The 69486-nt window shown below is 40.2% G+C and overlaps 6 protein-coding genes and 1 pseudogene across 13 annotated transcripts; 5 read left to right on the top strand and 2 right to left on the bottom strand.

Moving 5' to 3' along the window:
* Positions 1 to 19347: 19347 nt before the first annotated feature.
* Positions 19348 to 28698, top strand: LOC122015257. 6 transcript variants are annotated; one of them, XM_042572074.1, is made up of 14 exons: positions 19348 to 19512; positions 20025 to 20121; positions 20289 to 20419; positions 20537 to 20693; positions 20780 to 20877; positions 21292 to 21375; positions 21453 to 21501; positions 21597 to 21688; positions 23320 to 23449; positions 23596 to 23660; positions 23726 to 25287; positions 26704 to 26820; positions 26894 to 27570; positions 28489 to 28698. In XM_042572074.1, exons 2-13 carry the CDS (start codon positions 20029 to 20031, stop codon positions 27418 to 27420), a joined length of 3105 nt encoding a protein of 1034 aa, XP_042428008.1. In that variant the 5' UTR covers positions 19348 to 19512; positions 20025 to 20028; the 3' UTR covers positions 27421 to 27570; positions 28489 to 28698. The 6 variants fall into 6 exon arrangements, with proteins under 6 accessions (XP_042428008.1, XP_042427993.1, XP_042427982.1 ...); XM_042572059.1 differs by having other exon boundaries at positions 23569 to 23660; positions 28493 to 28698; XM_042572048.1 differs by having other exon boundaries at positions 23569 to 23660.
* Positions 28699 to 31460: 2762 nt separating this feature from the next.
* On the top strand, positions 31461 to 38082 carry LOC122015249 (protein MLN51 homolog). Its single transcript, XM_042572035.1, has 12 exons — positions 31461 to 32201; positions 32949 to 33051; positions 33133 to 33347; positions 33441 to 34297; positions 35405 to 35519; positions 36067 to 36189; positions 36650 to 36702; positions 36813 to 36855; positions 36965 to 37032; positions 37114 to 37201; positions 37655 to 37737; positions 37823 to 38082. The coding sequence occupies exons 1-9, from the start codon at positions 31696 to 31698 to the stop codon at positions 36990 to 36992; spliced, it is 2043 nt and encodes a 680-aa protein (XP_042427969.1). The 5' UTR covers positions 31461 to 31695; the 3' UTR covers positions 36993 to 37032; positions 37114 to 37201; positions 37655 to 37737; positions 37823 to 38082.
* A 1158-nt stretch (positions 38083 to 39240) lies between these two features.
* LOC122039056 lies at positions 39241 to 40386 on the top strand. The gene has a single exon (XM_042599069.1). The coding sequence runs from the start codon at positions 39241 to 39243 to the stop codon at positions 40384 to 40386; it is 1146 nt and encodes a 381-aa protein (XP_042455003.1).
* Positions 40387 to 47767: 7381 nt separating this feature from the next.
* Positions 47768 to 49748, top strand: LOC122015235 (probable F-box protein At2g36090). Of its 3 annotated transcripts, XR_006120859.1 has the most exons (3): positions 47768 to 48747; positions 49034 to 49126; positions 49367 to 49509. XR_006120859.1 is itself a non-coding variant. In XM_042572016.1 (2 exons), exons 1-2 carry the CDS (start codon positions 47828 to 47830, stop codon positions 49488 to 49490), a joined length of 1044 nt encoding a protein of 347 aa, XP_042427950.1. In that variant the 5' UTR covers positions 47768 to 47827; the 3' UTR covers positions 49491 to 49748. The 3 variants fall into 3 exon arrangements, 2 of the variants coding, with proteins under 2 accessions (XP_042427950.1, XP_042427958.1); XM_042572016.1 differs by lacking the exon at positions 49034 to 49126 and having other exon boundaries at positions 49367 to 49748; XM_042572024.1 differs by lacking the exon at positions 49367 to 49509 and having other exon boundaries at positions 49034 to 49332.
* Positions 49749 to 51639: 1891 nt separating this feature from the next.
* LOC122039055 lies at positions 51640 to 52726 on the top strand (annotated as a pseudogene).
* Positions 52727 to 56024: 3298 nt separating this feature from the next.
* LOC121998759 (stress-response A/B barrel domain-containing protein At5g22580-like) lies at positions 56025 to 56631 on the bottom strand. Its single transcript, XM_042553800.1, has 2 exons — positions 56458 to 56631; positions 56025 to 56364 (listed from the first exon to the last, which is right to left on the bottom strand). The coding sequence occupies exons 1-2, from the start codon at positions 56574 to 56576 to the stop codon at positions 56163 to 56165; spliced, it is 321 nt and encodes a 106-aa protein (XP_042409734.1). The 5' UTR covers positions 56577 to 56631; the 3' UTR covers positions 56025 to 56162.
* A 12106-nt stretch (positions 56632 to 68737) lies between these two features.
* LOC121998752 (stress-response A/B barrel domain-containing protein At5g22580-like) lies at positions 68738 to 69316 on the bottom strand. The gene is made up of 2 exons (XM_042553796.1): positions 69143 to 69316; positions 68738 to 69046 (listed from the first exon to the last, which is right to left on the bottom strand). The coding sequence occupies exons 1-2, from the start codon at positions 69259 to 69261 to the stop codon at positions 68845 to 68847; spliced, it is 321 nt and encodes a 106-aa protein (XP_042409730.1). The 5' UTR covers positions 69262 to 69316; the 3' UTR covers positions 68738 to 68844.
* Positions 69317 to 69486: the final 170 nt, after the last annotated feature.

The raw sequence follows: 69486 nt of genomic DNA, 5'->3' as shown, positions 1-69486 counted from the left end.
TTATAAGTGAGCTTGCTCTCACGATCAAGTCCTAGACTCTTGAGTCGATCGACCAAGTTATAAGTAAGTTTGCTCTCGCACCCAAGTCTCAGACTCTCTAGTAGTTCGACTGAGTTATAAGTGAGCTTGCTATAGTGACCAAGCCCTAGGCTTTCCAACCGTTCAATCCAGTTATAAATAAGCTTACTCTCACAACCAAATCTCAGACTCTCGAGTCGTTCAACCGAGTTATAAATGAGTTTGCTCTCATGGCCAAGTCCTAGCTTTTGTGCCGATCAGCCGAGTTATAAGTGAACTTACTCTCATAGCTAAATCTTAAGCATCATTGTATCCACAACAAGTAGTAGATTCAAACTAGCGAAGTAGGCCATTTTAAGAAAAAACGAAGGAATGACAAAAGTCTAAGAATAAAAAACATTTAAGGCATAAAAGTAAGGGCAAAAGATATACATTAGAGTAGCACAAGCTTTCAAGTTTGTTACAGAGCCATAACATTGCTAAGGGAAAGTTTTTACAAAGTAGATCATGTAAAATCAGGAAAAGCATCGTCTAGAATACTTTCCATGATCTTCTGACGCTGAATAAAATTTCTAGGAATATTTGCTGTCGAGTAGCCTCCCTCTCACAGTTGTTTGATGGCTCCCTCTGCTTAGTAACTGAACATTTTGGTGGTCCGATTGACAAGCATTTGATTGAAGTCATTTGAGTGTAGATATTCCACTCTAAAGGCCTCTAGCCGATCGAGCTTCCCCTCTATATAGTTAGCCAGCTCAGCCTTCAAGGCCTCCAGCTCGACCTTAAGAGCCTCTAGCTCGACGTTTTCTGCATTCAGGGCATGTTGTTTCTACTTGAGCTAAAGCTCCTTGATGACTTATTCAGTCGCTCGGCTAGCCTGTTTGGGAAGGAGGGTGGCCTCTATATATTTTAGCTTCTTGGTGAGAGCCTGAGCTTCTTTATTCTTGATGTCCAAGTCATCTATGATCCTGAGATTTCGAGCGTTAGCCGACTGGAGGCATGACTCGAAGGTTTACGTTTATTTTTAGAGCATCTCGAGTTGGATAACCAAGTCATGATTTTTATCTTTTCCCACAGTGAGGGTCCGCTTGGCCCCCAACAGTAGCTCTGATTGACTCTCAACTCTTTCTTCAATTGGGTCAGTTCTGTTGATAGCCGCTCAGCTGAGCCTTGGGATGTGCTCGCTCCCCTTGCTGAGCCCTATAGAGTTTGGTGTTCATGACTCAACTTAGCCAATTTTTGGTATAGAGCTAAGTTGTTTAGCCAAAACTATTAAAGTAAAGAGAATGTTAGTTGAAGCATACAAGAAAGACAAATGTACAAGTGCAAAGTAAATTTACCCTTGTGATGTCTTGGCTAAAACAGTCAACTAGCTCCATGGGTGAGCGCGAGGTCACTCGGGCTCGGGAATCAATCCAAGTTTGGGTCAAGGGGTCTTGTATTTTTATCTTATGCTTTAGGGCGCGTGACTCGGTCAAGTGGGTGCAATGTCATTCGTGCAAAGGTAGCCTGAGAGTAGCCCTGACTCGCTTGGGTTTGCCTTGTTTGCCTGTTTCTAGTGAGTTGGATTTAGATTTGGTCTTGGACTTGGAAAGGGCAGCACAATGTATAGTTGAAGGGAGTGGCATTGGTTTAGTAGAGGGCGGTAGCAAAAAGGAAACATTCGTATTGGGATAGCTCCGGTCGGTAGTTCAAAGAGTGATGGCGTCCTATCGGACAAAGCGGGAGTAAGCTAACCGGCGGCGATTGCTGGAACCGCAGAGGTTGAGCTCTCCTCTCATTCAGATAGGGCTTGCGTGGCTGATGCTTTGACAGATATTTGTTGGAGGGGAATGGTTGAGTGCACTGGTCTGGTCGATCGATGTCTTAGCTTTTGTGGTGTTGATGACAGATCAGGGGTTCGGTGAAGGTTGTAGACTCAGAGGGTATAGATACCGACTGCAAGGAGGACCATGGAGGTGGCAACTCCTCAGTATTGGCGGTCGTATCACTCCCAGCGGCTCGACTCGTTTCCTCTTCACCGATCGGCTCCTCAGATAGGCCAATCAGCAACAACCCATGGCTTTTCACTCGGCTTCCCCCTGAGCGTCCGTCCATCTCTTCATCTGCTAAATTTGAGGAGTCACTCAACATGGTCGTCCATATGGTTTTAGCTGTAATTTTTTTTAAAAAAAAATCAGTTAGATTCAACAGCAATAAGAGGATGAATTTCTCACCGAAGTTGTCAAACAGTCTGGTTCGGATGGGACTCAATTCAAATATGTACAACACTCCCTCAGTTAGCAACTTATGAATATGGTTCTTTAGACCAACTAGCTGAGCGAAGGCTATGAGATACGTCGACTCCCATTTGTACTTGTTTAACTCGGGAGGGTTGAATGTTTGGCAGCTCGGGAAGTCGTATATAGAAGAAGAACTCCTTCGATTGCTTGTTGGAGGTCGGCATATTATCAAAAATTTAGGCCTATTCTACTTTGGAAAATAAAGTGCTGAGCTCGGATTGTTTGGGGTAGAAGAAGAAGTGGAATATTTTGGGGTCAAGCGGAATACTATCGGCTTAAAGAGGGCGACCACCCGCTCAGTGACCTGAAGGAATTTGGCACAAGTTGGCCGGCGGGATGCGGAAATAATTACAAACTTCAAAATAAATGGATGGGTAGGAAATCTAAGACCGCCAGGAATTGGTCGAGAAAAAAACAAATGGTACCGATCGGCGGGTTATGGGGCGGTCGGTCGAATCGGCTTCAACTATTTCATGGTCGTCAGGGATCCGTGCGTCGAGCGAGGCCGGCGCCCTCCTCGTCAAATTTACTCTCCATGGTCATATACGGGGACCATGAACATAAGTAGAGTGGAAGTGCTCGCCATGACTAAAGTACCAAGAAAAAGGAAGAGAAAGAAACTCGGAAGCGGAGGCGGATAAAGTTATTAAGCAAGGGGCGAAAGGTTCCTCGCGAAGGGAAGGCGAATGAAGGAAGGAGAAGCTTACTAAGGGAAGATGAGCGGAGGATCACGGCCGAAAACCGCAAGAGGCAAGAACTAGGACGTAGGAGCGATGCGTAGTGGGCACCTTGACGGAGGATTAAGCGGAGAATGCGGCGGGCGAGGCAGAAGGCTTTATCGAGCGGACGGTGGCCTCGTCTACGAATCTCAGTCACGAGAGGCAGGTCATCATCTAGCAGTTCATTTCAAAACAATCGTCCCATCGTGCGGATCATCACCGCGAGAAGAGCCACGTGGCGCTCTGTCACCGGCGCGATTAATGCGCCCGTACCGTGCTTGACTTAATAAAAGTTTGCGTGATTTTCGAGAAGATTTAGACAAGAACATCACGTTGGCGCGAAGACATCCAAAGCGAAGGAAATTGAATTAGGCATAAGGCGAGCGACTCAGGGATATTATAGCGGCGGTAAGGCCACGGCCGCAGCTCGGACCATAGTCGGTCGGTCGGACTCCTGCCTCCCGACTAGACTTGAAGGGAGGCAAGTGATCGGTGGTAAATGTGGGACCCACTTCACGAAGGGTCGGCGGATGGAGGGCGACTAAGCGGGTAATGGCGCGTCAGCGATTAGCGGTGAGATGAGCGAGAGATAACCTATAGGCTTGGGTTTCGGCCTTGGCGGGAGGGAGATAATGGCGGGTGTACGCATTTGGGCGAAGGAAGCCGGCGGGTGTCCGTTCGGCGGGATAAGGCGAGATACAAAGGTTGGCGGCGACCTATTCGCTCGGCTCGGGATATGGTATGTCAGCAAAGGCATGATGATTAGACTGTACGCAAGATGACACTATTAAAGGCCCCACCATCACGTCACGGAAAGGTTGATACAGTAGTGATATGACCTTATGGATGCCCTTCTGACAGGTCCACACCTAGGCATGGTCGAGAGCAGGTGATTGTATCAACAGTATGGTCTTAGGCATGTCCTTCTGACAGGCCCACACCTGGGCATGGTCGAAAGCAGGTGATTGCTTCGATTGGTGTGCCCAGGCTCCTTTGCGAGGTCTATATAAGGCCTCCACTTCTTCAACCGAAGGTATGAGAGTCTTCATCCTGCAGCCACTTTATTCATCTATTCCCTCGCCTGACTTGATCGTCGGAGGGCCGTCGCCGGGACCCCCCCCCCCCCCCCGGCTCGGTTTTGTTGCAGGTTGGCCGGAGCACTCGAGGATCCAGCAGGGAGCGCCACATCCCCAGCGTTCGTTGACCCCTGGTTCGGACAGGATCAACATGCATTCGAAGAAATCATGTTTTAAAAAGATGCTATTCAAATACATGCTGATGATCATACTGAAAGTGTTAAAAAAAATATGGCATATGGACATGTAATTCATGACAATCAAATACTGAACATAAAACTAACTTGTTGTATCAAAAATAAAAATGAACTGATACATAAGCTAAGCTAATCTAATCTGATGCTAGGCTAATGCTAAATCTGAACTATATTCACATAACTGATTTATGAAGGTTTGGAAACTATTTTCATAATAGATAAAAAATAATAATCATGTTGTTGATGGACCCGACAACTGTACTTGCTATGCGCGCATCCCTAACCAGACCCGAGGTAGCTAGTCCCGAATCTAGTAGGGTTTACTATGTTATCTAAACCTAAGGACGACTATGGGAGCCCAACCTAAGGACAACTAAGAGTCAAGTACAGTGTCACTGATAAAGTAAAATACTGATTCTTAATCTAATTTATTTTGTCTTGCTCTTATTAGGTTATCTAAACCTAGAGGCGACTATGGGAGCCCACCCATTGGACCGTAGTCCCATATAAACTGAAGCAAGACTAAGTGTGCTATTTAAAATGCGTCTATGACATTTAACTGAGCTATTAAAATGCCCACTGGCCACTGTAGCATATAACTATACTAGTCATTTTATCGAGCACTTAGTGTGCTCTAATTCTGCATATGGCTACACTAAGATCATAAAAGCGAACTAGGACCATAAAAGCATACGATTAGCTACTTATACTGCAGATGAGGGGTTGCTTATGTCCTGTGCTAAGTTTTCTTACAATTCGATCGCTAGGTTTCTGGAGAAGAAGATCTCTTCGGCGATCCTCTTACGTCTACACGTTCTTCTCGCGGAGGGGAGCGCCCTCGTGCCGGGGTTGTCGCCGGAGGGTGCTCCTACGACCCTAGGGATGGAACCCTAGGTCTCTTGAGATTGGCGTGCCGAGAGGGTGCAGGAGAAGTGAGAGGGCGGCTTGTGAGGGTGAGGGAGAGGTGTCGTTCAAGAATAATGACTCCTCTCTTAAATTCCCTATTTATATTAAGTAGTAAATACGCCCCAACTAACCCATAAATATAATTTCTCTCCTCTTCTTTCAGCACACCCCTGCTGGGGCCCCTTGGTTACTAAATTCACCCTATAAGTCATAGGGTCCATAGGTCGCGGGTTCAATTCCCGCTTAGGTTGTTTTACGTTTTTATTTAATTTTGCTAATTCTGCTACTCCAAAAATTCTATAAAAATATTCTAAAATTTCCAGAAAAATAATAGAATATTTCTAAAATTTATTTTGAGAATTTTTAGGTGTTACAATCCCCCATACCTTATAAAAAGTTCATCCTCAAATTTAAAATAATTCTGGGTACTTCTGTCTCATACTAGCTTCTGCCTCCCAAGTTGCCTCTTTTGTTGTATGATTTTTCCAAATGAGTTTTACTAATGGTACCTCCTTGTTCCGTAATTTCTTAACTGCTCGGTTTACTATCTGAATAGGCCGACTGTCATAGCTGAGGTCTTCGCGGACTTGTACCGACTGAGGCTCAATCACCTGGGTGGCATCTAGATATGTTTCTTCAGCATAGAGACATAAAATACGTTATGGATAGCTGACATCTCCTGAGGTAGCTCTAGCTCATATGCTACCTTGCCAACTCTTCTGGTGATAAGGTATGATTCCACATATCTGGGACTTAATTTGCCCTTCTTCCCAAAACGCATTACTCCCTTCATGGGAGCCACTCGGAGGAATACTGTATCCCCAACTGAAAACTCTAAAGGTCGACGCCGTGTATCAGCATAGCTTTTCTGGCGGCTCTGAGCTGTCTCTATCCTCTGGCGGATCTGCTGTATAGCTGCTGTGGTATCTGCTACTAGATCTGTCTGAAGTTCTAGTTCTTTCTGTTCACCACTTTCATACCAGCAGATTGGAGATCTACACCTCCGCCCATATAGAGCCTCGTAGGGTGTCATGCCGATAGTGGCCTGATAGCTATTGTTGTATGTAAATTATGCTAAACACAAATATTTGCACCAACTTCCCTTGAAGTCTAGGGCACAAGCTGGAAGCATATCTTCGAGTACCTAGTTTACTCGCTCCGTCTGACCATCTGTCTGAGGGTGGAAAGTTGTGCTAAACTTTAACCTGGTGTTCAATGCTGACTGTACACCCTCCCAGAAGTGTGACGTGAATCTACTGTCTCTGTCTGAAATGATGGTCCGTAGAACTCCATGCAGTCTGACAATCTCCTTGAGATACAACTGAGCTAGCTGCTCTATGGAATAGGATATCCTGATAGCTAAGAAGTGGGTTGATTTAGTCAACCTGTCGACTATTACACAGATAGCATCGAAACCATTCGTGGTTCTGGGTAGTCCCACTATGAGATCCATGGAAATATCCTCCCACTTCCATTACGGAATTTGAATAGCAGAACTCCTCCTGGTCTCTGGTGTTCTGCCTTAACTCTCTGACAGGTTAGACAGATACTGACATATCTAGCGATGTATCTTTTCATCATAGGCCACCAAAAACGTCTCTTTAGGTCTTGGTACATCTTTGTGGAGCCAGGATGCATCGCATAAGGAGTCCTGTGAGCCTCGTCTAGGATCTTCCTCCTGATCCGGAACGCATAGTCTGTCACCAAAATACAATACTCCACTATCAGATACTCTGAACTCTCGACTTTCTGATTTTGCTAACCCTTGCTTGATTTTCTGAATTTCAGGGTCCTGATCCTGAGCTGTCTAGATGTCACCAAGCAGGGTAGATGCTAATGTCATAGTAGAGAGTTGCCCAATTATAAGCTCGAGATCGAAATATGTAATCTCCTTTTGTAGGGGCGGTGACATGACTGCTAGGGATAGTAAGGTAGCACTGGACTTCCTGGTAAGTGCGTCTGCCACCTTGTTGGCTTTTCCTGGGTGGTAGAGGATGTCTATGTCGTAGTCTTTAACCAGCTCGAGCCATCTGCGCTGTCGCATATTCAGATCCTTCTGAGTGAAGAAGTACTTCAGACTCTGATGATCTGTATACACTCTGCACTGAGCTCCATACAAGTAATGTCTCCAAATTTTGAGGGCGTAAACAACTACTGCAAGCTCAAGGTCATGAGTAGGGTAGTTCCTCTCATAGTCCTTGAGTTGTCTGGAGGCATAGGCGATCGCCCTACCATTTTGCATCAGTACTGCTCCTAGTCCCAATTTAGAGGCGTCACTGTAAATATCAAAGTTGTTTGTGTTTTATGACAGAGTCAGAATGGGAGCACTGGTCAATCTTCTTTTTAGCTCGATGAAGCTGTTCTCACAGTCCTCTGTCCACTGAAATTTCCTGTTCTTCCTGGTGAGAGCCTCTATCCTGGAGAAATTCTCTGCAAATTTTCTATAATAGCCTGCTAGTCCCAGAAAACTTCTGATTTCACTGGCGTTCTTAGGTCCTTTCCAGTTACTCACAGCCTCTATCTTACTGTGGTCTACCATGATACCATCTCTGGAGATGATGTGACCTAGAAAGGATACCTGATCGAGCCAGAATTCACATTTCGTGAACTTGGCATACAGCTGGTTCTGCTGAAGGGTCTGCAGTACTATCTTCAGGTGCTCTGCGTGTTCTTCCTGAGTTCTGAAATAGATAAGAATGTCGTCGATGAACACGATAACAAACTTATCTAAATATTCTTTGAATACCCTGTTCATGAGGTCCATGAAAGTAGCTGGAGCATTTGTCACGCCAAAGGGCATGACTACGAACTCATAATGTCCGTATCTGGTCCTGAAAGCTGTCTTGGGTATATCACCTTCTTTAACTCTCACCTGGTGATATCCCGATCTGAGGTCTATTTTAAAGAACACTGCTGCTCCCTTCAGCTGATCAAACAGGTCATCTATCCTGGGAAGTAGATACCTGTTCTTAATCGTGACTTGATTTAGTGCCCCATAGTCTATACACAGGTGCATACTCCCGTCCTTCTTCTTCACGAACAATACAGACGCTCCCCATGATGAGTGACTAGGGCGTATGAAGCCCTTGTCAAGCAGCTCCTGTAGTTGCTCCTGAAGTTCCTTTAGTTCTGCTGGAGTCATGCGGTAGGGTGCTTTGGAGATGAGATTTATACCGGGGACGAGTTCTATCTCAAATTCAATCTCCCTGTCTGGTGCTAAACCCGGTAACTCCTCAGGGAAGACTGTTGGGTAGTCACATACCACTCGGACCTCTTCTAGCTTTTGGTCCTCGTCTTGACTGGTATTGACTACATGTGCTAGGAACCCCGTACATCCTGACTCCAATAATTTCTGTGCTTTCAAAGTTGAGAGAAACTTCTTGGCCTTTCTCTTTAGTTCTTTGATGTACCCAAACTGTACTTCTGCTTCAGGTTGGAATACAACTTTCTGTTTACGACACTCTATGGAGGCACCGTACTTGATCAGAAAGTTCATTCCCAAGATGGCCTCATAGTCAGTCATGTCTAGTATTATCAGATCACCAAAGAGTTCTCTGTCTGCTATAATAATTGACACTGCTCTAAGCCAGTGCATGGATGTCATGATTTCTCCTGAAGGTAATGTTGTCAGAAACTGACCACTAAGTGCATCTGAAGGTGTTGCAAACTTTCGGCAAATGCCCTGGATATATAAGAATGGGTTGCCCCAGTATCGAATAAGACAGTTGCACTTTGTTGTAAAATACTAATCTGACCTGTAACAACTGTCGAGGCATTCGCTACGTCCTCTCTGGTGAGTGAGTAGATCCTCGCATTCGTCGTGGCTGAGGGGGCTTCTAGTCTACCCTGGCTGATGTGTGGACCATCTAAAGCGGCCTGCATCTGGTGTAACTGGGTTGGCTTGTCTCCGTATTGAATCGGCTGCGGTAGGGCAATACTGGTCTTGTTCGGGCATTGCTTAGTCATATGCCCTTCCTGGCCACATTCGAAGCATCCTCGTGTGCCCTTGCGACAAACTTCGGGGTGAAATTTTCCACAGGTAGAACACTTAGGATAGCTAGGCTGTTTACTAGCTGGTCCTCCTTGTTGGAGCAATCTTGCTCAAGACATTACTCATTGTTGATGTTTGGTTAAAATAGTTTAAGCTAGACATTAATTGTGATCTAACATAAGTATTGAGTGAGCAGATACAAAGAAAATACCAAGTATGAAGTTTTGGCAAGGAAAGATCCGGAGGTGCGATCTATTGGCAAAAAGGAGACTTAGCATGACGGAGCCAAAGGTAGCCCTTGAAGGCAAGCGCAAGGATGAGGAGTCGTGGAGACAGAAGCATCCTAGGGGCGTAAGGCTGAGGGAAGGTGCTTGGAGGCTTGAAGTCTAAGCTAAGGAAGTAAATTCAAGTGTATAAAATAATGTAAATCTGAGATGGTACAAACTGCTGTAAATTTCAGAAGTATAAGGTACCAGTCGACTGGTACCAAGGCACAGAATGGACAGAATGTCGCCAGGGTAATTGGAGGCAAGTACCAGTCGACTGGTACTGGTACCAGTCGACTGGTAGATGACCGTTATGAAGTGGCGGCTCAAAATCTCGTCAAATCTTTAGTGCCGTTAAAGCCCATCAGTCGACTGATAGGTATACCAGTCGACTGATGTCGGGAAAACTATAAAAGCAATTCTTAGAGCTTGGAGATAATAAACTGTTCTAAAACTGAAAAAGTGCTCATCAAGTAATCCTCAAGCCTACAGATACTCATACTCTTCCTTCTGATCCTAACTTTCACTTTGTAAAAGGAAGAGGAGATTGTGTAAGGGTTTCTCCACCTTCGATTGTCATTCGAGAAGGAGAAGTTTATAGTGGAACTTCATTGTGTGGGTGTGTGCGCCTTGGATTAGTCACCTCAAGGAGGTGGAGACCAAGTAAACAAAGGGAGTTAGCATTGCCTTTTTGTTTTCATACTTGTTCATTTGTTTCCTTTATCTTCCACTAACAAGTTGTAGGTCAAAAGCGAAAGAAAGGCTATTCACCCCCCCTCTAGCCGAACACAAAGGTCCTAACACTCCTTTTGGGTAACTCCCTGGTTTACGTTTGTTACTGGAGTTCCCTTTCCCGTTAGAGTTGTGGCCCTAGTGTTTCTGAGTACCTGAGCCTTCTTGGCCTTTGGACTCTGCAAAGGCTTGATTCTGCTGCTTGATGCTGTGCTAGTAGTGCTCGGTGATCAGAGCACTACTTACCAGTTCTTCCGTAGTTTGTGGCCTATGAACGCCGCTAGCCACGTTCATTGTTATTTCCGGCCTTGGCATTTTGAGCATCAACCGGACTCGTTCTCTTTCAGTGCTGACTAGTTCGGGACATAGATGAGTCAGTCTGTTGAATTTCTTCACGACCTCCTCAACTAAAAGGTTGCCCTGACGAAATTCAGTGAACTCGCCGTAGTGGCGGTTTGTGACCCGCATGTGAAAGAACTCCTCAAAGAATTCTCTCTCGAAGTCGGCCCATGTCATCTGGTTCACTGGGCGCTTCCCTTTAATTCTCTCCCACCACATACGTGCGTCTCCTGCCAGGCAGAAGGAGGCGCATTTCACCTTTTCATACTCTGGTCAGTCCAGAAGCTCCATCGTACTCTCCAATGTTTTGAACCAGGCTTGGGCATCCCATGGTTCACTGGTGTCTGAGAAATTCTCTGGCTTGATTTTCTACCACTGGATCAAATAGGCTTCTCTCCTTGACCCTGCTGCTGGGGCTACTGATGTTGTAGGTTGGACTGGTGGAACCTCTATCACTACTGGGGTTGCTAGGTTAGGTTCTAGAGTGGCAGTGAGAGTGTTCTGCTGATTTGCCCTTAGGGTGGCTATTTCCTATTGCTGTTCAGCTAGTTGCTTCTGTAACTGAGCCACTACTGCTGTAAGGTCTGGAGGAGGCACTGAGCTGTCTGCCTCATGCTGGGGTTCAGTAGCTGGCGCCTTTTTAGCTGGGCGTCCTCGTACCATTTTCTAGAGAAATAGAGGACATACATAACTAATACAATCATGTTTATATAACTACTATTTTCTTGTTAGATGATATCATATATGAACATGCTTTGGTTATCTATAAACATAAAAGCAAGAAACATAAGTAAAGTGAGAGATATTCTTACTTGGAAACTGCAGGTTCAATGCTGATGTGTGTGTGGAGGAAGTATGAGACTTGCTCTAATACCACTCTGTAACGCCCCGCCTCCTAATGACTAGGCTGTAAGGCCAGGGGTTACATTACGCTAAACTATTCTGTGCGGAAAACTGAACTAATTAAAATCTCATCCTGCTAATGACTTTTAAAAAAAGAAATTTGTGACTTATGCTCAAAATATCTTTTCACTGCTGTACATATACTAAGGAATGGAATCTAAACTCTCCATATGGTCAAGGAAATTGAAATCAGCTATTTTCAGTTGAAATCAGACTTCCCCAATCGATTGAGTTGAGACTCAATCGATCTACTGATCGATTCCATTCGCTTCTGTGCACGGAAGAACCGTCTGGATCATCGACTGATCGATCCAGCCTGACCAATCGATCTAAGTATCGATTCAGTAACGTTCTGTACACGGGGAGTTCTCCCGATCGATCAGCTGATCGATTGAATAGTGTCAATCGATCAACTGATCGACTCCACAGCTCTATGTATGCGGAAGTCGTGTTCAATCGATCGATTGATCGATTGAGAGCTCCTCAATCGATTAGCTGATCGATTCAATAGCGTTCTGTACGCGGGGGAATTACTTCCCGATCGATCGGCTGATCGATCCATGGCCGATCGATCAGCTGATCGATTCTTTAGCTTTCTGTACGTGGGAAATCACTCCCCAATCGATCGGCTGATCGATTGGAGCTCTGATTTCTGTGATTTCTGCTGCATTTCACCACTAATCCAAATAAGATGCAAATGTATCAACTTAAAACTAATCACAAGAGTTCTAGGCATGCCACTACTGTCATTGTTCGTGATTTATTACTAACGTCAAGGTAACTAGAAGTCTAGGCATGACATGATACATACTTTCATAATTCATGATACTTAACATCATAAAAATGCAGAAAAGTAACAAGATTCGAAATACTAAGTCTTTAGATGGGTTAATCCCCAAGAATCTTTATTCCAAGTTCCTTCTCACACACACATCTGGTCGCATTGAACTCCAGCCTCCGCTAATCCATCTTCCCTTTACCTTTATCTGCAGTATAAGGAAAAGGAAACTATAAGCTTGGGAGCTTAGTAAGAACCATCTACCTTACAAAACATGCATTCGAAGAAATCATGTTTTAAAAAGATGCTATTCAAATACATGCTGATGATCATACTGAAAATGTTAAAAAAAAACATGGCATATGGACATGTAATTCATGGCAATCAAATACTGAACATAAAACTAACTTGTTGTATAAAAAAGAAAAATGAACTGATACATAAGCTAAACTAATATGATGCTAGGCTAATGCTAAATTTGAACTATATTTACATAACTGATTTGTGAAGGTTTGAAAACTATTTTTATAATAGATAAAAATAATAATCATGCTGCTGATGGACCCGACAACTGTACTTCCTATGCGCGCATCCCTAACCAGACCCGAAGTAGCTAGTCCTGAATCTAGTAGGGTTTACTAGGTTATCTAAACCTAGGGACGACTATGGGAGCCCAACCCAAGGACAACTGAGAGTCCAGTACAGTGCCACTGATAAAGTAAAATACTGATTCTTAATCTAATTTATTTTGTCTTGCTCTTACTAGGTTATCTGAACCTAGAGCTAGGTTATCTGAACCTAGAGGCGACTATGAGAGCCCACCCATTGGACCGTAGTCCCATATAAACTGAAGCAAGACTAAGTGTGCTATTTAAAATGCGTCTATGACATTTAACTGAGCTATTAAAATGCCCACTGTAGTATATAACTATACTAGTCATTTTATCGAGCACTTAGTGTGCTCTAATTCTGCATATGGCTACACTAAGATCATAAAAGCGAACTAGGACCATAAAAGCATACGATTAGCTACTTATACTGCAGGTGAGGGGTTATTTACGTCCTGCGCTAAGTTTTCTTACAATCCGATCGCTAGGTTTTTGGAGAAGAAGATCTCTTCGACGATCCTCTTACGTCTACACGTTCTTCTTACAGAGGGGAGCGTTCTCGTGCCGAGGTTGTCGCCGGAGGGTGCTCCTACGACCCTAGGGATATAACCCTAGGTCTCTTGAGATTGGCGTGCCGAGAGGGTGCGGGAGAAGAGAGAGGGGCGGCGTGTGAGGGTGAGGGAGAGGTGTCGTTCAAGAATAATAACTCCTCTCTTAAATTCCCTATTTATATTAAGTAGTAATTACGCCCCAACTAACCCATAAATATAATTTCTCTCCTCTTCTTTCAGCACACCCCTGCTGGGGCCCCTTGTTTACTAAAGTCACCCTATAAGTCATAGGGTCCATAGGTCGCGGGTTCAATTCCCGCTTAGGTTGTTTTACGTTTTTATTTAATTTTGCTAATTCTGCTACTCCAAAAATTCTATAAAAATATTCTAAAATTCCCAGAAAAATAATAGAATATTTCTAAAATTTATTTTGAGAATTTTCGGGCATTACAGATCGGGTCCTCCAAACCTATCCACCTAGCTTCCACGATATACTAAGATTTCCCTTGCCTCAGTATTCGACTCCCCATGGATAAGGTCCTCCAGACCTATCCACCTGGCTTCCACGATATACCGAGATTTCCCTTGCCTAACCTCCAACTAGGACTTCCCTTGACTAGCCTACAACTAGGACTTCACTTGCCTAGCCTACAACTAGGGCTTCCATAAATCAAGCTCCATACTTAAACATACTTAAACATATTTGTCTGACATTAAAACCTTGGAGGTCGATTGCACCAGCACTAAGGTCTCTTTTCCTTTTCTCCTTTTCTCAACATATGTCTTCCCTCTCTTCCTCAATAAAAGACCTTCCAGTTTCTAACCCAATAGCAAGAGTTCCCCTCGGCATGCAAGCAGTCTCAGCTCAACATCTTAGTAGGTTTCGTCTGTAAATCTACATTTTCATTCCTTCTATGAAATTGACTACTGGCTTTATAGTCTTATAAAATTTATATATTTAATAAAGTTATTTCTATGAAAAACTAAACAAAGTGGGGGCATTGCCTTGTTTTTTATAACTATATCAAGAATAATAGAAGATTGATCGGATAAGTTTTGTGCAGGCTAAGGAAGACATATTGCCTAGATTCCTAAAATAGCTGGGTCAATAGTTCAACTATGAGGTCTTGAATAGGTGAGGCTCACTGGAAGATAACGAGAGGAAGAATTAGGACAGAAAAATAGGACAAAAAGAACTCTTGACTTAGTCTCTCCCAAAAATTATATTTACATAATAATTACTGTTCACTTTTATTGTCCATTTTTACAGTTCACAATTACTGTTCATAAACCCTAAAAACATTAATTAACTTTAACACAAACAAACTATATATATATAATATGGAGGGTTGTGGGTGACCCCGAAAGTAATGTGGGGTTGATAGTCAGGTGAGGTGGTAGTCAAAGTCAAGGAGGTGGTCAAGATATACGTAGTCGGACAGACCACTCATCTTATAGGACTTAGCTCTCCACTTCTCCTGTACAAGGCCCCCCCACATATGGTCAGTCAGCGAAAGAGCCGGTCGGACCTTTCGGGATTCATCTCCCCACTCTTTAAGAGCAAGTTTCTTAGGATATAATTGGTCGGCCCTAGTGTCAATCAGATTTATCGAGATCAGCTCCCTATTTCTCCTGTATAATTCTGCCAGCATATAGGCGGTCCAACCCAGTGTTGGTCGAACATTCAAAGCTCAGTTCCTCATCCACAAGAGCAAGAAAAGTCGGTCAGCCAAAGAGCTGGTTGGACCTTCCAGGACATAACACCCTACTCTTCAAGGTCAAGTCACAGTATATAGCAAGTTGGTCAAAGAGCCGGTTGGACCTTCCGAGACTTAGCTCCCCACTCTTTAAGGTCAAGTCTCTCAGTATAAGAGCTGGTTGGACCTTCCGAGACTTAGCTCCCCAGCACTAGTCGGACCTACGGGGCTCAGCTCTCCACTTTTTCTATACAAGTCTCTTAGCATATAGTCCATCGGACCCAGTGCCGATCGGACATCCAGAGCTTAGTTTCTCATTCCTTAGGGATAAGGTGCCTCACATATGGTCGGTCAGCCAAAAAGCTCGTCGGACCTTCCAGGACTCTACTCCCTAATGGCAAGTCTCACAGTATACAACCAGTCAACCAAAGAGCTGGTTAAACTTCCAAGACTTAGCTCACCACTCTTCAAGGACAAGTCTCTCAGCATATAACTAGTGGACCCTAACATTGGTCGAACGTACGAGGCTCAACTCCGCACTTCTCATATATAGTCTTATAGCACATAACCAATTGACGTCAATGTCGGTCGGACATCAGAGCTCAGTTCATTACTCATCAGGGGCAAGACCTCTAACATATGGTCGGCCGATCTAAAGTGCTAGTAAGATCTACGAGGCTAAGCTCCCCATTTCTCATGTATCAGTCTCTCAGCATATAGTCGGTTGACTAGAAGGCCGGTCGAATTTCCTCTAGGAGACAATCATAACAACTTGTCAGAGAATAACGACCATTCATCAAGGAATATTTTGTTACCTTGACATATGCACACAAAAGGGGTCCTCTTCATTGGTCAAGTATATTCACTTGCTTTACTACATGCACACTCACGCACACTCATCCACATTTACTACTATATTGTTTATTTGCTTCTTCACTTTTTAGATACAGTCCTGACTTGAGCATCAGAGTGTTTATGATAGGGACTCCCTCCTTTGTTTTCGCTCTAATGTTTCCATTTGCTCTCTCTAGTGTGTTCAGAAAAGGAGCGATCGAGGCCATGTTCTTCCACCTCAGCGTCTTCTCGCAGTCAATAATAGAGTCACCTACCCAGTGCATCATCTCCCCCGATTTCAGACATGATCAAATTTGATACCGTTTGTGATAACTTTCACCTGAATTTGAAACACGGAGATGAAGAAGACTGGACAATTCACCATAGTTACTTTGTCACAAGATGACTTGGAGTTGTTAATAACTGTCAAGTAAGTGCATCAACAACAAGCAGCAGTCGGGGTCCTCTGTCGCATGACCCGACTGTATTAATGATGAGCCCTCACACCGAGCAAGGGACCCAAGTGGAAGGACCGACTGGGTTTTCACCAGTTCCTCCTTCGGCTGGCTTCATACAACTGCTTGCGCAGCTGGTTAGCCTGCCACTTGTGCCATCATCCCTAGTTGCGTAGCACCAAGCATTGTTTTGCACGCCATTAGAGGATATGAGCCAAGCGGAAAGGCCCTAGGGATCATCTTCCGAGGATGCACCCACTAGGGACTCGCAAAAGGGAAAGGCTTAAGTCCCTAGTAGTTATCCCGAACGGATAAGTATTTGGCTCTCCCAAGAAATATTGGAGGACAAATTGTTAAACCATTTTCGATCCTTAATGATCAAAGAATATGGAGGAGTGACTAACCCAGAAGGTCATCTGCTCAAATTTAAAAACATAGTCATCCTTCACCAATACATGGATGATGTTAAGTGTCGAGTGTCTCTTACCACTCTCTCTGGCTCGACACAAAGATGGTTCAACCGGCTTCCTACCGAGTTTATTTGTTGCTTCAAGGATTTTCATAAAGTATTCCTCCATCACTTCACCAATAGCCGTGACTACCACAAAACTATGTTGAGTCTATTTTCCCTTAAATAGGGGCCCAAGGAGATGATGAGGGAGTACACTAAAAGATTTAACCAGGTGATCATGAACATCCCTTCAGCTATCCCAGAGATCCTAGTGAGTGCATTTTCCTAAGAAATTATAGATGGAGAGGTTATGAGGTTATGGTCGTACCTCTGTCTTTATTTGACATATTTTGACACAAGATATTCTTTGATGCCACATTATTGTAGAGGTTATGAGGTCAGTGTAAAAGAGGTTATCTCCGTTGGCCAAGTATTTTACGCTCATATATATGCTTACTTGCACTTTACTATGCGTGCACTCATGCACACACATCTACATTTACTGCTAAACTGTTCATATTTTTCTCTACTTTTTGGATATAATTTTAATTTGAACATTAGAGTACTTACACTATGAATCTTTTTCCTTATTTTCACTTTAACGTTTCTATTTATTCTCTCTAGTATAGACAAAAAGGAGTATTTAAGACCATTTTCTTTTACCTCAGAATTTTTCAGGATCAATAATAAAAGCACCGATTTAATATGTCATCTTTTTTCGATTTCAGACCCTACCTTATACATATATTTATTTCCCTATTGATGTCCTCTACAGTTGACGGAAAGGAAATAAAAAAGGTGCAATTATAGAAAATGGAAAGATAGGAGAAAGGAAGAATAAAGGGGATTTCTCCTTTTTTTTTTTCGTACTTTTTGAGTTTTCTTTTTTTGTTTTTTGAAAATAAATGCCATGTTTTTTCATTTTTAAGAAATATACAGTCAAATTATTATTATTTTTTAGCACCTTCCCCTCTTTCTATACACTTTTCACTGACACTTTATTCGAGTAGACAAAAGAATCTAATTATTTTTCTCCTCTTTTCATAATTCATTCCTATGAGTAAACATGCTCTGACTTCTCACTCCACATCAATCTAACCAATCATTATATATAATAAACCTAAAGAGCTAAGATGTGTAGAAATAAATAAAAAAAATATATTTTTTTAAACAAAAAAATTAAGATATATATATTCTCTCTAATCCTTTTTATCAATATTATCAATCAAGAAGATGAATGCATATTTATAGTCAAAATCCAAAATATGTTTATATATATATATATATATATATATTATTATTATTATTATTATTATTATTATTATTATTATGATTATCTTTGCTGGATATAGATGGATAAAGCTCGCATTAGTTGGACACATATTTTCCTCCTCGCAATCTCATGACACATTCCACCACCATACATCTGCCACGTGGACTTTGCCTCCCCCTCAACATCCTCACCATAAAATATAATTATTCTTCCTTTTTAAAAAATGATTAGTAACAATTTAATAAACTAACGTCGTCACCCCCACTGTCTATTTTTAATTATTCAGGATTAATTTTTATTTTTTTTTATGATGAAGAAGTTGGAACTCTTTATTTATTTTTTTTAAGCGTCCACTGAAATTTATATCGTAGGGCTTTTTGGACGGACCCCACCAATCCAGTCACATGGCGCCACGTCACGAATAAAATGTCTTAATTAGCCTCCGTGGAGATGCCAAACGCAGCGGCCGCCCGGACTAAACTGATGTAACAAGCTTCTTGATATCCTTTAACGTACCCATTGTTTACCCACCCGTTGGATGGCACGACGGGCTTACATACGGAGTTGACCCTTCGTGGGTTAGATAAAGAAAATAATATATGCAAGGGTAGATTTGTTAATTGTCACAAAAACAAGGGCATTTGCGTGTCAGTCAATAATTATTTATTTTATTATTTCAAGAGAAAATTTTATTTGGCCCCTGATACTTTTTAATTTACCCTCTAGAATTTTACAATTTATATCTTACCCATAGACTTTGTTTCTATGATTGAAGTATTCCCTTTGATGACCCATGTGGACCGCATGTGGTACTAGATTTTCTAGTGTCGATGGCACATGTTAATTTGCCTCAGGGCAACGGGATGTCTTTTCAATTTTTTTTATATTTAAAGATTAAATTTTAATTTTAGTAAATTAAGGATGAATTTTTAATGAGCAATATTAATTTTCAATGCAATTCATAGTTGTTAAGCATAAGTTGATTTAAAATTAAATCATGATTCTAAAAATATTCTTAAATTCTAAACTACAAAAAAACAAGTTTTTTTTACCTTTTAAATTATAGATTTATGTGTTGTAAGGTAATTTTGAAATCAATTTAAATTAGTAAACCTGGCGTCACATGAAGGCGATTAGGGGTTAATGGTGAGGTTGGGTAATTCGACTACGGAAATAAAGTTTACGCGTAATAACGAATTTTAAAAGTATAGGGACTAAAATGAGAAATTGTCTTATTATTATATTAATGGCGAAAAATAAGACTGACTGAATAAAAAGCGATAAATTGAAAGAGCGAGAGAGCAATTGATCCAAAGGAAAGGGTTTGGTTTCTTCTCGATCCCTCGTTCTGTCGCTCTCTCGCTCGTTCGCCGTCGTCTCGCCTCTCATCGAGCCGATCTTCCCCGCCCCAATCTGTCGTGCTAAGCCGCCCCAACAACGTAATCTTCCTCCTCTCCGGTAGTAAATTTTTTAGGTCATCGTAAGCGGATTGGTAAAATTTTTGCAGATCTGTGTTCGTTTTTCGGATTTTGTCTTCCGGCTAGGTTCTTGTTTGATTTAAAACTTCAGTTCGAATTTATCCCTTCTGCGTTGATCCGGCTTCGAAAATTTGATTGTGTAGGATAGATCTTGAGGGCTTTCGATTTCTTTCCGGTTCCAAAGCGAAAGTGTTTGAAGCGTTGAGATTTTCTTTATTGTGATCTGATCTGATTATTCGTTAGTTATATTTGGATTTAAGGAGGTCGATTTGGGTATTTGGGAATATGTTTTTTGATTTTCCTGCTCGAGTTGGTTGGAGACAATTCGTTCACTTGTTAGCTACTTTTTTATTTATTTATTTTCTCACGGGGAGGGGGGATCTGTTTTCTCTAATGGTCAGATTTTGGAAGCAAGCAGTAATTCGTTCGTACTGTTTCACGGTTGACGAATTTGAAATTGTTGTTGTGCTTAGGACCATGAGTGACGACGGAGAAAGGACTTGCCCTTTGTGCGCGGAGGAAATGGACCTGACCGACCAGCAGCTGAAGCCCTGCCATTGTGGATACGAGGTATGCGTTTCGTCAAAGCAAGAAGAAACACTTAAGTTTTGTTCTGTAGAACATACATTAAAATTTCTTTCGGCATCGTCTAGCTTATTTAAAACAAAAGTTTCTGCATATTTACTGAACTATATGATCATACATTATGATTAGTATTTGGTATTTGGTATGTATAGATTTGTATTTGGTGCTGGCATCACATAATTGAAATGGCTGAAAAGGATGACACAGAAGCCCGATGTCCAGCATGTCGTACACCTTATGACAAGGACAGAGTCCTGAAAGTAGCTGCTGCTACTTCTGAGAGGTTGCTAGTGTTTTCATATGTTTTTTGTTTTCTTTCTGTTGCATTTCTATGTTTTCATTTTCATTTAACCCTCATTTACTAAGAAATGGCATGGAATATTCCTTACCCTGAAGACAGGATAATAGCTGAGGTTTACTCTGAGAAAAAGCAAAGGTCTCACAAAACAAAGGCAAAGATTTCTGCAGAAGTTATGAAACACCTTAGCGGTGTTAGAGTAATGCAAAAAAATCTTGTATACGTAACTGGATTACCAGGAAACTTATGTGATGAAAGTGTATGTTCATGTCATTTTCACCAATAGTGATGAATCAAATTGTCAACATGACATTTTTTGAAAGGTTGTATATGTGTGTTTGTCAGATTCTCGAACGCAAGGAATACTTCGGACAGTATGGTAAAGTTTTAAAGGTTTCAATTTCACGTCCAGCTGGCACCGCTCCTCAGAAAACATTTGGCGTGTATGTCTCATCAAACACACTCCTGTAGCTTGTGTCTTGCATTGGTTATGAAGACATTTACATATAAGATATAACCTATTAGCAGAGAAATTAATTATGTCAAACATTATTAGGTTATGGTCGCTTGTCCTAATTCATTTCTAGTTTTTGTTGCTATAGCTCTTTTGTGGACTGTTGTTATCATTCTTTTTCACTTCATTGTCGACTAAGATTTTTGTAATCATTTTTAAATATAGTTAATACGCCCCAATTTTATATAATTCTTAATGGACATCCAAATGATATCGAAGAGATTCACTGTTCTTTCATTCAGATAAGCTAAGTCGTGTCCTGATACTGTTTCAAGCATGCATTTTTTCATCCTCTTTTTAGTGTGAAGTGCTTTAACCCTTTCATGTAATGGTTAATGTTTAGGTATATCACATATGCCAAAGAGGAAGAAGCAGTTCAATGCATACAAGCAGCACACAATTATGTTTTAGAAGGTAAAACCTTGAGGTAAGCACATAACCTGACCTCTGATTTCTTGAACTTATTGTTTAGAATTCTTATTCTGTGACACTTGATTTTCTTAGAGCATGCTTTGGTACCACAAAATATTGCCGTGCATGGTTGAGGAACTTGGTATGTAGCATCTCCTTTTGTCCTCTCACAGGTTATATATTTATCTGCTCGTCTATCTGCAGAATTTTTATAAGCTGAGTTTGTTTTTGATTCAGACCTGCAGCAATCCCGATTGTCTGTATTTGCATGACGTAGGGAGCCAAGAGGATAGCTTTACAAAAGATGAGACAATTTCAGCATATACTAGGTATTTCTCCCCTTCAAAATTTGCATGAACTTTTAATTCTTGATCTCTCGGTATAAAGAGGCGATTGTGTGTTGTGATTGAACCCATGGATTTAATAAATGTGTATCTTACTACAACATGCATCATTAATCACTCAATTGATAGTGTGTAGTAGTTGATGTATGGAGTTACTAACGAAGCTCCTATCAATGCGGGGTCCTAGGGAAGGGCAGACCACATTAGGTCTATTATATGCAACCTTACCCTGCATTGCAAGAGGCTGATTTTGCAACTCAAACCTGTGACCACAAGGTCATACGGAAGCAACTTTACCATTGCCTTCAGTTTTACCTCAGCCTTAATTATTTTATATATCAAACAGGTTAAACAATTAGTTATCTTTGCAACTGTTTTCATTCTAACCTCATTTTTTTAGTTGCCTTCATTTTTTCTTAATTGGCGCCAGGTTTTTGGAATTAACATAAATTAGTTAATTCTGTTCCGCATCAGCCTATTCCTTCTGGTTTTGATTTCAATTAGCTTCTAATCGGCAAGTGAAGAACCATGTTAAGTTTTATTCTCTTTCTTATATCTTGAATTTTTGTATCAAATTTATACAGGTTATTTTGGTAGATCATCATTGAGCCATAAGCAACTTGGTGGATCACTTGGTTTAACTATGTGAATTTAATAATCTGTTTATTGCGACCACACATTATATGAAAGGGGTTATAAGGTAGTAGATTGTCATCCTCAGGGATTCAGATCCAGTACGTATCCTGGTTGAGATGCATGAGCAAGACCATAAAGTGAAACAGAATTGTATGCGCCTATATGTGCTAACCATTGATTTACCATTTGATCTGACAATGGTCCCCAATAGCTAGTCTGCCTTTAACCATACCTACTAGTCCTTGTATATCACTAACTAATATCTAGATATAGTGTTTTGAGGTACAATTCCAAATATTGCATGATTGTGTTATTCAACCTTTCAATGATATGCCACCTGGTTCAATTCTCCTGTGTGCCTGCTATTTTACCTTCAGACAAACTTTTGTATGCATCATCCTTAGTTTTTAATGGTCAGTATTCACAAGTAGGTTAGTCGAGGTGGAAATGTAGGATATCAGTGTTTTTTCTAGTACCATATGGCTTATGAGATGTTAAAGACTGATTAGGTACATTTCATGTGTTCTTGAATTTTTTTAAAGCCATTGGCATCAATTCTATATCAAGGTAATCCGGTACTCTATGCATTGGATGCTAGGTATTTGCTGCTTGCTAACCCTAAGAATTCATTTATCGACACTATATTATTGTATCAGCCTGGGAAGTCATACTCGAGTACCTACATTTATCTACACTACATTATTGTTTCAGCCCGTTAAGTCATACTCAAGTGCCTGTTGATTATTGAAGGGCATACTAAGAATACACTAAAAATATTCAATTGTATAAATAAGCTTCTACTTGTGTTTTACCTTGGGCCCTTTACATATATTAGAGGCAAGCCAACTACTTCCTTTGTTTTTTCTTCTTGAGCATACTTTTTTTGTTTTGTTTCACTCATGCTCTAGTGTCTGTTTATAAACTTTTTTGTATTGCTGTAGTTAATAATCCATTAATTAGTTTAACTTATGTCATTGCAGGAGCAGGGTTCCACAAACTACTTTAAACAATTCACAGCGACGGTCTGGAAATTTGTTGCCTCCTCCAGTGGATGATGTCAGTATTAATGGAACAGGCTCGGACAAGCATCCAGTCAAAGGTTCCTCTAATGTAAGCATATAGTCTTTAGTAGTAGATGCACTTGTTTAAACAAGAACTGCTGCTATCTTCTAGGAGACCAATTCCACCTTATGCCTTTTGTTTTTCTCTCTCATTATTTTTCAAATTAGGTATTCATGCATAATGCTCCCTGCCAGGTCAAAGGTTCTCCTCCCAATAGCAGTCTTGGAAAATTCAATGGTTTACCAGCAGCTGCTTCATGGTATATTGCTTTTAACTTCACATGTGAGAAAGGATCTTTTTAACTAATATTCTGACCACTTGTAGGGGTCTTCGTGGTTTGAATTGTCGAATAACTTCAAACGCGCAATGTTCTCAAACTTTTGCCAGACAAAACGTAGAGACTAGCAAAAGTTCTACTTTGCCTTCTCCACTGATGAAAAGTCCAATTCAACCTTCAGAAAATCTTGATGAAGTGATTACAACTTCAAAGGTACCTGAAAGAAATGTAGCTGATGCCGTATTATCACCATCAGAGAAATTACAACTTGATAACTGGCTAGATTCAAGACTGTCTAAATCGTTGGCTGCAGTTTTTGAAAGTGATTATCCATTAGTATCTGCATGGGATGATGATACCATTATCACACCGAAGCCCAAGGAAGACAGGGAAGATTTGGATGACAGATCCATTGGTCTGGATTCTATAAAATTGAACACTGGCCGACAGCAACCTACATCTTTATCACATTTGCCAACCCAGGTTGTCCTGGAGACAACAGATGTTTCCCAGGTTTCTTCAAGTTGCTTATCAAGCCCTCTTGTTGAAGCACTTGAAGATAGGGAAAACATCATAGATTTAAGCAGTGGTGAGATGATGCTGAGAAATAGCACTATGCTTAAATGTAATGTTAGACAGCTTAGCAATTCTGATCCTGTTGTAGTTAAGCATGATTCAGCTATCATCAATGGTGATGTACATAGCTTGGTCTTAGGATCTTCATCTGATAGCTCGGATAGCTCGACAATGAAACAGATAAATATTGGTCAACATCAGACCTTAGCCTCTAATCTCTCTTCAGTTGTTTTGACCCGGAGTCGAGATTTTAATTCAGAGCCTGTAGCCTTGAACATGGGTGAGTCATCGGATTGGAGCAATGATCCCCAAGGGCAACAGTTGATATCTGCGATGAATGAGATGGATAATCCATTGAAAGAGCAGAACCACTCTTTGCATTCTTTAAATAACCAGGATAATAATACAAGCCATTTAAGTTCTACTTCCTTGTGGAATGGACTTGGCAATAAGCAAGGACCAGGTGGTGAGAGTTCTGTGGATATTGATACCAATTGTTCCTTGGGAGAACAAGATTCTGCTGTACATAATGGAGCTCAAATAGTTGATGTATGCATAAACTCCTTGAGCAGGAATGATTCAGGGAGTTCCGAGTTCAACTTCAACAAAGAGAGTGTGCGACCTCTAGGTAGGAGTGCTACAACTAACACTGTCAAGGATGCCTTTGTAGATAAAACAGGAGAGAGCAGCATCATATCAGATATTTTGTCATTAGACTTTGATCCATGGGACGAATCAGTATCACCTGCTAACTCTTTGGCTAAGTTGCTGGGTGAAACAAAAAAGCAAGATGGATCATTTAGCTTATCAAGTTCATCAAGAAGTGCAACCAATAATCAGTCTAGATTTTCTTTTGCCAGGCAAGAAAATCAATCAAGTCTTCTAGAAACTCCCATTGGAGAATCTAATTATGTGCAGAAACTTTGTTCCTCATCACAGAACTCGTACCAAGATAGTTTTTACAGTGATTTTCAAGTCAACGATTATGCAGGTCCTTCCATTGACCAAAATTTTGATGATTCTAATAGGAGTGGTAAGAGTATTTAATGTTTTTTTTTTTAACTTACTGTATGTAATATTTGAGACTATATCCAGGGTTGTCATTCTTGTTAGCTTCCCATTTAACTTTTGTTTGTTCTGTTCTAATGCTCCTTACCTAGTTTTGATTTGGGCGTAATAGACTATGTTCATACTTAAGTGCCTTCTGATTAGACAGCATTATTCTGAATGGCTACATGCACAACCATATGCCAACAAATTTTCATGACTGTAAGCCTTGCAGTAGGGTCAATGATGTTTGTCTAAGATTCCTTTAGCTTTTTTGCTTTTTTAGTGTCTGAAATCTGCATTGTGTGTCCACCTTTTATGACATTGTCTACTTCCTCCCCATGTGAGTACATGATTGCTATGGAGGCGTACATGAGAGAACAGTGTCTTTGGTGTATGCATGGTTGAATTCTCAAGCAACCTAGGACATCTAATTATACGTTAATCTAACACAGTAAAATCTGTGGTATATACTTTTATGATTGTTAACTTGGTTAGCTGTAATATTCCAGCTGACTTGATGCAGCACCCAATTTAGACTTCAGTTTTATAATATCTGTATGTATATATATATATCCATTTTCTTTTTTTTAATTGTTTGAAATGGAAGATTTTTTTTTTGTGTGTGGCTTAGGAAGCACCATAATGAACTAGAATGATTGTTATTCAGGCACCGTGTGTCAGATGCGGTTAATGCATTTTGCTTTCAGTGTTTTGGAATTTTAAGGTTTTTAGGATATGGGATTCTCTGAAACTGCAATTTTGTGAAGCTCTAATATTATTGCCTGTTTTTCAAAGCTGAACAAGGAAACAGTATCAGTTAAGATAAAACTTTATCAATTTTGCTTCTGCAACTCTTCTTTGCAACCTTGAAAAGAACTGGAAGTATAGTGAAGGAGTGTATTGTTATCATTTCCTTTGAGAATATGTTTCTTGCATTGCTTTTAGGCTCCATCCAAAATGGATTGTTAGGATTCATTTGAAATGTATATTTAGTACCTTCATCATCATTGAAAACTAAGGTATTTATGGTTGCTACTTGCTGAAAAAACCAAGATTTGTATGCTTGTTTTAGAGGTCAAGGCTATGTTATACACTAATCAATTTTAATGTAATTCTTGAAGCAAATATGCATACAAGGATTTGACTTTGATGTTTGATCTGTTTTTATCTATGGGGTACACCTGGACTAGTGGTGCCTATAAATGGCTTTGACTAGCCTGTTTCCACATCTCCATTCTGTCTGATCCTTGTATCCCCTTTCGAAAAGTGATTTGTTCAGCATTTTATTTTCAAATGCAAGGAAAAGTTCACTTGATTGTAGCAAATGCTTGGTAGCCTTTCTGCTAAACTTGTGTCTTTCATGTTTTTAATTTACATACTGAAAGCCCTTTTTTGGAAGGTGTTTCAAGGGCCAAGATTGCTGTTCCACCTGGATTCTCTGCTCCAAGCAGAGCACCTCCTCCAGGGTTTTCTTCTCAAACCAGATTTAACCAGACTTATGATGGTGCCTACTCAGGTTTGTACATTTTGCTATCGTGTGTTTTTGATATTTTTATGGTGTGTAAATCGTTGGCTTGGTTCCATTTCAGGTGAAAATCATTATCAATCGCATTCAGTTAGTCATTCTGGTGATGTGGAGTTTATAGATCCTGCAATATTGGCTGTTGGCAAGAGCCGGATAACTGTTGAACCAAATAACTCAACATTGGGATTGAAGTCATCATTTCCTGCACAATTTGTCACTTCTGATAATGACCCAAGGTTTCACCTGCTGTCACAGCAGATGATTTCTTCTCATCAAAACATGAGGATACCAGAAATGGAAGAAACATTCTGGCCACTAAATGATGCTTTTGCTGCATCTAGACTTTTAGCACAAAGTCATACAAGGTTTTCTCCTCTTGCACAGTTGTCGCACCAGCAACCAAGAAATCCACTTTACCCAAATAGCCATTGGGATTCCTGGAATAATTTGCATACTGTTGCTGACATGGGCATGGGTGATGTCTTCAGGAATGAAAGAATTGGGCTCAATGACTACTACAAAAGCACTCCTGAAAACAAGTTCCACATGCCAAGTGCAAGTGATCTATACAGCCGAGCATTTGGGATGTGAACCGTGTAACTCAGATCTTGACCACTTGATTACGTAAATGCCTCTATCTGTGGGTAGTAAAATTGGTTCTTGGAGCAGATGTGATTGTTGATATGCCATGATGAAAAAATAAAAAACAACAGAGCTTGGTATGGTGTCTTTCATTATCAGGTATAAACAATTTTTAAAATGTTTGAACTAACTGAAAATATTAGTAGATGAATGTTACCAAAATATATCTGGATATCATCAATGTTATCCATGTTTGCATTTCTGGAATCTTCTGAAATTGCTGATGTTCCAAAGGATGAATTGCTTGTCTTAAGCTTCTGGAGCTGTATTTTCCCAAATGTAAATAGCTAGTGGTAGCTGTAACTATTCTCTTGCGTTTTAATGAAATCATAAGTTATTTTCTTCAATGGAAAATATGCTAGGCATATCTGTAATACCAAGGAGCATCAGATGGCCATTAAATATTTATCCGCGTCTCAATCATCTGTGCAAACTCGTCTAAATTATGCTACAGCAGAGTAAAATTATGGTATACTGGAGCTTCAGAGCATTGGATTATTTAACCAATCTGGTTAAGGTTACACCTTTGCTACTCGTACAGAGATCACTTTTTCTCACACAAGTTTGAGTGAGTCAAGCCTAGTTTGATGCTCTTTGTTTTACCCATCAATTTCACATGTGCAACTACTTATTCTTATTGCATTACCTGCCATCTTGACAAACATAATGTGATTCTATTGTTGCCAGCAATATCGTGTTTCCCAACTTGTTTGGAACCATATTTATTGTACTCATGCTTAACTAGAGAACACGTTTTTGTTGATTACTCTAACAACTTAGATTCCCTCATTACATGGAATCAATGTATATTGTTTTTGGGGGCATGCTGTCTCACCTTATCAAATCATCTAAGGTTCAATTATCTTGTCTTTCTCGTTGTCTATGTTGTAGTCTGATATTTTACTCCTCTGATCTTATTAATGCCGATCTCTGTTCTTTTATGTAGTATGATATTATCATTTTTAGTATTTTTATTATCCAAGTGATCTGATTATTTACTGCCCATTTTCCAACCAGGAAGGCCTTAGGTTTTGCCATGATTTTATGATCCAGTTCTCAAATCTCAAGCATAGATTCATCACAGAAGGTTCCCTATTTTGACATTTATTTTGTTTGCTCGGTCATGGTGCGTAGGGTGGGATTGTTGACATATTTTTGTAAATCTGAAAGATTGAAAAATACATGTAATGCTGATTTTGTATTGGAGTGTACTATTTATCAGCCAAACGAACTGTATAGCTGAAAGCTGTTTGGTACTTTCCAATATGCTTTGTTCTACTGCCCGAGGGTTTTTATTTTCTGTTATTATCGACATCAAAATGGATGCATTGACTCTTTGAGACGTAATACTAGGTAATTTATAGCTATAGAAGAGTTTGAGCGTTTATCATGTAGACTTACTCATTATCTATGTAGGCTATTATGGTAATAACGACAGGTCTCGGTTGGACTATTTTGAATTGCATTTCTATGTTAAGAATGCTCGTACAATGGAGCAACATGATGTATAATTTGAACACTTGTTGAGATGAAACATGAGTACAGTGGTGAAACATGAGTTTTCCAATGTCACTTAGGAAGCTCTTGTTATGAAAGCTCTTATGGTGACCAGAGCTCGATGATTGGATGTTGATGTTGTGATATCTTTTTCCAATTTTCGTTAAATTAGGTTCAGAAAGGTTGGAACAAGACTACAAGAGGTAAACAAGAAACAATGATACTTACAACTGGCGGTGGTTATGTTTTGTAGCACGCCTTTAAGGGATCTAGTCTCTACAACAGTAACGATTTATAAACTATTTGGAATATTTGATTGCATGTAAATTTATGAAACTAGCGCACAACTTTGTGAAGGTTAGTTAGTTCATGGAGAATTTTGTTTTCTTTGGTTCAAAATTGTTTCTTAAAAAGATGAAAGAATATACATTATATATAGTCAATTTATAAAGTTGGAATAGTATAAAGTTATGTTTTTTTTGCTTAAATTCTGAGTGTCTTCTTTGTCAAATAGATGCGTACTTTAACTGACATTTGTTTAAGTTAGGTTCAAATGGTGAAATGGATGATTCCCACGTGAAAAGCGAAGGTCAGTCATTTACTTGTGTCAAGTTTTCTGAATATAGCTAACTGCATTTTGACAATAAAATCAAAACAGTGAAATGTAGTGAAGATATGGCAAGTCCCTCAGTTCTTTGTCCTGGCCAGTTCCGAGGACTTCAACAACATTACCCAGCTTGAGTTCTTGGTGAAAGCGTCTGACGGGATGAAGAGCATATGTACAAAATGGTCATCTTCTCGATGCTGTTTGGCTCGGCACCACCCTATGCACAAGCATGGCCCTCTTCTCAATGCCGTTTGGCAACTACTTTGAACTCGTTCATCATCACAATCATTGCCATCGTCCATTGCTACTTCATGGTGTTGCCGTGTCGGCACTTCAATATCTTATCAACTGTTGTTTTTATACTGCTTTTGCAAAGAATTACACACTAAAGAAGGCCATCTCAGAGAGTTAGTCTGTTATGAAGAAACTTATGACTTCAGATTTTTCTCAAACGGACGTATATAATATAATACATAAATATACATTAATTAGTCTCCTCGAATGGATCTAGTGATTAACGTATGGAGCAGGGACGGATTTATGTAAGGGCTGGACTGTACAGTAGCCGAACCCTTTGACAAAAATTTCACACCTCTATCTCAAAGTCAACTTTGGTCATCTCACATAAGAAGAAGATCTTTCTACCGTACATAATAATAACTAATAAATTTAATTATATAAATATTTTAGACACATTAATTCATTCTATCAATAATTCTTTCCCTATAAGAAAATTAGAATATATATAAAAAAAATTTCCGTCCAGTAAAAGTCCGTAGTTAATTTTGAGATAAAAATATTATATTTCTAGTTGGATTAAAAAATTATTTATATATTTATTTTAAAATTAACCAGATAAAATTAATTTCAAATAGAATTTTTATCTCTAATCTTATTTTAAATATGTTATTAATCTATCTCAAATAATATATCAAATATAATTTTAATTTATTTATAAATTGTTTACAGTTCTATTTATAAATTCGTATATAATTTTGTTTAAAATTTAATAAAATATAGGAAAAGGTAAGATGATAATGTGCTCGTGTAAAGTAAACTCGGACCCCTTCTAGAATATCCTTGGCAAACTCAATCAACTTAGAATCAACCCAGTCCACTTTTAATTCCTGGATCCGTCTCGGGTATGGAGTGTTGTCATCATGAGATCTGAGATTCAAATCTTATCGAGATAAATGTCTCCCTTATATGTTAGTCACTATTCTGAATATACATTAATTAATATCTAAAATATTAAACATAAAAATTTAATTTAATTTATTATATTAGATATTAAATTGATAAAAATAGATACTATACTTGATCTTAACCAAAAGATTAAAAAAAAATATATTTTCTAATATTATCGGTTCAAGTGTTGTCATTGTGTATATTTTTTATAAAAAAATAATTAGAAAAAATTATTAATAAGTGTTAAATTTATTTTTAATATGAAAAGGAATAAATATTAATATAATTTAACTTCGGGCTTTGATCCTGATTTTGACTAAACTAGTAAGATGTAATTATGTTTTAGTTTTTTTTATATATAATGGTCGTGAAATTGGAATTTATCTATTTATGATCAAGAAACTGGTTGCGGTTCGATTTGGGTGTGGCAGTTTGAATCTACCTTTTAACGTGAGCTAAGAGTGGTGCTCCATTTACGTCACCAATGAGAGTGATGGAGCGGTTCAAGTTTACGTGGCGCGTTCTGATTGCACGCATGCAGTGGGTGTCATACAATTTAATGACTCCCTAATACGATCAGCCCCCCTTTTGTCAACCAATTAATGTAGAGCTTTAAATGGACCCCACATTGGGGGAGTGTGTGGGTGTTGGGTAGACGAGGTCGGATTAGATCAGATTTTTGGATCGCGGAGAACGCGTTTTTGGGACGAAAATAATGATGCCTCTATCCCTCGATTGACATCCTCGCCTGATCTTGTTTCCGCCTCTTCTCAGGCAAGCCATTGCGGATCTGTCGCTCCTCTCATCCTTCTCTTCGGAATCGCGCGGATCTTTCTTGATTGATCGTGAAGGTCGTTTCCTCGCCGCCGAGTTTCAGGTTCTGGGCTTTGGGGGCGTTGATTGCTGATTAGGGTTTGGAGGGGAGGAGATCGATGGTTGTCAAAGAAGAGGATTCGGAGTATGAGAGCGATCCTGAGGACGCACCGCTGCCAAGGATGCGTCGCAGGGAGGCGAGCGACGACGAGGAAGGGGAAGGATACGAGGGGCGGGGGAAATCTCCGGCGGGAGACCTGGTGGCGTCCGATGGCGAGTCGGATGGTCAAGGCGGTGCTGAGGTTTATGATGACGAAGAGGAGTACTACGACGAGGAGGATGAACTGGTGGACAGGGTAGAGGAATTCGGTGGGGAAGAAGAAATGGTGGAAGGCAAAGGTGGGAATCTTGCCAGTATTCCAGTAAACGAAAGCCTCAAAGACTTGGGAAAGGCACCAATTCCTGATGGAGATGGACAAACGTATCTTGGAACACCAGAAGAAAATGAAGACAAGAATCCAGTGGAAGAGGAGGCGAAGGAGAGTGAACCCTATGCTGTGCCGACTGCTGGGGCTTTCTACATGCACGATGATCGATTCCAGGACAATGGCAGGGGTCGCCGCAGGTCATATTCTTTTCTCAGAAAACAACATAGTTTCACAATTTGTGCTCCTGATGTAATAAATATTTTTTTTCTTGCAGTTTCTAGTATTACTCTTTATGAACCCCAATTTTTTTTTTCCTTCATAAATCAGAGATATTCAATCACTTTGGTGCCAGACTATTGATAGAAAGTTGTTTCGATCCCAAAAGATTCCATTTTATTGAGACGCTCTCACTCTGACAATTTGTTTAGATGTAGTTTATCACTTTCAATAGATAATAAATGTACATATTGCTTCTATCATTTAAGATATTCACATCATTTCCATTGTGTTGAAACTTTCATGATTTTCTGAAGATTACACTCCGCTAGATGATTAGAAATAGTTCATATAGGAAAAATGGGCTATTTAACCTTAAACACTGTATAATTAAGCTACTTCGCTCCTTTATAATGCATTACTTATGATTCTTTACCATCATTGGTTATTTATTAATCATTTTTCCCACTCACATTTTTGTTGCATTCACTGATTATATCAGTCTAGATCAAATAGTATTTCATTTTATTTATTTATTTAGTGATCTGTATAAATTTCAAAGGCACTTAACTTTGTTGCAGCCAGTGATTATTGCAGTCTAGATCAAATAGTTTTGCATTGTCTTGTTTATTTAGTTTTCTTGATATTGATCTGATTCTTGAAATTTCTCTTGTTTGGCATTTGTACTTTTTTTTTCCTTATCATTTTTTTTAATGACTATTATATAGGCGAATGTTTGGTGGCCAAAAGCTGTGGGATCCTAAAGATGAACGTGCTTGGGTGCATGATAGATTTGAAGAAATGAATTTGCACGAGACACGAAATCATGAGGTACTTTTTTCCCATATTCCCATTTCGTGAAACCTACATTTGAGGTTATGCTAATTGAGAATGAAAATTGACTTGTTCTAGGAAAGATCAAAGTCTAGAGGCCGTTTTAGGGGACGAGGTGGAGGTAAAAGATGGGGCTCTGAACATGTGTATACTAGAGGAAACAGGTCCAATACATACCGTGATGATGCTGAAAGTGAAACCCGTGCCCCGAGGACTGTTAGAGGGAGAGGACCTAGGCGTTACGAACCTATTCTGAGGAACAAAAGAGACTTTCCTGCAATTCAGAGCAAACGGTCAGTAGTTAACTTCATTGTTGTTTATCACACGCGATCATTCTACTGCATGGTACCAATTTGGAACTAAATTGTTCTAAAATTTCGTGGCAGTTTACCTTTAAAACCTCACCACTCAGTATCAAATGATACCTCTGGAAGACCATCTTCTCAAGCGGCAACAGTTCAATCAGACGCTGTTCTTCCAAAGAAGAACTCGTTTGCCTCAAGCCTCAATTCTGCATCACCCCCATTTTACCCCTCTGGGTCCTCTAATCAAGATATGGCATCCTTGACTCAGAAAAGGGGCGTACATACTGGAAGCATCAATAAGCCCATTTCATATACTACACTGACAAAAGATAATTCTATGGCATCCCAAACAAACTCATTAATGCGAGGGAATACACCGACTGACGTTGTTGGACCTGATAAGTTATTTATTGATGATTCCTTTCGGTCAACCGCAGGGAAAATTATGGCTACCTCCGGTCTCCAGCTGTCAGGATCTTCATTATCATCAAAAGAAATTCAGACTGCTAGTTCTAGGGTCCAAGTTAGGGAATCAAGTATTGTTGGTCGCATAAATAGACATTCTGAGTCATCAATTGGCCCACCTGGAAGAGTTGCTACTCAAAACAAGCCCACAGAACAGCGACCACTTCAGTTTCCAGCACAATCTGCTACACGAATTTCAAACCAGCAGTCGGTCCAGCTTCGTAGCATAAGGAATCATTCATCATCGCCTCCTGATTCTGCACCTCCTAGTTCATCTGACATTATACAGTCTGATTCACATTCAGGTGTAACCAAGCCAGAAGTCACACTTGTTGGAAAAGCAAGGATTAACAATCAAGGAATAGGAAAGGGACCCTTTATGTACGGTGGAGCTCAGGTAATTGGGGCAACTGGGGCTGTGGGACTTCCCAATGGTGATCATAGCTTCCCTGGAACTCCAGCACTTTTACCAGGTCTGCCAAATTTTTTCTTGAATTTATTTTATTGAAGCACACCTTTCTTTGCTGTGGGTTTCCTTTCATCCACTTCTTGATATGATGGAATGTCATTACTCCTCAAATTTCATATTACATGAAGGTTCTAAAATTCGCTAGGCGCTAGTCGGACGCTAGACCTGCGCCTAGCGCCTAGGCTGTCTAGGTAGGGACTAGACGCCACTAGGCGAATTCCACGATATCAACATAAAATACATAATAAATCACATTCTATAACTCCAACACAATAACATCAAATTTAAAATGAGTTCAAAATTACACAACTAATAAAATATCACAAATTTATTTTACTTCTTGTTCTCCATAATTTTTAACAACTTATTTTTCATCGGACACAAACTCAAGGTTACATTTCAGTTTTTTTTAATTGGGATTTAAATTTAAAAGCCTAAACTAAAACAAATCATGAAAAACCTACACTATTTCCACGGTGTCTAGATGATTCGACCGATTAATCAGCGCCTAGGGCCGCCTAATTCCACCTAGGCGCCATGGTTGCCTCTGCTGGCCAACTAGCATGTTTTTAGTGCAGCTGGCAGGCACCTAGCGCCTAGGTGGCCGCCTAGGCCGATTTTTAGAATGTACATCCCATAAAATGGGCACATGAACAACTGAGGTTGTATCTCCTTTTGTCCCAACATATTGGATGAATGACTTGTTTTGAACGCTAGCCTAGCAGTTGCTTTCCTTTTGGGGTGATTCTTTGACCACTGACCAGACCAAGGCTCTCTTGTCTTTTGACTTTCCTCCTACTCATGGTCTTCGTAAAGTATCATTCTTATGGTTCGTGGGATGCCTCTTGGCTCCATTTCATTCCATAGTTTGTGATCAGGGAGGTAACAAAGTTCTATCAGAATTACTAATTAGAGATTGTATTCTGACAAGGGTCTGATAGGAAGTTTTCACTTTTTTTATCAGCTGTTTATTCTGAGGAATGAACTTTCATTCAAAACTAAACAAGAAATTATCATTTTAATCTTTTGTGACTATATGACTTTTGTACACTTTTGGCAGTATCTGTAAACTTGTTCTTTCTTGATTTTATTTTTTGTTGCTTGTTTCAAGTTATGCAACTTGGTGGTCCTAATCCTGGTGGTATGGGGGTTCCTGCAATGGGTATGGCTCTTCCAGGATATGTAGCTCAACCTCAGCTTGGTTTTGGCAATACAGAAATGACTTGGTATGAAATATGTTGCTTCCTTTCTTTTCTCACTTTTACAGCTGTGCTATACTGTTTGACCTATACTGGTATGGTTAAGGCAAAATGAAATGCAAATAGTTATCTTTTATGCAATGGCACATACTCATTTTCTCATAGTTGTTTACTTTTTTATTATTAGCTATAAGATGGACCCTTGGGGGCCTTTCATTTCCTTATTGCAAAGGCTTTTTTGGACTTGGATTTGATGGTTTCCTGTATAGACTGTTTGTTCTATTCTGACCAATTGTAGTTTAGGCATGTTAACAGACTATTCTTGAAGGAATGGTACCGTAGTGAGCCAGGTGTACTTTGAATGGTTGTTTTCCTATTGTTTCTTCCATATAAACAATCATCTGATGGTATGATAATTAACTTTGAGGTGTTGAGAATATGCCTCATGTTATCAAGAGTAAGGGACTTAGATTATCGTCAGAAAAACATATGGAGGCTGGATTTTTGTTTTTCTTGATTTATGTCTTTGTACTGGTATTAAACTGATACTCTTTCATGTCTGTATGGATCCCAGGTTGCCAGTATTGGCAGGTGCTGCTGGGTCTTTAGGGCCACCTTACTGCCCACCTTACATCGCTCTTGATGGAAACTACTTTGCTCATCCTTCAGGACAGACATCTTCATCATCCCCTTCTAGGTAAGATGCACATTTTTTTTTTTATATCAACATAGTTCTGAATAATTTGCTTCCTGAATGCCTGCTTCTGTTACAGTTCCAAATTATTTTTCACCCAAGCATTGTTAGCTTTTGCCTATTTGTTTTGGGTCATGGTATGAATGCTGTTGATATGTTTGTGTTGACTTCTATGGAAAAACAAAAAGGACTTGCTGTCGGATGACTTCCTAATTTTAAAGAACAAAAAATTTGTGCCTTGATTGGTACAATCTTCACAAATGCACATATAGTTGATTAGCCTAGTAGAATAGTTGTACTGCCTCTGGAACTTTGATGTCATATTGTGAATGGTATTCTAATATGTTTCAGGCAGTGTTCCATATTATTTCCCCCCTTCTTTTTTTTTTCTCTACGTAATTCTATGCCTATACTGGAATTTACTATGTTATAAGAACTTCACCATTCACTATATGTATCTCAGGGAAACTGGTACAAGCAAACCTGCTAGTTCTTTGAAACCTTCCCAGAGACCCGGTATACTACGTAGCTGATACTGTTTTCCTTATTTTCCACAATAATTCATCTATTATCATCATTAAATTTATGTTGTATTTACCTCTCTTGTTTTTTTTCCTTTTTATCAGAGGTGAATGAGGACTCTGGGCAACGCCAAAGCAAGCCTCGTAGGTAAGCATAAAAAAATGTTGATATAAAGTTGCATCAAGAGATGGTGATTATTTGTTTGTTATCTCCATAGCATGATAGTTATTCTGTTTTCTTTTCCATATTCTTGCAGGTATTCAGAGATGAGTTTTGGCCAATGATGTGCATGGGTGGTTAAATATGTCCTAATAACAGCTTAAGGTGAGGAATTGGTGTCTGCTCAAACCATTCATTTCTACTTGGTCTTTCTTTTGTTGGAATATCTATTTTTTCTTCCCGCAGGTGTTTTACAATGCCCTCTGTGGTCTTTGCTTTGGCATCTAATTTGACCAGGAGCACATTGGGCTGTTTAGTCGACTACATATGCTAGGTATAATATTGCTTAGTTCCTGTTCACTTGATCATCGAATGTTCTTTGATGCAAAGTTTTTTTTTTTTGGTACTTTCGCTTGTCTGCATATGAAAAATTGGAAACTTATGTTTGGGCTCCATGGATTTTACTTCGGAACAAAGTTCCTGTCAAAATGTCCTTCCAAGTTATTGTTTGTCTGTTTTTCTAAATGCAATCAAGGTTTATTTTCATTTTGTTTGCAAAACACTTCACCTCTCATTTTGCAATCTGTAAGATAAATTTTAAAACATAAATTTTAGTGAGCATTTTGGAAAGAAAAGATAAACTATTTTTTGGGTATTGACAAATAGTGAAATGCTAGAAAATATTTCATGAAAAGGATAAACAGACATGTATTGTAAAAAAGGGTCCAGTTTTCTAATTTTCTCATTGATTTTTTTTTTTTTTAACTCAAATCTTTGAATCCTGCAGCTGTTTAACACCTGCTCTTGCTGTAATGTTGTGAGACCACCATTTTGCAGCAGGATGGGTGGCGTGGCCTTGTTCAAATTATCGTAAGAAATTTAACTTATTCTCCATGTTTGAATACGCTCGCTGTTTGAATCTGAACAGTTTCTTTGGGGGTTCTCTGACATTCAGGTACTATAATTGCAGTTGGACTGGTTGAACCTTTTCTAAACCATAAGATATGTTGAGTGAGCTACTTTTTTTCTTTAGAGATATGAAGAATATTGAAGAGCTGTAGATAGTGATGTTTCGACTTAGCGAGCATTGTTTGCAACGAGTTGTGCGTTTGTGAAAGAAGAACCATTTGATGTTTTGAATTTGGATTCTATGTTTGAGGATTAATTTGACTGGAGATAATTATCATGGCTTTGTTGCGCTTGCACGTGTTAAAACCTTGCTCTTTTCGTGTTACTCTGTCGTAAGCAACATCAATAAGTGCCTTGTGGTCTGTTTGTTTGTAAATAGATTTGCAACAAGAACTAGACATCACTAACACCTTGACATTTGAAAGTCTAAAATAGTCAATTGGAGGTGTGTTATAGTTAAAAAAGGAAATAAATTTATGATTCTTTCTAGAGCAAGTCGCACAGAGAGTATCATGGAATGGTATTGCAAGATAATGCGTAAATTAACTTGCCGAAAATTTAAAGTAACAAAAATATATTTTTGACATCTAAGTTTGGTTTGTTTAACTGGAGGTGTTTTGTAAATATAAAATGAATTTATAATTTTTATTATGCAAGCTAATTCATAATCTAATAGATCAGGGCGTTTGTGAAAAAAATAAGAATGGAGATAACTGGTATATTTGATTGCTACAACATTAAATATTGGTTCGACAGCTTTTTATGGTGAGGAATTATGTAATTTGTAAATAAGTATTGCTCACTAATTCATCAGATGTTAATTATGCTCAATTTAACTGGGAAAAAAATGAGACCTTTTTGTATTAGTCTTGTGTCAGATTGTTCAATATTTTTTTTAAGAACAAAGTTACATGCTTATCAACATCTTTTTTTTATGAATTTGAATTTAAGTTTTAACATGATTATTATTTTAACATTGTTAATTATAAAACCCAAGTTTCATTAAATTAAACAATAATTTATATTGTCTAATAGATTTTAATATTTTTTTCTACATTAGATTTAAGAACAAATCCAACCTCAAGAAGTATTAGATTCTCCTAATTTAATGTACATCGGATTAAAGTTTAAAGCAGCTAATTGAACCAATTTATACTTGTTTTTCCTAGCTACATCGGATTCAAAAATTAACTAAACATAATTATAGCTTTTCCAATTTGTAGAAACAGAATTAATATAGTACGACTGAAGATTAGTTTGGTGAATTTCAATTTTTTTTTTTAAAAAAAAGGAAAAAAATCTCTCAACAGGATTCAAAACTGAATACAAAATTTTCCTAAAAAATATTTAGTAACAGAAATTTTAATCCAACGATGAACATCTATCTATTTATAGACGCCTGCACATGCATCATACATCTATCACTTCATCGAAGACTTCAATTCATCTCTACACGATCGATCCATGGCCGAGCTCGGAAACAACCTCGCCGACGCTTCCACCGCCGTCGACCAGAAGACCCTTGACTACGACGCTTTGGCCGAGGTTTTCTCCTACTTGTCGGCAAAAAACCTCACCCGTCTCCAACTCGTTTCCAAGTCCATCATGAACATGATCACCTCGGATCCCTTTTTCATTCTCATGCAATCCTACCACACCAGTACTGCCGCCGCCGCCATCTTTGCCTATGGCCATTCTCGTTCTCGCCCGCAGATATTCCTTCTCGATCACGACGCCGGCCTTCCCTCGGGCTCCTTGGATGCCCTCTCCAACTACGACAATAGGTTCCTCTACTCCGCCGGCGGTCTCGTCTTCTACCGGAAAAGAGACGGTAGTTCCTACAGCATATGCGCCTTCAACCCAGCCCGTCGCAAATCCTCGCTCATTCCCGTTCCCCCCGGCGACGGCAATGCACTTCCCGCCAGCTTGGCAGTCGAGTTCACCGACGACGGCGACGGCGTCACGAGCGACTACAAGCTCGTTTACCTCACATCGGACCGGAACTGGTCCAGCTTGTACCAGTGCCGCGTGTACGACTCGGCGGCCCGAGTCTGGACGAGGGACGAGATGATCCACCACGGCAGCCGCCAGCTGAAGTTTCACAACCCGGTGGTGCACCGAGGGGCCGTCTTCTGGGCCACCGACTGCTTCAGGCATACCACGGCCGATCCCTACGTCATGTCATACGAAATCGCCACGGGAGCCATCGAGTTCCTCGCGATGCTCGACGGCAGTGCCGTGGAGTCGGAGGACCGTATCAGCGTGGCGGTCTGGGAGGGATCATGGTTGTGCTTGGTGCATCACAGCAAAAGCTCCGGCGCGTTCACGCTGTGGAGGTGGTGGGAGGAATCGCATTCGTGGGCGAAGTCGTCGAACGAGTTCGTCTACTGGGAGAAGCCGGAAGCCGTAGTGGGATCGATGTTGGTGTGCAACGGCGGGAGGGAGAAAGGGATGCTGTTGGTGTTCAGCGTGGAAGACGAAGCCTACGTTTACTCGTTCAAGCTCAGAGATTTAAGCAAGTTGGCGACGAACATGGGTTCTTATTTCCCTAAATTCACGGCCTACGCCAACACTCTGAGGCCTGCTTGCGGCGGACAGGAAGCCGATTGATTAGATTGCATTATGATATTTGATGCATCACGCCCATTAATTTGCTCTGGGTTTTACATTTGATTTGACGTCCTAGTCCTCTCCCGGCTTGTTAGTTTTTGACTGATGTTGCTTGACGGTAACAGTTGAATATCAATCTTTTAAGTTAATACGGAAGAGGAGATAAATTACGAATTATTATTAATTTTTAAAATAATAACTAATATATAAAGAAGATATTTATCTTCATTTTATTGAGATTCGATTTTCATATTTTTCATAAAATATTTTACGTGTTATCTACTAGATCGCCCTGAGGCTATGATATGGTTATGTAATTAATTGTTACGTGCGTGGTCGACAGTGCTTGATTTACTCCAAAAGAAAGTCAAAATAAAATTTGAGTTTGTGTTGTATATATAATTGACTTCAGCAGTAAATAATTGGCGCGCAACGAATAAAAGTAATAATTTCGTTTCTTAAATTTCGATTTTTCAAGGTCATTGTGGAAGGCCCAGGTCGGCCCAAAACATGGGCTCCTATCCATGTGAGTAAAGGCTCAACGCAATGAGACAGGATATTTTGGATCACTTTTTGTGGTTCAAGGGATATGTCATTTATATTTGTGGTCGGATCATGATCGTGATCCTGTCGCAAATGGTTACGATTTCTTCTTGGATTCATCGTTCTCATTAGGTTATAGTTTTTGTTCGGAGCGAGCGACCTCCAGTCGCCCGGAGGACACCCTCGCTAGGTGCCCAGTAACCTGGCCACTTATCCACCATCAAAGACCTCTGGGCGGCCTCCGGCCACCTGCTCCGAACAAAAACTATAACCTGATGGGAACGGTGAACTCAATAAGAGATCACAACAATTTACGGCCAGATTGCGATCACAATCCGGTCACAAATACGAGTGACACATTCCCTGTATCACAAATAAGTGGTCCAAAAGATCTGTGCTCCAATGCAATGTTAGATTTGTCTTCCAACTTCTCACTGATTCGGTACAATAGTTTTTTTTTTATCATCAATCAGGATAAATTAGGAAATACTCATGAAGACCCATCCAATCGACTAGCGTGCTTAGAGTTATCATCCATCGGAGAAAAATAATTGCAATGCGCCACAGTTGAGATTCGACTCTTAGAAACCATTTGAAGAACCTAACCGCTGCATCATTACCCTGGGGACGATTTGAAGGTCTCTCTAGTCCGACGATAGTAGTGTGGTTTATTTTGCTTCAATCAGATTGAACTAATACTAACATAAAGTGAAGAAAATAATTTTAATTAGTTAGTTTTTTTTTAGTGAATCAACTTATGACCTAGTTAAGGATTGAGAACCAATCCTGCTCAACAACTTGTGACATTTCAATCAGTTAGTTTTCTTTGGCTGCAGCAAGTGCACAGCATGACCTTTCATCGAGTTCCATATTGAACCACCATTCTGTTCCAGAGTTTACCATTGTATCAAGTTGCTGAGCAGCTGTCTTAGTGGGAAATGATTTGTTTGTCATGTTTGTGTGGAGGATGCTAAGTGAGTGCACATAACTTCAAAAGGTGTTCCATACATTGTTGTTGAAAGTGAGTTGTTTCCCCAGACTATAGCCTCATAGGTTCTCAATGGAAACTCTACAGTTTGCCTTTAATCATCTACATTACGCCTATCTTGTCCTTGAATTCTTTAAGTGCCATGCAGTTTATCCAAATACTATCAGAATTCTGATCAGGTGTGCCTTTTAACCAAAGTTGTTGCGAGAATGCGGTGGTGGTGGAACCAAACTTGTCATAGAAACAGGCCTTTTTATTGTAGGTAAAAGAGTTGAAGCTGCTTGGCTCATTACTTGCTGAAAAATGGGGATGAATCCAGAAGTATCAGGATATGCTGGAACTGGATTAATCTTCAAGTCAGATGATTAATGAAACATGCATTGGCTCAGAGATTATGGGAAAATAACCAAAGTTCAAGTATAAAGTCTCTTCATCATGTTCTTTGGGAGTTAAGGTCGTACCATTGACATCATCATCCATACAAAGCAATTTAAAAACTGAGACTCAAATAGTGATGGATGACGAACCTGTGAAGAATTCTTCAGAGATACAACAAGGGAAAAAACTGAAAGAAGAGTAGTATTTGGGCACAGTGAAAGTTTAGCATTACTGCTCTTGTCCTCTGTTTTACAGGTGGGGGAATGGGAGGGCCATCGGCATGGGATGATTAGTTAATATTATGATCATGCTCTTCTACTGCAATTTTACGCCGGAAGGTTTCTAAACATTAAGCTAAACACTTTTATTTCTATTTATTCTGACTATAATTCTGTAACCATGAATAATGGATACCTCACCGGATCGGTATCCATTAGGAGTTCGGAGAAGAAATTCACTACCGACAAAGGAGGAGAAAGTGTTGATGGATACTCATCATCTAATTGTCGCTATATTTTGCAATTGGATTTTTCTTATTGCAAGTTGTCAAGTTTGGCATTGTTCACGTGACCTTTGTTTTTTTTTTTTTAAATTTTGAACAAAGAACAAATGAATTCTCTTGTTCTGGAAGATTGCTAGATGGCTAGCTGAGCACGTGATTATATGGTTAACTGAAAGAATATCTCATGTTGTTCTGTAAAATCAAGAACATTATTGTCAAGTTAAAAAAGAGGTTATGGTGATGATCCTTCGATATTCAAATCAGTAATCCCTATATAAGAAGAAGAAGAACAGTAAAAAAACTACAACAATGAACATATTCATAAATGAAGTATCATATATCTCTGTCTGTGGATGGAGACCCATTTTTATAGTATCATTTAAGCACCCCAAACCATATGCATATTTCCAAAATATCATAAGAAAAGATAAGTCGAAAAGTGTCTTTGACACCTGTCCTTAAGTGAGCACACAAATCCTTGTGACATGACAAGTTAGAAGTTTCTAAAGTACTATTTACCTGCTAGACATTTTCTATCGTCGACGATACAAACTTTCAAAAGAGTACAATCATATATGTATGTGGGTCCTGTTGCAGGCCGATCGAGAGCCACTCGGCTGAGACGTCACTAGTTCGATCATACTGAATGGAGCTATTAGCATGTTCTTTACTCGGTCTTACTATTATTGGAGAGACGCATTATGCTCGATCGGACCTTAGGTCCGATCAGCCAGGACGGTGGTCCGGGTAACTTAGTATTTGACTCTTGACCTTGGCTACAAGTGCGGAGGATGACCGCCCAGACGTTTTAGTCGTCCTTTAACGTCTAATCGGCTCTAGAGGCCCGCTCGACCATCCACAGTCTACGGTTTTGTCATCCACTTGACCCTGCGATTTTGACCATTTGATTTTGACATTCACGTTAGCCGATTTTCACTATTTTAACTCACTTTTGGAGGTCTCATTTTTATCACAGTATCAATTACTTTGTGTATTTTGATTTGAGATGACTTCCTATTAATCACATTCGCATATTGGTTGACAATTTTCTCCTTTATCTTTCACATTCAGATTAGAGAACGAAGCCATGAACCAAGATTAGCATGCTCATGAATAGCTCAAACTTGCTCCCTCGGGGCGGTACGGTGGTTGAGGCATGAGATATTACCACATGATATCTTAATGCCGAAACTTGACATGTTCGAGTATGCCCTCCCCCATACCTTGGCCACTTGCATTAATAGCTAGTAGTTGTTGGTGCAATATCCCTTGGGTCAAGATTGACCAAGTTGACTAAGCTTGAGTTGGCTAAGCTTGAGTCTTGATGTTTGAGTTTTGATGTTTGACAATATATGGAGATTGTAGTGACAATTATCCGTTTGTGGAGATTGTTCAAGTAGAATAAGGTTGACCGGATACTTGATTGGCAAGTCCAACGGGAAGGTTGACAGAAGATGAAAATTCATGTGTGTCAGTATTGATCGGATACTTGGTATGAAAGACCTAGTGAATGAAGCTAAGCAGGTGAAAGTTCTGGTAAGTGAAATCAGGTGAAAGACCTAGTGAGTGAAATTAGGCAGATGGAAATCCTGGTGAGTAAGGTATGCAGATGAAAATCCTGATGAGTAAAGCCAAGTGAAAGACCTAGTGAGTGAAGCTAGGCAGATGAAAGTCCTGGTGAATGAAGTTATGCAAAATGAAAGTCCCGGTGAGTGAAGCCATACAATGAAAATCCAGGTGGGTCAAGGATGACCGGACATCTGGTGATTGGAAGTCCAAGTAAGTCAAAGGATTGATCGGATACTTGGCACAAGGAGAAAAGTCCAAGTGGGTCAAGGGATTGACCGGACACTTGGTGAAGAAGTCCCAACAGGTCAAGGTTGACCGGATGTGAGTAGGGGTGTAAATGAGCCAAGCCGCTCGTGAGCTATTCGAACCTCGATTCGATAAAAGCTCGTTTGAGCTCGTTTAATGAGGCTCGTTAAGATAAACAAACCAAGCTCAAGCTTCACAATATTCGGCTCATTAGCTCGTGAACATGTTCGTTAAGCTCATGAATCAACTTTTAAATAAAAAATAATAATTTTGATATTGAATTTACACTCTACTTATGAAAAACATAGACAAATATATTAAATTTATTTATTAGAATAAAATTATAAATTTTAACAAGAATATTATATATTTTTAAATATATAATTTAGTTTTTAATGAATATTTAAATTTATAATTTATATTTATTAAGCTCATTTAGGCTCGATAAAAACTCGAATAAGCTCATGAGCCATGAATATATTCGTTAAATAAAGCTCGAGTTCGGCTCGGCTCGGCTCGGCTCGATTACACTCCTAGATGTGAGGCAATGAGAAGTATGAACAGGTCGAGGTTGACTGGATGTTTGGTTTGGGAACCCTAGACTTGAGTTAGGCAAGTTAGGATCGGTCATTTGATCAAGTGACCAGATTGAACCAGAGCCCCATAGATCAGTCGATCGAATGGGAGTGTGTTGTGAGTGAAGACACCCCAATCGATCAACTGATCGATTGGGGAAACTTTCTTGCGAGCACAAAAAGGTTCCTAATTGACCAGTCGATTGATTGGGCCGCTCCAATCAATCGGTCGATCGATTGAAGTTTGGTTTCTCGCAGTGACGTGAGGAAAAGTTGGAATCGATTGTTCAATCGATTCCGGGGCTTTCTGTGAAAGTACAGAAACTTCTGGATCGATCGGCTGATCGATTCAGCTACACCCAATCAATTGGTTTATCGATTGGGATATGATTGTTGCACAGGTAGTGAGCTTTGGATGGCTGCGATTGTCCTGATTCGACGTGGCAATCGATTGGGAGCCTTAGGAGCGCAGAGTATAAAGCCGTCGGCGAACTTTCTTCTCCATAAATCTCTCCCGATTCTTCTCCACCAAGCTCACAAGTCTTCCGGCAGTTCTTAGAGCATCTTGGGGACAAGTGTTGCTACACTTCCAAGAGTTAAGAGGCATCTACAAGCTACACGAGATTGAACAAGAGAGGTTCTTCATTGTATTGTTTACTTATTACTTCCTGTTTCGAGTTGTGTGCTTGTGTGAGTTTGTACGAGGTTTCTCCACCTTCGGTAGTTACCGAGAAGGAGTGTTTTTCATAGTGGAGAGTGCTCGTGTGTAGATCTTTGGATTAGTCACCTCTTCTTGAGATGGATACCAAGTAAATCTTGGTATTAGCGTTGTGAGCTTACCGTGAGGTTTTTCGCTGCATCATCATCATCTTCGAAGCAAGTAAACAAACGCGACGAGCTATTCACCCCGCTCTAGCTCCCGAAGTGATCCAACAGTAGTCATCCGTGATTTACCTTCTCTTTGTTGGCTTAGGGACTGGTAGTCATCCGTGATTTACCTCCTCCGTGTTGACATAGGGACGGATAGTCACCCATGATTTATCTCTTCTGTATTAACTTAGGGATAGATTGACAAAAATGCTAGGATAAGTAAATCATCTTTTTGCCACGTGAATATCTCAAACTTTTTTCCCCTGTTTTCCACCATCTTCATTTTTAAAGAAATATTGACCAAAAAAAAAAAAAAAACTAATGCTTTTCACATATGTTCAAATTACCTCTTCCGTCCATTATTTTCTCTTGATGATGGTAATGATCAGGATCATTTTGATAGGGATGCTTAATTATTTGCATACATTGTTTTAGCTTGTGAAGAAATAATAAATGAGTAATATCATGCCATTATGACAACTACCAGAAGATCCACCAAAAAAATGTCTCATAATTCAAGAAATAATTCATGCGACAGTGTCCCTTCTTCAATTATTGATTGATGACGTGATAGAGTGGCTTCAAGTTTGCCAAACTTCTATTAACAAATATACGTGTCGAATAAACAAGCTAAGCAACTTGCTGAATCAACTCGGTCTGCCTTATCTACATTGGACTTTAATCTCCCTGTGAGTTCAGCTTGTGTAGTCCATTCTAATTGCCTTGCTTAATCTGTTCAACTTTTCTATTCATTCATCCTAATCACTCCTTTTGTTCAACTTGATAGAATGGTCATCCTGTCCTAAGCACCTGTGTATCATCATGTCACTTTCTTTAGCCTAATTAAATTAACTTGATGACCAACTTGATAGAATCATCCTACCACCCAACTTATTTAACTCTTTGGCCTATTTAGTCTGAGTGGCGATTGGGTCGATTGATTTGAAAAAGGTAATAGAAACAGACAATTAGTTAGGCCAATCGAGCTAGTAAGGTCAAAGTGAGCGACTTGTCCTAGCTTATTGGCGAGACAAAGCGGGCTACACGAGCTAATCGAGCTGATTGGGACGATTTAACGAGGGAAGAAAATTGAGCCAATCGAACTGTCGAGATTTGAATAGGCTGAGCAAATTGGATTATTCAAACTGAACAAATATAATGTTCAGACTATTCAAATTGAGTAAACTGTGTTGCTTAATTGAGATGAACGAGCAAAACAAAATTGATCATTCTTCCTAGTATTATTATTATTATTTATTATTTTAAATAAATAAATTTAAAAAAATAGAGTTTCTAGAACAGATTGTTGCATAACATCGCAACAGCTCTGGAATTAATTTAATCGATAAAACCACATTTTTTATATGTCGATTTTGAAGGCGAAAGCTGAAGCATTCCACAGTCAACGGAATTCAGTACCAGCTGCCGATAACGTACGTGATTTGATGTCTTCAAGCTATGACGCGGTAGGATTTTGTTCTCATTTAAAAAGGTAGAGATGGGGTAATGCCAAATATAATAAATTTTAGTTGATTAAAATTAATTAAAAATTATTTAATAAAAACAATAAAAATAATTTTTAATTGATTTTAATCAGATTTATTATAAATAACTCTATTAATTTTAATAATAAAATTATTAAAAATTTATATTATTTCTCCCCTTTACTGTCTTTCTACGTTGCCGATTTGATATAAAAGAGCCCCTTCTTCCTCCGACTTCTTCCATCGATCGAGTCCGAAATTCAGAGGCTTGTTTTTGTTGGAATTAATGGCGGCTGCTACCATCGAAGATCTCCACCCGGACATGCTCGCCGGCGCTCTCCGTCTTCTCGACGGGCCTGACCTCGCCTCCCTTAGCTGCGCCACCTCTCGCTTTCGGTCCCTTGTGGGAGAACCTGACCTCTGGCGCGACCTCTGCCTCTCCTCTTGGCCCTCCCTCCGGCACCCGCGCCTCCTCCGGCTTCTGGAATCCTCGCACCGCTCCTTCTTCGCCGACGTGTTCGCTTCCCCTGTTTGTACGCTCCCTAGCTTCCCCTGCGACGACAGCGATGAGGAAGCCAGCCTTCCGTCGGAGCTCATCTCCGCTGTTGAACTCCGCCATCGCAACTCTGTTATTTTATCCCTGGTCGCGGAGACCGACACGTCGACGTCGTGGTTCAGGGCCGCGCCGTTTCGCCTCGACGCCGAGGTGGAGAGGAAGGACGACGGGGGTTCCTTCTTTTTCTCGCCGGAGGAGCTGACGCTGAGCTGGATCGTCATCGACCCGCAGAGTAGACGGGCGGTTAGCGCGACGAGCCGGCGGCCGGTGGCGGTCAACCGGCACTGGATCACCGGCGAGACGGTGGTGCGGTTCGCGTTGGTGCTTAGCGATGAGTGCGCCGTCGGGGCGGTGGTTAAATGCGGAGAGGAGTCAGGGGAAGTGCGGGAGATAAACCTGGTGGCGGAAGGCGTGGAAGGAGCGTGCTTGAGCGGGAGGGAGGGCCTAGCGGTGCTCCGGTCGGCGATGGAGGGCGGTAGGCAGAGACGGAAAGAGGAAGAGGAGGACGCGAGGAGGAGGTGGGAGGAATTCGAAGGGCGCAGACAGAAGAGGAAGGAGACGGCGGCGAGGATGGAGAGGTTGGTGGACCTGGCCTTCGCTGCCGTGGGCGCCGCGGCGTTCCTGGCGCTCTTCGTCTTCGTCGTCGTGAGGTAGCAACCGTTGGATCAGTCCCGGTCCGCCTGAACCGGAGAGAACGGCGATCTTTCTCTCTATATATTTTTTGTATTTTTTTTATACAAATAAAATTCAAAATAGTACAGCAATAATAATTATATTTGCACATGAATAAATTAAACAAACTGTATATAGTGACTTGAAATGGTCCATTATTCTTTGGGCCCACCAAGCCCATGTGGGTTTTGGTGATCCATCATTTGTTTGGAGATTTATCACTGTCACATCATGTAGCTGAATGAACAGGGCTTCATTGTGCAGATTGCCTTCAGGGTTGATGACACTCAGGGATTCCTAAAACGGAGCACTCAGATACTTTGAGTTTATAAATTCAGTGTATCCAAAGTATCATTGGTTAGTTTGATAAGTTTTTAATAAATAATTATTGAAGATGTCATCTATTAGTTGAGTTCATAGCTGAGTTATTGATGCAGTAGAGTAATTTTAGTTATTATTATTATTTTATTAAGTTAGCTTTTTAAGGTATGTTAATCTTTTGTGTTTGAATATTTAAACACCTGTTTAATTATTTTGAGGAAGTTTTTTTTTATTAATGAGAATTTGAGGTGGTGTAATTTCTTCTTAAATGTCCAGTTTGATTGTGGAATCATGCCACCGAGAAGACAGCAAGACATCAACAACACTTTTGACCGTGATAAGGAGTAATGATGTCGAGAGATGGTTAACAGTCGATTTCTCCTGTCTGTGGATCGGTTAATAGAAAGGATCACAACGATGCTGGAAACCTTGAATAAAGGAAGTCATGTCCAATACAATAACAATTGCCGGATAAACGCGGAAGAGGAAGATGATATTTTTAATGAGGAGAAAAGAGTTTTTATTTATAAGGAAGATGATAACAAGACTGGAATATCCAGTGATTCAATTTATGACGATAACGAGGTAGGTGAAGCTGTCAATGAAGTTGGTATGGATCTTCAAATTGAGGAAGAAGCAACAAAAAATCTGTCATTTGAAACTGATAGCAGTGATCTCCACATCAATCTAGCCAACAAGAACAAATATTTCAGTTACTTGAACTTAACAGTCCCCTCACGGTTCAAGTCACAATACAAAACATCACCATACATAGAAGTTTATTGCCACCTTGCTCCCTTCCAAAACCCTAACGATGCGCAACAAATTGATGATGGGCTTCGGCGTCGGCATCATCCCCTTCAACCCTACGGTTGGAGCCCTCTTGATATGGCCCCTGCTCCTCCTCTCCAGGAACAACGGCGGTGCCATTTTGCTAACCAACATTCCCTTCACTCCCTTTTCCCACTTCAAGAAGCTAGGGTGCATCACTAATTGGACCCACAAACCTAACTTTGGCGCCAACGCTGCTTGATCGGCAGTCAGTGGAGGTCACGATGCCGTCTTTGACCTCACTATCGACGAGTCCTCTGCCCTATCCATCGGCGTTGGTGATGACTCCTCTTTCCGCCTAGTCGACAGCAAGCCCTTGTCGTACCCCAACTTCGGACCTTGCTGGCACTTCCAGCAATGACCGTAGTAGCCGCAACATCGCAATGAGGATGTTGAGGCTCAAAAGCTTGAGACTGAGAAGGAGCGTGCCCGCCTCAACCTTCTCGACAATCTGCACCACTGTTTTTAAGTACCTAGGGTAGTTTTGATATGGTTAATCGAGTTAAGTTATATTTTATGATTTTGATCCCTTATGTTTAAGTGTGCAAGGACTTAGGAATAAGAAGTCTAGCGGAAGACGCAATGAGCGAGAAGAATGATATGAGAAGTGAGTCGACGAATTCAGTGCATCTGAGGGATGAGAATCTGTAGAAGAATACACTAGTGAATGAGAAAAACGCATGCGGCGCTTCTGAAGAACGAGAAGTTAGGAAGAAACTATGCTTGAGGAGAAGGCTGAAGTTGAGTTCAGGTGAGGTCAATTCCGGACAGCCGGAGTATCACCCAAACAATCGGACAAGAAAATGGTCAACTCTGAGTTAACTGTGTCCAGGCGTCTGGAGCAGGTGCAAGTGCCCGGACTGCAGGTGTCCCGACTGTTCCGCCATGTCAACAAGCCATTGTTGTAAAAAGGACCATCACAGAGTCCATGTCAGCCGACTCTAGGTGCCGGGATCGGGTCTAGGCGCTCGGAAAGTAAAGATCCGTTGTAAAAAAGTCATTGTGAAGTGGATCAAGTTGACTAAGTCAAGTACTCGGATCGGGTCCATGTGCCTGGAGGTGCCATGTCAACCAATTACTAGCTTTGACTAGTAGGCTGTAAATAGAGCTCTGGTGCTCGAAATTAGATACAACACACTTTGTACTAAAATCCTTTTCTATTTTTAAGTTCGCGCTTTCAACAATTGTAAGAGATTACTCTGTCTTCTTCAAAAGACATTTTTTAGTGGAGCGTTCATCGTCTTGGATTAGCAACTTTCTTAGTTGTAAAACAAGTAAATTTGGAGTCTCTTCTTACTTTACTTTTTGTTTATATTAATTATCTTTTTTGTTTAGTTAATGTGTGTGTCCTTGCTAAGTACGAAAGCAAGAGAATTTAAGGGGCTGCTTCGGATAAGGGAATGAGATAGGTAATAGGAATGATTGTATATAATAATGAAATGGGAATGATTAATGGCTCATTCCCATATTTTAAGGAATGAATCCGTGGGGCCCACTATCATTTCCCCAAACCAAGCACCAAGTTTCATTCCATTCCCATTCCAAACCCTCCAAACAAGCATCTTGTAAATTTCTAACTTGTAGGCTATTCATTTCCTCTAACCGGTCGATACCGATCCTACACTATTCATATTTTGCCGACGGTGGTCTTGGCGACGGTGCCATTCGACACGACTCCCCTGCTTAAGTCGTACATCGACGTCCAGCTTAAGCGGACCATGCTCGACCAGATTCCTTTCTCCACCTTCTCAAGGCTTTTGGTGTACCGAGCATCCAAAAGCTTTTCCAGGTGTGTAGCTTTTGAGTTGGCTACTGATATCATTGTTCATGTCGGTGATATAAAATTCCACTTGCACAAGTTTCCCTTGTTGTCTAAGAGTTCTCTCCTGCAGAAGCTGCTGATGGTTTCCAATGATGACAAGGTCGATGAGATTTATATTACTGATATCCCTGGTGGAGCTACAACTTTCAAAACTTGTGCAAAATTTTGCTATGGAATGACTGTAACACTCAATGCTCACTATGTAGCTGCCACTCGATGTGCAGGTGAGTACTTGGAGATGTATGAAACAGTTGAGAAAGGGAACCTTGAATACAAAATTGAAGTCTTCCTCCAGACTGGCATATTTCATAGTTGGAAAGATTTGATCATAGTTCTTCACACGACAAGGTCTCTTCTACCCTGGGCTAAGGACTTGGAATTGATCACTCCTTGGATAGATTCTATTGCCTCCAAGGCTTGTGTTGATACTTCAAAAGTGGAATGGTCATACACCTACAACAGAAAGCAACTTCTATCTGAAGTTCTTAATCCACAACAATGGAATGCAGTTAAAAAACAGAACCAAGTGCCAAAAGGACTGGTGGGTGGAGAACCTGTTCGAACGCGAAGTCCACTGCTTTAAGAACATCATATTGGCCATTAGTGCTAGAGGCAGAATGTCCTCTCAGGTGATTGGAGCTGCACTGGGAGCTTATACCTGTCGTAGATTATCGAGTTTAGGCAGAAAATCAATGAGAGAGAGAGGTGATGGTGTGAGCACTTCATTTGTGAAGATAGTGATTTCACTGCTGCCCTTAGAGAAGTGTTCTGTCTCAAGCAAATTCCTTTTAAGGTTACTGAAAGTTGGAAATTTGTTGAGTATTGGTGAAATTGCCAAGAAGGAACTAACAAAGCGAATAGGGTGTCAATTAGAATATTCTTCAGTTCGTGATCTTCTAATCCCTGCTTCCATGGAGAGCATGATGTATGACATAGACATAATTCTCAATTTAGTAGATGGTGATGGAGCCACAATTGTCTAAAAATCGGTTCTTGATCAGGCAACTCATCTTTTGACAAATCCTCATCTTGTAGGCTCTTACAACATATCTAAGTTGACTTTGTGTCAAACATCATTTGATTCTTTCTTTGGGTTTCCTGTAGAATATTGTCTTAGTAAATATCATAAATATAATAGTAGTCTCCTCACTTTTGTCTTAGTAAATATAATAAATATAATAGTAGTCTCCTCACTTTTGTTTAGTTAATGCCAAATAAATTTATTTTTAGGTAGAGCTCTCAAACGAGTCATTTCGTAATGAGAAGGGTTGATTTATGACAGACCAGTCATTTGGTGAGATGAATCGACTCGTCATCTTGGCGGATTGAGAAATCTACAACCCAACTCAATCCTAGGTGGGTTGTGGGTTAGGCGGGTCAACCCACAAGCCATCAAAAATTTAAAAAAAAAAATTCATATTTTTAATATTTTACTTTAAAAAAGTTTTATCAATCAAATATATCCAAAAATATTTTTTAAAATATAAATGAACACAAATGAATAATCATGTTTGATAAAAAAATACTATTTTTATTTCAAAATTATAACAAATAAAGATAATAAATTGACATAAAACTTGATTTATATGTGTTTCTTAATCTGTGGGTCAACTCAAGTCCGTTGCAGGCCGACCCTCGTGGGTCGGCCCGCGGCGAACTTGGGTTGATAAAATTGTAATCCAATCCGTTTAAATTATTTGGCAGGACAGGCTAACCCGACGGGTCAAACCCAAATTGACGATTCTACTTTTAGGCTACTACCTAATTCTATCACCGTGTGAATTTAGTTGATAGGCTTTGCCATTGATTAATTTATTATTAATTATGAAGTAATATATGGTAATCTAACTTTGGTTATAAAACTGACATAGTGAATGATGCGGTGATGGAGGGAGGCTTACATGGCATAGGGTCAATTGTCATGGTAGAGGTCAAAGTCAAGGTGGTCAATGCTCGGGTGTCAGAGGGTCGAACGGAGGACAATGGGAATGGCCGGTTGGGCAATCAAGGCCCGACCGACTGGAGACATGTCCGAGCAGACCACTTATCCAGCTCAAGATGACACGTAAGATAGCCGACGCTCAATACGGTGTAGTAGGGCGTCGAGGGAAACCGGATAGCTGGTCCGAGCGGAGGAGGACATGTTAGTATACAGTCACCGTACGGATGAGCCACCTGAGGATGTCAGAGTGGAGGGGTTTCGGCCGAGTGGTTACCCCGCTCGGCCAAGCAGTGAGACTTGGTCGCGAACGAAGAGGAGTTTCGGCCGAGTGGCTACCCCGCTCGGCCCAGCAACAGGATCACTATAGTATTTCTCGACATCTTTTTGGGAGATAATGCCGCTGACACGAGGCATGGTCGACAGACGGATCGTACAACGAAAACTTCTATTGTTTTGTCAGAGATATGCATGTTTTGTTAAAATATGATGTCAAAGGTACTTTCTTGACAGGTTCTTTCATAGGACATATTGGAGAACGTGCCCATGCCTTTGGAAGCGTACATGTCGTCCATTAGGCTCTATATAAAGGGGGTCCATCACCGGCGAAAGTACACATTATTCTTGAGTTCTACTGTTGCTACTATTGCTCCATTTTTCTTCATATTCCGGTGACTGACTTGAGCGTCGGAGAGCCAACACCAGGGACTGCTTCCCTGGCTCAGCACTGACGTCATTTGTTTTACAGAACGGAGTGAAGTCCACATCCGGTCAGCGAAACCGCCACCTCCTAACTTTCCAACTTCACGCTTTCGAGTAGGATCAGTAAATATAATTTTAACTTTACAAGTTATGGTGGCAAAAGGCAAATATATTCACCCCCAGCGCCTTCGCCTAGGGATGTAAATGAACCAAACGGTTCGTGAGCTATTCGAAGCTCGATTCGGTAAAAAGCTTGTTCGAATTCGTTCGTTTGTCTTATCGAGCCGAGCTCGAGCTTGATTTCGAGTTCGATAGTTTTATCGAGCTGAGCTCGAGCTTAAGGATATTCGGCTTGTGAGTTCGCGAACATGTTCGTTTATACGCTCGCGAGCCAAAAAAATGAGTCTTAAAACGAACCTTAAACCGAGCCAAAAAATGAGTTCTAAAACGAGCAAAAAAAAAACGAGCTCTAAAATGAGCTTTAAAATGAGGCAAAAAACGAGCTCTAAAACGAGCCAAAAACGAACTCTAAACGAGCCCAAAAACGAGTCCGAGCTCGCTTAACGAGTTAGGCTCGTTAACTTTGATAATCGAACTAATAACGAGCCAAGCTTGAATTGTTCGTGAGCTTGATAATTCTAAAACGAGTCGAGCTCAAGCCTTGTGATAAAAGCTCGATTCGAGCTCGAGCCAAGCTCGAGCCCGAATATAACTTAAACGAGCCGAGCTCGAGCCTAATACTGTCCGGCTCGGTTCGACTCGTTTACATCCCTACCCCCGCCAACCCGTCCCAGGACTAATGCGGAGGAGGTAAATCATGGGCGGCTACTAGCTTTAGAATAGTGACTACCACATAAGGAAGATATTTACCTTGACTTTACCGAAATTCGAACCCCAGACGATCAGACCTAATGGTGGTATAAAATAAAATTTATAATTCTTAGGGTTGAAATAATAAATTTGAATCGATTGAAATATTTTTTTTTCTTTTTAGGAATAAAATTAGAATAAAAAATTAAAATAGTAAATTTGAATCAATTAAAATAATTTTTCTTTTAGGATAAAATTAAAATAAAAACTTTTACTTTTCCTTCCCTTTCTTTCTCCCCAAATTGAAGTGAGAAAATCTCCGGGAAACAAAGGTTAAAGCTTATCCTACCTTTCCTTCTCTCACTTCCTGTTTGAGTTATCCCCCCTTTGTTTAATCCTTCCCCTTCCCTCACCTCCTCCCAAACAGAGGTTGGGCGGCCTCTGTTTCTCCTTAGAAGTTCTCCTTAGAAGTTCAACCGGACCAGCCCTCGTCTGTCCGATCACCATAAGGAGAGAAAGGAAAGGTGACTTCCGAAGGAGATCCAGTCTATTCCTCAGCCGTTTCAATCAGAGCGGAGACCTCATCGTTGGTCTCGCAACAGAGTATATACACGTTGTATTCTCGTTGTCAGCCATCGATTCTTCTTCACGAGATTCGTGATTGGTAATCTCATCGCGATTACCAATTTTGTGAGGATCTGTCCTAATCTGTCAATATATTCAATGGTTGACATTTATTTTTGTCATAGTTGAATAAACGTGTTTGAATTCAAGTGAATTTAATTTGGTTCTTCAGGTGAAATAAACATTAAAATCTTGCATACACGGACTTACGCACTGGCAATTGATGTGGCGATATTCAATATCACTAAGGCCATGAAATACATATTTATAAAAATAGTAATTCATTAGTTAAATGAATTTATCACATATCATTATTATTGTTCGACACCTTCTTCCTAATTGAGTCAAGCAGTCGCAATCTTATCGATAACAGTCGGAAAATCCACCGCCAAGATCTTCTCAGTCCCTGCACGAAACTTCTTGCCGTACTCAACGTGTCGAGGGTGCTTTATGTACGCCGCCACGTCCTCAGCGCTGTCAAACATGAAGATGAACGTATGCGTGAATCCATGGCTATACTTGTCGTTCTTCATCACGTCCTCTCCCCTGCACAGTAGTATAGTATTTAACAACATAACATAATTAACATGCATGCATGAGGAATTTTATCATGTAGAAGTTGAAGTTTTAAGGTAGTACCATTCGAAGGATTTGATGATATCCAACTCTAATGCGAGTTTCTTCATGTCCAGAAGCAGCTGCTCCACTGCTGCTCCTTCCTTGAACTTGGCCATGACCAGGTGCTTGATGCCTGCCATTATGTCTGTTTCTCTGGTTTTAATTCTAGTTAGCTAGAACAGGTGGAATGGAAGCGATGATGGAAAAAAAAGGGAGGGTTGCAGGGATTTTATAGCCAGAAAAAGAAAGAGATGAACGGACACGATTCTACTCATTAATTAATTAACTCCATATGAAACACGTGCATGGCATGGATTTTTTTAATTTTTGTTAATTTACTCCGTCCTGGAAAGTGGAAGCTGAAAGGGACGTGTTTAAGACACAGTTGAACGACATAACAACAAAAATATCTGGCCCACCCCGGGAGACTGGAGATATGTTTTTTTTTTTGTTTTTTTTCAAAATGTTGGACTTGGAGAGGTGAAAAAAATCTCAAGAAGAAAAAACAAAAAGAGAGGAGGTGTTATTGCAATAATATATCTCTGTCGGAGAAAATTATGTAGGAGCGAAATTTTTTTTGAAAAATGGAAAATGTTTTTAAAACATGCAACTTCAGCGTGCATCCGGAAGAATTCGGTAAACATCAGCTCATCGCACGCAGTCCACGCTCGTGTGTGAATCTGCGCGATCTGGCACGTTCGCGAATGCCAGGGTAAAATCGTGGCGTGCGATAAACATACGCTCGTCAGCAGACAGAAACTTGGAGTCGTATCAGATGTTTGTTCTTATTTAAAAGACAATAAATTATTAACATACCTCGCTAACTGTAGAGGGCTACGAGGATGCTTACGAGAGCTGAGTCACCCGAGTCGGAAGAGTCGTCCGACTATTTTTGTTAAATTAAATAATAAATTTAAATAATTTATTAAATTAAATAAATAAGTTTGACGTATATGTATTCGACTTATTATTATTTGTGAACTATATTCGTTAATAATTTTTTTATCAAATACTAAATAAACAAAAAAGTTCTATGATAAACAAATACATTTGTATTATTAAACTCAATCATTAATTAAACAAATTTAAAACATAAAAATTTTAAATAATTAAATAAATTTAAATTAGATCTCGATAACAAAACTCAAGCTAATAAAAAGACTAAGTCAAATTTAAACAATTAATTTAATAATCTGATTTACTACAAAAAAAAAAAAAAATCATCTTTAGTGTCGTCGTTAATTGAACGTAGTGACTGATTAATGATCAATTATTGTCGCCGTCATGAAATTGGTCGCTGATGTCATTTAGCAACGAAATTAAATATTTTGTTACTAATTAGAGATGGAATTTAATTCTGTCTTTAAATTTAGTGACTAGATTAAAAAGTCCGTCACTATTTTTAGCGATGGATTTAAATAGTCCATCACTAAAATTGAGACGATAATTATTAATCCTGTCGCTAAGATGAATATTAAATTCTATCTCTAATTAGCTACAGTTAATTAAATTCTATTGCTAAATTCGCTAAATGTGCCATAAGAGCATCCATACTAGCTTCCTTGTCCAAAATATAAGTTACTTTATTAAATTTGGATATCTACATTTCACTACACCTTATATTAACTTTTCTATTTTTCTCTCTCCTATATGATGTTTAAGGAATAATCTATTCATTAAATTCAGAGAAGTGTTATTCATAAATACTAAATTTTGTGAATGGATAGGTGATACAATTATAAAGGTACCCCCCCCCTCTCTCTCTCTCTCTCATGTCAACACTTAGACTATCAACTTTTGAGGCAGTCAAGAAGCGGTTAGCCTTCAAAGTCACCCTTAAGAGCAGGGACACATCTAAGCATGCTATAGGAAGGCTGGTGCTCGAGCGGTCGATCGAACCTTGAATGGTCAACTGAACATCGAGCCTCGAACAGCTGGTTGGACCCTGAAGGGTCACCGGAAACTTGGAGTTTGATCTCAGATCTCCTTTAACCGTGCGCAAAGTGCAATAAGTATTGAGAACACAACTGATCGGATCTCCCTGATCGACTACCTTTCATGTCCTCACTTACGACCGACGGTCGAGGCTTAGGACTAAGTATTAATAACTTGACCAATTGTTCAGACCAATGGGTCGATCACGTTGGTCTGATCAGACGGACCATGACTTTAGGCCCAATGAAGAGGTTGGATGAAGATTGAGTCACCGGCCACATTTTGTGAGGCCAATCTGACATTCCTTTGGATTGGTGTCCGGTGGACTTATGGTGGGCCCTCAACCCAATGATTTTGTATTTTTTTTAAAGTTTGTGTTATAAAGATAGAGAATATCTTATTGACAAATCGTTCTTTTGATGCTTCTAGCCTGTCAAATCATAGAGATTTACAGGTCTAATTAAGGAAGAGTATTAAACCCACTTTATGGCCTATCCTTTCTTAAGAATGCTTTGAGATGCGTGTATGAACATGATAGTAATACTATAAAAATAAATCTCTATCTACCAACAAAGGTATGTGATGCTCTGCTCTATAGTTCTACATACTCGTTGCTACAGTTTGCTTCCACTATTTACTCCTCATAACTTGATTATTGATTTGAGCGTCGGAGGGCTTATACCGAGGACCCCTTCCCTAGCCCGACACTAACACTTTATGTGCTACATAACAGCGTGGAGTCTTCATTTGGTTTACAGTAGAGCCACATTCCCAGCCAACCACCTTCACAGCTTTCGGACTGGATCAATAAGATGGCTAATGTAAAAGTTTTTACCTACCATATCCAAAATTTAGGATAAAATTTAATTTTTTGATAGGATAACTGATGTGCATACGCTTATAAGAGCATCTACATCAGTATCCTCATCCAAAATCTAAAATTTAAGATAAAAGAAATATTTTATTAGAGACGAATAAATAAACGATCGTCGTTAATTATCATAATATTTTAAAATTTTATACAAAAATGACAATGGAATTTAATATTCCATCGTTATTTAGTGACGAATATTTAAAATTCTATCTCTAATAGAGATGAAATGTTAAATATTCATCGTTATCTAAATATTAAATATCCGCTTTTAATTATTGTAACTTTTTAAATTTCATATATAAACATAGTGAGGGAATATTAAAATTTTCTCACAAAATAGTGACGGAATTTTAATATTTAAAATTACATATTAAAATTTCCTTGATGATTATCAAATTTTTCAGCAGCAACGGCTTGTTTTTGCATTTCCCCTGTTTTTAAAAATCACATACGATGATTTTTAAACACATTTATATTACACATTTTCAAAAATATAATATAGACATTCACAAACAAGCACATTGTAACACTAACAAAATTGATCAATCGTATAAATTCTATTCCAAATTAAATGGATATTAATCTTTCTAAGAAAGAAAATTTTATATCTTATCTATAGAAAAATTTTCAGAATTTTTTTTCATTATATTACTTTTTATGAATTTTCTAAGGAAAATCATATTTTTCAATTAAAAAAAAATCTCAAAGTCATCTATGTAAACTTGATTTTTTTTTTTGAAACTTAATCATTTTCTCTATCTAATAAAATTTTTCTAATTTTTTCTTAACCGTTGGTGAATTTTTTATCAATTATTTATCCAAATACAAATTTTAATATTAAAAATTATTAAAAATTTATTTTTTTTAAAAAAAATCTGTAAAAACACTTGCTTGGTTATATTTTCAAAAAATGTTTCAAGATTTTTTTAACTAAAAAACTATTTTTAATATTTTTTAAACAATTCCATCTTGATGTAGAAAAAGAATTATTGCTACTTAAATTAATTTCACTTTATTAGAGGAATTTTTTTCTAGTTTTAGATATTTCTGTTTAACTATGGTAAAAAAATTTAAAATTTTTGAACAATTAAACATAATTCTAAAATTATTTTTTTCAATAATTATTTATAAATAGTAAAAATCTAGATTTTTAAAATTTAAACTTATTGATTTCCTGGTTACTAATCACTGTATTTTTATCCCATAGACTATACTTAAAATTTATTTTAAGTTACTTTCATGACATACCCCTATTTTTAATTTAATGTGATTAAAGAGGGAGAAATAGAAGTTAAGTCAAGGGGAGGGTAACAATCTTGATTTTTGCATATTTTTTTAATTACAAAAATTGTAAAAAATTTACTTGCTATTTTCCTGTTATGCGTTCTTTGTTTACCCTAACTTAACTTGGGTTGCTCATATCAAAAAAGAGAGATTGTAAATATCGCCCGAGCTAATTAAATGGCCACCGTATCCAATTAGAAAAAGGATGAATAAAACTATAAATAAATCAATATTTATAAATAAATTTAATGTTTCACTTGTTAAGAGTTTATTTATACATTTAATACACTAAGATTAATTAAATGAATAATTTTAAGTAATTTGTTAAATTAAATAAATAAATTTGACGTATATGTATTCGAGTTCGTGAACCATATTCGTTAATAAATTTTTTATCAAATACTAAATAAATTAAAAAAGTTCCATGATAAACAAATACGTTTGTATTATTAAGCTCAACCATTAATTAAATAAATTTAAAACGTAAAAATTTCAAATAATCAAATAAGTTTAAATTGAGATCTCAATAGCATCTAAATGAACTCATATGGTGAAAAGATAAGAGGAAAGGATATTCTGGACATTTGACATCTTAAGGGTTTTTGAGTTTAAGTGCACTGTGTTCACCAGCAAAGAGAGCGGGGCTTCGTGCTGGATTTTTCCGTCGCCGTTGAACACAGGAGGGGAATGGGGGAGGGGTTCGTTTTTTGCAGAAGTCCGCTGCCACAGCCGGAGGGAAGTTCCATGCTTGGGTTCCCCGTCGCCACCAAGCACAGTTCGTGCTTGGGTTCTCTGCCGTCGCCGAGCACAGAAGGCTTCGTGCTTTCGCCGCCGCCAAGCAACTTGGTCGGCTTCCTCCCTCTCATGCTCCTAGCCGACGACGACGCCGCCCGCCGGCTGCTCCCCTCTCCGCTACCTCCTTTATTCAACGCCGACGTCGTCGAAGAGCATCGCCTCCACCTCCAACAGCGCCGCCTCCGCATCCAACAGCGCCGCCTCCGCATCCAACAGCGCCGCTTCCGCCTTTAACAGTGTCGCCGCCGATTCCAGCGTCCGCCGGCACCTCCCGCCGCTGGGCGCCGCCGATTCCAGCGTCCGCCGGCACCTCCCGCCGCTGTCGCCGACGCCTCTAGTAGACACCGACACCACCTCCAGCGGGCGTCGCTTCCAGCGACAGCTACTGCCCCCTCTAGCGGTCGTCGTTACCCTCTGGGCAGCCGTCGTTTGAGTGCTCAGGTTTGTCTACTCCGACCTTCGAGCCGAGATGATGTTCGGTCTGCGAGCCGATGTGATTCCGGCCATCGAGCCAATATGTTTCGCTATTCGTATTGTTATTATGCTTGTGAGTTACTTGTATCATCCGGCCTGCGAGCCGCTATCATATTCGGCCTGCGTGTCGTTATCATATCCGGCCTATGCGTCATCTTTTTGGATCATTGCTGCACCGGATTCTGTGCCGCCATCCTCAGATTTGGCTCCTCAGCTGACTCACATCCATCTAGTTGTCAGGGCCACGACGACTCAATCAGCACCGCGATCAGCTCACCGATCCATCTGGGGGCGTCCCCTTGAGGCCAAGAGATCGGGGCAACCCGGTCGCTGGCTGCAGGTAATGTTGACCGGAGGTCCTCCGATGAATTGGTCAACACAGAAGACAGCTCACCATCCGGGTTATGAAGATGTGGTCAACATTTCAGACACGTCATTCCGACAACCCCATCTTCTCAGATTCCTGACAGGAACATAATTGGCGCCGTCTGTGGGAACTTCGCCTGATCGGGAACCTGAAGATGGATGAGACCAGAAAATTCTGTTATACTCATGACCTTGGTGGGTTTTGACGAGCATATTCTGCTCTTCTCACTCCACGGGTATTCGAGAGTCAAGGAATTGAGTCAGATCTTCTGCTGGACGGCAGGTCAGTTTTTTCGTTGTATTTTCTCTTTCGATCATAGGATCTGGCATAGTTCTCCGGTCGAATACTCCCGTGACGATCGGCAGAGCTTGTCCTATATTAGAGCCACATGCTCGATCTCGAAGACTCCCCTGCCGATCGACCGAGATTATATTTGCGAAGACTCCAGTGCTGATCGACCGGAATTATATTTGCGAAGACTCCCGTGCCGATTGGTCGAGATTATATTTGTGAAGACTCCCGAGCCGATAGACCGGGATTATATTTGTAGGACCGTTGGGCCGGCTAGAAGGGAGGGTTGAATAGCCCTGAATAAAACACAACCCTTTCTCGAACAATTAAGCTAACACTTGAAAAATAGATTAAGCAGAAAATAAAGCATAAAAACGAGGCACCGGATTTAACTTGGTTACAACCGGGGAGGTTGTTAATCCAAGGAAGATGATTGCACTAAGAACTCCTTCAGGCGGAGAAGCCTCGTTTACAGCAGTGTAGGCACAAAAAGAAAGAAACTAATCAAAACAGTGGAAGCACACAAGTGTTGTTACAATTTCTGAACTGATGATTAGCTTTTGGACCAAGGCTATATTTATAACCTTGGTCGGGGCGCCTGGAAGGGTTCCGGGCGCCCTGGGGGGATAAAACTTTATCCCCCAACGTTCAGATCGCGTAAATCGCGATCTTGGTCAAAATCAGGGTCCGGGCGCCAGGAAGGGTTCCGGGCGCCCCGGAGGGCTTCGGGCGCCCCGGAGGGCTTCGGGCGCCCCGGAGCCCAAAGTCAACAGCTGTTGACTTTTTCGTCCGGGACCTCTTCTCTGGTTCGGTCCCACCTCGATCCGGTTCTTCTCCTCCGGATCCGCTCACTTGGGTGATCTCTGCCATCCGGAAAAGGGCTCACCCGAACCCAACTTCCGGTCTTCTCGAGCGGGCTTCCCTCCGGCTTCTCGTCCCTCGGAATTGCCGCGTGTCTCCTTCTCGTCCGCCAGCGTACTCATCCGTAGTCTTCGTCCCTCGGTCGTCGACCGTCTCGCTAGCTGTGTCTCTTGCTCCCCGAGCAATCTTCCGCTCCGGCTTTCGTCCCTCGGAACCACGCGCACTTCCTTCTCGTCCGCTGGTGTACTCTTCCGCAACACCTCGTCCCTCGGACTGCCGTCCTTCTCGCTAGCTGCGTCTTCCGCTCGACTACCTGTGTTCCTAAGCTCCTGCACACTTAGACACAAGGTTAGAAACAAACAGGACCTAACTTAACTTGTTGATCACACCAAAACAACCTTGGGGTTCCAACAATCTCCCCCTTTTTGGTGTGATCAACCCAAGTTAAGCTAGGGTTAAAAATAGATATAAAAATTAAGACTAACTTAATTTTCAATTTAGTGCAAAAGGATAGAAACATAAATTTGCAATTTTCAATTTTCTACCTCCCCCTAGACTTATACTTTTTCTTCTCCCCCTTTGATCACAAAAAAATAGGGTTCCAAGAAAAACAATCTAAGGGTTTAGAAAAGAATATTTCAAAAAAAATCTAAGTTTTCAAGAAGTTCAGAAAATTTTTCTAAGTAATTTTGCTAAGATTTTTAGTTTTAGAAAAAAGTTTTTAGCTTATCAAAAAGTGATTTTTGAGAATTTTTCTAAAAAGAATTTAAGTAAGAATTTCTGAAATAAATTTTTAAATTTTGAGAATTTTTCTTAAGTAAGAATTTGACTTAGGCAAAAAGTATTTTTCTAAGTATAAAAATTTTGAACAAAAATGTTTAAAAAAACTTTGAATGCATTAATTAATTCTAATTTTAATGCTTTGACAGAAAGTTAATTAAACATTTATTTCAATATTTTGGCTTCCAGGTCGTGGCGAGGCACTAGGCCTTCTTGGTTATTGGAGCAACAACCACTTCTTTAGACAAAGCCTTATAGAGAAACTTATTGTTTAATTTTCTCACTGAAAAGCGCTAATTTTAATTTTAAAACTTTAGACTCAACAAGATTTAGGAACTCAATAAAGGTTCCAGCCTACTGGATTGATTAAAAATTTCTTAGGGACATATTTTCTAGAGATATTCTTAATTTGTCCCGGGTGATATCTATAATACCAATTTAAATTTTTAAACTTTCTAGAATTAGATGAGCATGCATGGTTTTTCAAATTATCTACTTGAATTTTCAAATCATTATTTTCAAGTTTCAATTTTTCATTTTCCAATTTTGATTTATCTAATTCTTCTAGAGGGCAAGACTTAGCTAAAATTATTTTTAAATTTTTTATTTCTTTTTCTAATTTACAGCAGTCTTTAGTTAATAACTTAACAAATTTATAAAGTTTATCGGGAGGAAGAGAACGTACCTGACTTACCTTATCGAGTTCGTTTTCCGTGTCTCCCCCTGAACTGCTGCTTTCTTTTGAGGAAGCTCCCCCTTCATCGATGCTCTCGATGCTCATTTCGAAAGAGCTTGACTCGCAGTCGTCGTCTTGATGACTTGCCATTAGAGCAAGTCCGGAGAATACCTCGACTTCCGACTCCGACGACGTATCGTCCCACGTCGATTTTAGGGCTTTTCGCTTTTGGATAGGCTTCTTACCCTTTCCCTTGTTCTTGTTCTTCAACTTGGGGCAATTGTCCTTGACGTGCCCTTCTTCGTCGCAATGGTAGCAGCGGATCGTCCTTTTCTTCTTCCCCTGCGGATGGTTAGTAGATCTGGATTTACAAAGTTTCTTGAATCTTCTTACCATCATTACCATTTCCTCATCGTCGAGAGAAGATTCCGACTCAGGTTCGTCTCTCGAAGCTTTGAGGGCGACGTTATTCTTGGGCTTCTTCATTCCTGCACATCTTGACTCATGCACTTCAAATGTTGAAAAAAATTCTTCTAATGAAATTTTTTCTAAGTCCTTCGAAATGTAAAAAGCATCTACTAGTGATGCCCATTTTGAATTTCTTGGAAATGAATTTAAGGCGTACCTGAGCGAATCTCGGTTACTTACCTTTTCTCTGAGATTCGTGAGTCCGGTGATGATTTCTTTTATTCTGGAGTGCAGATGTGCGACTGTCTCGTCTTCCCCAAGTCGCAGGCTGGTGAGCTGATTGCGAAGCAGATCTCGTCTAGCGAGTTTGGCTTCGGACGTACCTTCGTGCAGCTCGAGGAACTTCTCCCAAAGTTCCTTTGCGGAGTTGTATTTACCGATCCTGTTGACTTCTTGAGGCGGAAGAACGCTTAGCAGATGGTACTCTGCTTTGCCGTTCGCCACGAAGTCAGCCTGCTCCTTTTTTGTCCATTTATCTATTTCCTTGTCCTCTGGAGCTTCAAAGCCAAATTTCATTGTTAAAAATAGTTCAATATCTGTTGTAAGAAATACCTGCATCAGTTTTTTCCACGTAGCGAAGTCCCCTTCGTATTTCGGCGGGTGGATGCTTGGTCCGGCCATGACGTTGCTTCGTTCGGCGGTTAGTCCTCCTGAAGCGCCTCGGCTCTGATACCACTTGTAGGACCGTTGGGCCGGCTAGAAGGGGGGGTTGAATAGCCCTGAATAAAACACAACCCTTTCTCGAACAATTAAGCTAACACTTGAAAAATAGATTAAGCAGAAAATAAAGCATAAAAACGAGGCACCGGATTTAACTTGGTTACAACCGGGGAGGTTGTTAATCCAAGGAAGATGATTGCACTAAGAACTCCTTCAGGCGGAGAAGCCTCGTTTACAGCAGTGTAGGCACAAAAAGAAAGAAACTAATCAAAGCAGTGGAAGCACACAAGTGTTGTTATAATTTCTGAACTGATAATTAGCTTCTGGACCAAGGCTATATTTATAGCCTTGGTCGGGGCGCCTGGAAGGATTCCGGGCGCCCTGGGGGGATAAAACTTTATCCCCCAACGTTCAGATCGCGTAAATCGCAATCTTGGTCAAAATCAGGGTCCGAGCGCTCAGAAGGGTTCCGGGCGCCCTGGAGGGCTCCGGGCGCCCCAGACTGTTCCTGGCGCCCCAGAGCCCAAAGTCAACAGTCGTTGACTTTTTCGTCCGGGACCTCTTCTCTGGTTCAGTCCCGCCTCGGTCCGGTTCTTCTCCTCTAGATCCGCTCACTTGGGTGATCTCTGCCATCCGGAAAAGGGCTCATCCGAACCCAACTTCCGGTCTTCTCGAGCGGGCTTCCCTCCGGCTTCTCGTCCCTCGGAATTGCCGCGTGTCTCCTTCTCGTCCGCCAGCGTACTCATCCGCAGTCTTCGTCCCTCGGTCGTCGACCGTCTCGCTAGCTGCGTCTCTTGCTCCCCGAGCAATCTTCCGCTCCGGCTTTCGTCCCTCGGAACCACCGCGCGCTTCCTTCTCGTCCGCTGGTGTACTCTTCCGCAACACCTCGTCCCTCGGACTGCCGTCCTTCTCGCTAGCTGCGTCTTCCGCTCGAGTACCTGTGTTCCTAAGCTCCTGCACACTTAGACACAAGGTTAGAAACAAACAGGACCTAACTTAACTTGTTGATCACACTAAAACAACCTTGGGGTTCCAACAATATTATATCAGAGCCACAGGCTCACTGTTGAAGACTCCCGAGTCGATCGGCCGGGATTGTATCATAATAGAGCCACAGGCTTATTGTCGAAGACCCCATGCTGATCGACCGGGTTTATATCATATTAGAACCACAGGCTCATTGTCGAAGACCCCCGTGCCGATCGGTCGGGTTTATATCATATTAAGAGCCACATGCTGACTGTCGAAGACTCCCGTGCCGATCGGCTGGGCTTATATTTTATTACAACCATGAGCTCGTTGTCAAAGACTCCCGTGTCGATCGGTCGAGTTTGAGTTATATTAGAGCCACAAGTTCTAGAAGTCGAGCGGCGACTATAAACCCCAGAGTCGAGCGGCGACTATAAACCCCAGAGTCGAGCGAAGACTATAAATCTCAGAGTCAAGCGGCGACTATAAACCCCAGAGTCGAGCGGCGACTATAAACTCATGTGAAGACTGTCGAGCGGCGACGTTAAACCTAGGTCTCCACCAACGGTCGAGTGACGACCTTAAACCCTTCCTTAGAGAGGAAGCAAACTGAATTGTTATCGAAGCTAGTGTTCGACACTATCTTCGTAAAACAATATTGCTCCGCTATGGTGCTCACGGATAACAGCAATTCGTTCTCAAGATACAATGACGACGTCTCGAAATAGTATCACTTCAAATTTTGAGACCGACAAACCTTCTCGTAGGATTTTTGGACTCTTCTTATGCAAGAGATGGAAGAATGGTTTGAATGCAAATGCTTTTCGAATGAATGATTTCCAAGAAGGAGAGAGATCTATTTATATTGGGTGAAGAGGTAAGTAACCCTTGGTTTGGACTGATCTGGATCATTCATTTTGAAAGAGTATAACTCTTTAAAGGTCTTTTGATTTCAACCATCAGATCTGAAGAGATATAACTCTTCAGATGACTTTTAATCTCAACCATCAGATCTGAAGAGATATAACTCTTCAGATCTGTCCTCATCTTTGATCTGACGATCACCATTTGTTCGTCCAATCCAATCATTATTCTCGTCACCTGACATGCCACGTCACCACCACGTGGAGCATAAATGAAAGCTCCTCAATGTGAAGTGCGCCAACAAAGCTCCGATTGCATAGGTGGCGGGCTCGCAGGTGCTCGTCTAAGGATAGAGATCGCTTGTGCTTTTGTATTAATAATATTAACACAATAATACATATAAGGAAACGTTGGCTCTCGTCGGTTAACTATGTGGGACTAAAATCCCATCTTTTTCCTTAATGTTAATTTAAGTACATCTTTGAACAATTAATTTCTCATTTATCCATAATCGATTTTGAGCAAATTAATAGTTCAGATTTATTTACGTGAAACATAGATTTCAATTTTAAAGTCAAACTTGACTTTCAACGATCGATGACACAAAGATTTTGATTTGCAAAATCGTATCCAACAAAAATAATCAAAGGAAGGAGTAGGGTTCGCAGGAGAGGAGGTGGCGGCAAGGGCACTGCCGCCGATCGCGAGCGAAGAGCATTAGAGCATGAGGCGGCAGAAGAGGAAAGGAGGAAATAGACGGTAAATTCTGATCCGTAATTTCCTGTTTGGAAGTTTCGCGAGGCGACGCGACTTGAGATTTTAGTAACACGAGGTTTCTCTTGCAAATCTAAGAAAAATGAGGTTTTTCATGCAAAATTTAACATTAATTGAATTCAAGTGAATTTTGGTCCTTCAGGTGAAATAAACATTAAAATCTCGCAATAGCGTATGCGGACTTATGCATAGTTAATTGATGATGTGGAGATATTCAATATCACTAATATAAGGAATGCGGAGTTGCCTCTTTATAAAATCTAGACCATGAAATACATATAATATAAAAATAATAATTCATTAGTTAAATGAATTTATTGCATATCATTAATTGAGTCAAGCAGTCGTAATCTTATCAATAACAGTCGGAAAATCCACCGCCAAGATCTTCTCAGTCCCTGCACGAAACTTCTTGGCGTACTCAACGTGTCGAGGGTGCTTTATGTACGCCGCCACGTCCTCAGCGCTGTCAAACGTCAAGATGAACGTATGCGTGAATCCATGGCTATACTTGTCGTTCTTCATCACGTCCTCTCCCCTGCACAGTAGTATAATATTTAACAACATAACATAACATAACATGCATGCATGAAGAATTTTATCATGTAGAAGTTGAAGTTTTAATGTAGTATACCATTCGAAGGATTTGATGATATCCAACTCTAATGCGAGTTTCTTCATGTCCAGAACCAGCTGCTCCACTGCTGCTCCTTCCTTGAACTTGGCCATGACCAGGTGCTTGATGCCTGCCATTATGTCTGTTTCTCTGGTGTTACTTCTAGCTAGCTAGAACAGGTGGAATGGAAGCGATGATGGAAAACAAGGGAGGGTTGCAGGGATTTTATACATAAAAAAACGGAAAGAGATGAACGCACACGATTCTACTCATTAATTAATTAACTCCATATGAAACACGTGCATGGCATGGATTTTTAATTTTTAATTTTTAATTTTTGGATTTACTCCGTCCTAAAAACC

The sequence above is a fragment of the Zingiber officinale genome, chromosome 1A (genome assembly GCF_018446385.1).
Source record: "Zingiber officinale cultivar Zhangliang chromosome 1A, Zo_v1.1, whole genome shotgun sequence".
Classification (NCBI taxonomy): Eukaryota; Viridiplantae; Streptophyta; class Magnoliopsida; order Zingiberales; family Zingiberaceae; genus Zingiber; species Zingiber officinale.
The sequence above is the reverse complement of the archived record's forward strand: the minus strand, read 5'-3'. Positions and strand labels throughout refer to the sequence as shown.

Excerpts from the sequence above, each read along its gene's own strand:
- LOC122015257 (XM_042572059.1), top strand. The coding sequence starts at position 20,029 with ATGAGTGACGACGGAGAAAGGACTTGCCCTTTGTGCGCGGAGGAAATG. Across the intron at positions 20,122-20,288 it reads CCTGCCATTGTGGATACGAG|ATTTGTATTTGGTGCTGGCA; the intron begins GTATGCGTTTCG and ends TGGTATGTATAG. Across the intron at positions 26,821-26,893 it reads TTATGATGGTGCCTACTCAG|GTGAAAATCATTATCAATCG; the intron begins GTTTGTACATTT and ends GTTCCATTTCAG.
- LOC122015235 (XM_042572016.1), top strand. The coding sequence starts at position 47,828 with ATGGCGGCTGCTACCATCGAAGATCTCCACCCGGACATGCTCGCCGGC. Across the intron at positions 48,748-49,366 it reads TTCGTCTTCGTCGTCGTGAG|TTTGATTGTGGAATCATGCC; the intron begins GTAGCAACCGTT and ends TTAAATGTCCAG.
- LOC122015249 (XM_042572035.1), top strand. The coding sequence starts at position 31,696 with ATGGTTGTCAAAGAAGAGGATTCGGAGTATGAGAGCGATCCTGAGGAC. Across the intron at positions 33,348-33,440 it reads CCTGCAATTCAGAGCAAACG|TTTACCTTTAAAACCTCACC; the intron begins GTCAGTAGTTAA and ends ATTTCGTGGCAG. Across the intron at positions 34,298-35,404 it reads AACTCCAGCACTTTTACCAG|TTATGCAACTTGGTGGTCCT; the intron begins GTCTGCCAAATT and ends GCTTGTTTCAAG.
- LOC121998752 (XM_042553796.1), bottom strand. The coding sequence starts at position 69,261 with ATGGCAGGCATCAAGCACCTGGTCATGGCCAAGTTCAAGGAAGGAGCA. Across the intron at positions 69,047-69,142 it reads ATCATCAAATCCTTCGAATG|GGGAGAGGACGTGATGAAGA; the intron begins GTATACTACATT and ends ACTACTGTGCAG.
- LOC121998759 (XM_042553800.1), bottom strand. The coding sequence starts at position 56,576 with ATGGCAGGCATCAAGCACCTGGTCATGGCCAAGTTCAAGGAAGGAGCA. Across the intron at positions 56,365-56,457 it reads ATCATCAAATCCTTCGAATG|GGGAGAGGACGTGATGAAGA; the intron begins GTACTACCTTAA and ends ACTACTGTGCAG.
- LOC122039056 (XM_042599069.1), top strand. The coding sequence starts at position 39,241 with ATGGCCGAGCTCGGAAACAACCTCGCCGACGCTTCCACCGCCGTCGAC.